The sequence below is a fragment of the Hakea prostrata genome, chromosome 3, assembly GCF_041222555.1.
Source record: "Hakea prostrata isolate BN-2017 chromosome 3, UWA_Hpros_2, whole genome shotgun sequence".
Lineage (NCBI taxonomy): Eukaryota > Viridiplantae > Streptophyta > Magnoliopsida > Proteales > Proteaceae > Hakea > Hakea prostrata.
In genome coordinates this window covers 55,725,645-55,797,733 of record NC_142602.1, presented here as the reverse complement: position 1 = coordinate 55,797,733, position 72,089 = coordinate 55,725,645, and the positions used below count along the sequence as shown (strand labels likewise).

Below are 72,089 nucleotides of genomic sequence, written 5' to 3'. Positions count from 1 at the left end.
GCATTCTTGGTTTTACTATCTATAACAGGCTATCATGCCAAAAGGACGTCCAAAGTATTCTTCACATTGGACGTCAAAGTTCATATCCCCTCGGGGCCAAGGGCGAAGCCCCTTTCTATATTAATTATATATCTTCACATTACAGAATACGTTGAGTCGAAGTTTGTATTTATTTATTTTTTGGTAACGGAAGATTTTATTTATTTATTTGTTAAGAAAGTTTTCATTCACTTTAAGTAGCACCCAAGTCTACATTTATACAAGGGTTATACAGTAAGACTTCTTACTGAGAAGTATTATCAACCGAGTCAATGGTTTTTCCATAGAAAGCTAATAAGGTTTATTTTGCAGCTATTAATGGATGCTCCCTGTCATATCACTTAGAAGTGTTGGTGAAGACATCTTCATCCCCGACAACCCCAAACTCAGTCAACAAAATATATACTTTCGTTTGTAATGTCGAGATTTCTAACAAGTGAAGTAGTCTAAGATCTAAATACGCTTCAATTATAAGAATAACACAAACATCAATTCCGCCAATAATTATGAATCGTACTTAAACCATTGAGAGAAGCAGATCATGAACGTAATCTTCTGGATCCCATAAATCCTTGATTTATAAAATTGTTTCTTCTGCATTTGAAATTTTCCTTCTGTCTCATGTTTATCACGTTTCATGTCGGTTTAGATTTTTCTGTAGAGCCATTTCCAGCCAGAATTATTAATCTTAGAATGGAGACGAGACTCTATACATAGTATTAGCTCAGATTGTATGAGTGGAAACGACTGGAGTTACAAGTCAGAGAGAAGATCAAGGAAGAAGAAGAAAAGAAGATAGAAAAATCATGAATTCAGAAAGAGCCAATGATCAGAGAATGCCACCCTTCATTGAATGGTGGAAGAAGATTTCCTTTAGAGAGGTGAAAATGTCCTACCTGTCCTCCAGAAGAGCCATTTTCAGCTCTTTCTTAAAAATTTTGCCAAACAAATTGATGAACTTATTTATGTGTGAATTTTTTCTTTTTTGGTAAGATTTATGTGTGAAATTTTAGAGCATAAGACATCTATTTTGCACACTTATAGTATAATTAATTTGAGTTTTATGTTGTTTTTACAGATTTTAAATTATTTTTTTAGGATTTGAGCAAATATTTGGAGTTTTGGGTATTAAACATGCAATTTACGCTTCAAATTCTCAAGTACTAACGTGATTTGGAGCATAATGGGCTAGAGATGCGATTATGGGCCAACTAGATAATATCTTAGAAAAAAAAGAAAAAAAAAACCAATTTTGATCTACTACAGTACTACTGAGATTAGTTAAGATTTTATTTTATTAAATTTTATTTATTTTCCTAATTATTTTTCTCTCTTTCTCCGGTTTCTATTTATTTTACTTTATTATTTTCTTAATAAATTCAATTTTTTAATAAAATATATGTATATTCTTTTTCTCTTTCTTCTCCACCTTTAACTCAGGTATATATAGTTTTTATTTTTCTCCACTTATTCTCTCTCTCTCTCTCTCTCTCTCTCTCTCTCTCTCTCTCTCTCTCTCTCATTCCAAACATTTTTCTTTTTCTTTTTATTATTATTTTTTCTCAATTCTTTCCACCTCCAAGGTTTCTACTTTTTATTCTTTATTTCATTTTTCATATTATTATTTCTTTCATTATTTGTAAATCATTTGCCATTTCCTATAAATATACATTTCCCTTTTAGACTGATGTTTTTACCTTTTATTCTCTTTAGCTTGTTTAGGTTTTCTTTAGTTCTTTGATTATTTAAGTGTGGGGTTCTAATATTTTTATTTAGTTTAATTTATATAAATGCATTTTCTTTCTTTTGATCAATGCAATTTCATTTTCAATTCCGAGTTCAAGATTCAAGATTCAAATTCAAAGAGGATTTGTTTTTCTTTAGGTTTAACAATTGCAGATTTGGATCATTCCAGATCTAGTTGTTCCGGTTAGTTGAGATTTGAATCGATTGTTCAAGTTTTTTTTTTTTTTTTTTTTTTTTTTTTTTTTTCATTTGAGATTCGAAGGATGCAAGTAAGTATCCTTCGTCAACAATCTTCTCTTTCCCCTCCATTCTCGCTTATGTCTTTTTCTTTTTTTTGGTACACAAACGGGGTCAAAGACCCAAGCAGAAACAAAACAGAGTCAAAATGACTCAAAAAGAAAAACCTAACTCATAATAATGAGAGACTTATCCGCCTGAAGGATCCTCTCTAAGCCAGAAGGAGGATCCAGACAGCTCGGCGAGCCATTTTCTCCCTGAGTGTGAACTCTCACCATCCAGTCAGCGGTTGAATTTGCTTCTATGTATATCAAAACTAAGCGAATATCATTTCTATCCTTTAAAAGTTTCTTTATCTCTTCTATGTAATCTGCAAACTTACCTTGAGGCTTCTTAGAAGAGTGCACCAAATGCACCACCTCCGATGAATCTGTTTCCATAATTACTGGAATTTTTTGCAACAATAGAGATAACTGTAAACCCATAAAAGGGCTTGTAGTTCAACCTCTAGAGCTAAGCATGGCTGTAAATGTTGTGCAAAACCAGCTATATACTTTCTAGCTGAGTCACGGATGACCCCACCAGCTTGGGCAAAAACCCATTTCCTGTTAGTTGTTCCATCTATATTACATTTGTACCAGCCTACAGGAGGAGGAAACCATTTCACCAGCTCTCTGTTTTTAAGAAAACCACCTATCTTCGATACACAAGGGAGCCAAGCTTCATTTACCTCCTTTATAAAATTTTGCAATGTTTCCAACCCTTGGTTGGGTCGGTGATAATCTACTTCATGAGCTTCCTTATTTCTCCATCTCCATAATAGATAAAGTAAGCATGAGAAAATTACCGGCCACCCATCTCTTCCTTTAGTACTATTGCCGCAAATGTTATCCAGAAGTCAGGCTTCCTGGTTAAGCTCAAAGAATTTACTTTGTAGAGCTATAGGAACCAAGCGATTCCATATTCCTTTTGCATATATTCAATCCCTCATCACATGAAGAATATCTTCAAAAGGATTAAGGCAAAAATTACAAGCTGTATGATTCAGGAGTTGTAATTTCCGTAAATGAGAGTTTGTGAGGAGACGGTTGTTACTAATCAGCCAAAGATGCTTAATTACACGTTGAGGAACTTTAAGTTTCCATATTCCTGACTAGTAAATCTTTCCGAATGTGCCCATTGAATTACTGTTCTCCTTTTTTGCCAACACTTCATAGCCAAATTTAATAGTATAAATACCATTTCTTGTATGCTTCCAAATGATACAATCTTTATTCCCATTTGAAATTGGTGGGGCCGATTGAAATATCTTGTTGCATATTTCTTTAGGAAGAAAATCTCACTTATGTCTACCCCTCCATATTCTTAACTTATGATTTACTTTTCAGTATTTATTTATTGTTTTCTTATCTCCTGGATCCTTGATCAAAGATGTCTACAGTCGTGACTCTCTTTGATTAAGGTTTTTCTTTTCCATTTATTGCTTTGTTATTTATTTTGTTATTTACTTTCTGCATTTTATTTTTCTTTAATATCGATTCATCCGATCAGTGGACTATTTGCTACAACAAAGGGTCTACGGTCAAAGTTATTCTAATTATACTTCCCTTCCCTCAATCCAGAACTGACACTCAGACCACTTTTTCTTTTATTTGTTTATTTATTTATCGTTCGTAATTTTTATTCCTACTTTTTATTGATGCAGTTTTTATTTTTTATTTTTTATTTATTTATTAGATGAGGAATGATTAGCTTATGTATGTTTTACTTTTATTCACAATTCAATCGCATTAAATGTATGTGTTAGGACCGCTCATTTAGATCTGCTAATTTAGTTAATTAATTAGTTAAAATTTTTTATTTGCATTCTCACGTTACCATTAAGAGGTTAATGCTAAAGTAACATATCTCATTGAGATCGATCCGTTAGCCATATGATACTGTGCGCTTACGGTTACGTCTATTTCACGAATACAAATCAAAATATAATTTTTTTTTTCTTTTTAAGTTTTAAGATGCTAAGGTTTATTTTGGACCGTTTATGCATATGTTAATGATGCGTCCAAAATCTGCTCAGCCCTTAGATCTCCTCTCGATGACCTGCAAAACGAAAGCGTCAGATGTGGCCCGACCGCGGGGGTCAGGAGTCCACCTCCGAAGGCTAAGTCAGTTGATGAACTTAATCACAAACGGCTCTGCTAGAAGCACAGAGCTAAGGAATAAAGAACTGGGAAAAGTGATCTAGATCGTAAGCCGCTGATAGTTTACGTCTATCAATATGTATCTGAATCTGAGTATGAGTCTCAGATTGTGTGTGTTTCAGATCCCCCTCATCTCGCATGGCAGTGAGGTTTATATAGAGTGTACCTTCGAATCTCCTTCGTTGGATGCACTTGAGCCTTCTTCGGGTAGTCGTTGGATCTTAACAGTTAGATCCGTTGAGCAATAGACTTCTACTAGTTTGGACTAGTAGAGGACTCTTGAGATAACCTTTAGGTTATGCGATGATTATCCCTTCGATAATGATTAGCCGTAGCCGTCAATTCTAGTCTGCCATCATTAGGGTAATTAACCTAATCCATCTGTTGGATTAGGGCGTGCTTGTAGCTGAATAAGCTTTCTTCCTCAGCCAGCCATCTTCTGGATCCGGTTCGCTCGGGAGCGAGTCGGTTCCCTCTGACTCGACCGGGGTCGAGGGTAGAACCAGGTATGAACCCGGTCCGATCATAATTTCTCCATATCACGAGCCCCCGAGACCAAGCGTTCGGTCGATCCCGAGGGCTTGGTTTTTAACTGGGTTCTTCGTCAGGAGATAGTCTCTGCGTGTTCCATTAAATGTCATATCACATTTAATGCGGTGGTCACTTTTCCTCGAGCGTTGTGAGGGTAAGGCCACGTGTCTCCTTGCAGTCGATCTGTCGTGGCTCACGTAATCCAAGTGACGGTTTCTGAACGCCTGTTTAGGATTCGTGAGTTCAAACTTTCAAACATCTTCTAATCGCGATCGTCGATTTTGAATCAATCTCGATCGTTCAGGTTCCCGAACACTAGTGCCGGTGTTTTAAAAGCGGTTCGTTGTCTTCGTAGGTTTCATTCTTCCTGTCCGGAATTTGAACTTTTGTTGTCTGCTTCGCGCCTTCCTGCTCTCAAGCTTTTGCCTCACTGAATCAATAAGTTTACTAGTCTTTTTCTTTTTGTAGTTTACTGAAACAAGTAATGGCGGATAATAGGGCTTCTCAGGTACCCAGTGTTAGTAATAGTAGTGGTAATGAAGCTTTTGCTTCTCCTCCTTCCGAACAGTCGGATAGTGATTACAAAACCCTAACTGTCCTCTAGCGCGAGTTTGCTAAAGTTTCTCAAAAAGGTTTAGAGAGAAAAACCAAAACTCCTTCTGTCCTCCTCAAGTATGGATCTTCCAAGACTGCCGAGTCTTCTAGGCAGCCTCAAACTTCCAGGTCCGATGGTGGACCTGGCTCTGTTCCCTCCATTTACAAGGAGGAAACCCTTCTTTCAGCCATCCCAGATTTTGATTTTCCTTCATCTTATCAGGTTAGGGCTCCCCATCCTGATGAGAGGGTTGATTCACCCTTTCGGGTGAATTTTCTCTGTACATAGATGCACTGGAAAGCGGGGTTCGCTTTCCCTTTTTTAATCATTTGTTCTCCGCAGTTCTGAATCATTGGGACATTTGTCCCGGAATGCTCCTTCCCAATAGCTGGCGTCTCATCGTCGGCTTCTTGGGTTTGTGTTTTGAACTTGGCATTACGCCATCTCTTTCTCTCTTTGTACATTTTCATGTTCGTTCTATCTCCCATCCTCACGGATGGGTTTTTCTGTCCAAACACAATAAGGCTGAACTTGATTGGACGGGCAGAATCCTTGCCAAAGGAACTTGCCCTTCTAACCACAAAAGATGGCGCGAACGATATTTTTTCTGTCGAGCGCCTCCATCGGATCTTAACTTCCCGACCGCCTGGAGGCGGTGTACTTCTTCTTCCGAGAATAACCGAGGCCTTCCCTTATCCAAAGAAGATGAGGCGACCATCAGGAAGGTCAAATCCATTCCATGGTATCAAGAGATACATGGACTTGAGGTGGAGTATAACTCCATTCTTCAGCACTGGGGCCTGGCTCATTGTGAACTTCTAACCATCATCTTTTAATTTTACTGAAGTGATATGTCTTTAATTCTGACTTTTGCTCTTCTTTGCAGTGCCTCCAAGAATGAACCTTGAGAACCTGCGAGTGAAGGCTGCTAGGGCCATTGCGACAGCCGAGCAACGATCGCCTAGAGCCTTAACCGTTGATCAAGAGGCTTCTGTTCCCTCTCCCCACCCCTCTTACAGGGGTATCAGGAATATCAGGCCCGTGGCTGATTGTCACGCCCTCCCAGCCGGTACCCTATCTGGCATACCCGAGAGTGTGATCCACAGCCCGAAGATCAGGTATCGAGTGATCAACCTCCCACATAAACAATAACATAATCATGAACAATCATAATAAAAGTGCGGAAGATTAACCATAGATCCAATAAAGAAAGAATGGATCATAAATGAATCAGAATGATAGATATAATCAGAGTGTCAAACAGATAAGTAAAGTGAGGCAAATATCCCACTCTACAACCAGCGGAAAAGTAGCTCTAAAAGAATAAACTAGACACAATCTAATCCCAGTAGCAAGTACATTGGGTAACTAAATTGTTCTCCACTTTATAGATAACATCCTTATAAGTGTAAATCTCATAAATGGCACAAGGACGCTTCCACTCAATGGTCGGACTAAGCATCGTACGGAGCATAACCACTCGCGGGATCTTCGGAGTAATTGTGGTAACCGCAATCACCTTCCTGGAGATATGCCTCTTCGCCTTGCGCTTCTTCATAGGGACCGTCATAGTACTCAGTACCTACAGGATAGCCTAACAAACATTGTACAATAAAGGAATGAGTTTCAAAGAAACTCGGTAAGAAGCGATTAAAATCCATAATAACATAAATGGCGGGATTCCGAACAATCATAAATGCAATATGATATGAGACAAGCAATGAATGAATGAATCTAACTCTATGTATGCTGGTCTCTATTGGCGGACATGCTTTAAGTCATAGCACCGTACTTCTTTAGGAAGGTCCACTCACATCCTCAACCATTTAAGATATCTTGGATTCTCTCACGGATCATTTCACCGGTCTTGAGCAGCCGATTGGTAATGGGACCTTCATCCCTCGGGACAAACCATGGCAGGGGGTTAAGTCAACACACTCTCTCACAACCATTTGGTATAAGTTTCGGCGCATGTCGGGGTAAAACCTAGCCAAATGCAAGTCTTCTACTTAGTTACATCAAGTCGGATCCGAGATACTTCCATTCCTCATCCCCGACGATCCTTTCCGGTATCCTTCACACTAGAGTCCTCATAGTCCCCGACTACGGACTCATCAACCCTATTGGTTATCCACATATGGTAAACGGGAAGCTCTCACGTCCTCTCACGGGTTGGTTACCGGTCTTAAGCGCCCGTGAGCCCAAGTCTAACCATATGCAACCCTACCAATAAATGGCCCCCACAATGTGATTCCTGTCCTCTCACGGGTTGGTTACCGGTCTTGAGCGCCCATGAATCCCCATTGCTACCACGGGTCGTTCGGTCTCAATACCCCCTCCGATTAGGGTCTCGACATAACAGGACATCCTAGCCAAACACTACTAGACAATCCTAGATATGTCATCCAACAGTTTAGGAAGGTGTCCAGAGGGCATCTTCGGAAACATCCCATAATATTCCCGTAGTAGTCCAAGGACGAAGTGTCAAAAGGACACCTCTCCTTTCCAAACCATACTTAAGCATACACATGCATCAATTCATATCATCACATATATGGTAACTTCATATATGGAAAGAAATCAATAATTACAATCACTTGTATAACATTGGTAAGTAAATCATACATGAATCAATTTAATATGAATAAGTAATGCTACTGTAATCAAAGTTATGCAACAAGTAGTATATCATTGTAAGAATCTAATTTAGGAATCATATCAATGATATTCAAATATAGAAACTAGATTCATGCTATCTATGTAATTAAGGAAATAACCATCCTTACCTTTTATAACTCGCAAAGGAATCCTAAGAAATCAAGTAAGATCTTGGCAAACTTGAGAAGAAGGTCCTAAACAAGTATATACAACATATTAGGAAAGATTCCTAACAGAAAAGATACCAAAACATCCAACACAGACCAATTCCGGAGTTGCTGTACTCATTGGTCGAGTGGATTGGTCGATCGGTCCAATCGACCAATCAATCGACCAATGCAAGACAGTAGCCTAAAAAAAACAGAGTTTTAAGATATGAAATCCGAATTTGGTGGTTCAAAAGGGTACTAATCAAGGGGTAAACTACATCAGTAGTATTCTAACATATAGGGGACCTCAAAACACCAATCAAATCTAGATATCAAGATCCAAATTAGGAAACAAAAAGTTACCATAATTAGATCAACCATGGATCTTGATGAATTCGAAATAGAAATCAAAGACAAGAACAATAGGAGGATGGATCATTGCTTCAGGTAAAGGTATCATGAAAACATACTTAGATCTTCAAGGAAAAAGCTTAGAAGCATAAATCTAAATAAGGAAATAAAACCTACCATATATGTAACTACCATGCTTCATGAAGAACACATAGTATGGTAGAAGAGAACAACTAGAAATTGATAGATTATGGATCATGGAAAGAAAACACAGTAATTAACTACTAACATGATCAATATCGAAGATCCAAAGAGATCAGAATTCAAATCAGAAGTTTAACAAGATTAGATCATGGTTTGATCATGATTCCTTCAAAAGCTTGCAATGATCATGGTTAAGATCATTGTTCTAGCCTCAAATCCTTAGGATGATCATGAGAACATGTTCAGAGATGTTTGCAACAGAGAATGCAACATCTCTTCTACTGTCTCAACTCAAAAAGGAAAGAAAAACAAAGATGGAGGAGAAGAAGAGAGAGTAGACATACCTTTTAATGCAAAAGGAAGAGTTTCGACGAAGATCCGTCAAGAAAACAACAAGGATGCAAGGGAGATGACTTGCAGAGGTCTTTGGTTCGTTCCAGAGAGTTTGGAGGCAGCAAATACGAAGTAGACTCGAGATTGGGCTTAAATAGAGCAAGAAAAACCTAATTGCCAAAGACAGCACTCATTGGTCGAGTGGATTGGTCGATGGCCCAATCGACCAATCAGTCGACCAATGCTGACAGCAAGACCAAAACAGGGAATTGAAGGCCCAGATCAAATCCAATCCTAAAGGGGTTTTGCACACATGTCAAGTGACTTATCTAATAGGTAGAAATGCCTTCAAACCAAGATAGAGAGCACTCCAAGTCCATCAACTAATCCGATCTTCATCAAGATTCAGTTTCCATAAATAGAACTTCATCAACAACTTTCATGGATTCAAAGCCAGACACCAAGTCCTCCACTGGGATGGCCCAAAGCTGACTTCTTACTTTACTCCGGGTCATCGGACCTACAAATAACAAGGTTTCCGGGTCAAGGTTAGGGCTGGGTTTTACACTGATGCTTCGGGTAAAGGGAAGAAGCCAATGGTGGAGAGGTCTAATGTCTCCTCCTCCGCCTGAACCAAAAGGAGGCATGATACAATTGATGCTTCCTCCCATAAAAAATCCAAAACTTCAACGGATTGTGAGGAGGTCTTCACCCCCCAGGGACCCTGAAGTTGACCGACAGGGTGACTCGGGACCATGAGAAAGCTGCAGAGTGGAGCTCCCTCAGTCTTGTTCCTTCTGATCGCCAGGAATTTGAAAACCTGGATGACGTTGCCCTTGTTAGTCAATCCATAACATACCGGTCTTCTTGCTTATTTATTTTTTCATAATTTCTTATAACTTCTTCTGATAATTTCCGCCTTCCCAGGAATGCTGGGTTGAACTTCTATCAACACATGGAAGCATTGAGCCGTGTTGGCCGCAATAGCTCCTTGCTGCAGACCTGTGAAGAGAATTTGGCCACAGCCAATTCTGAGATAGACCGGCTGATTGCAGTTGTCACATCCTCCCAGCCGGTACCCTAACTGGCATACCCGAGAGTGTGATCCACAGCCCCGAAGATCAAGTATCGAGGAAATCATCCTCCCACATATGCAATAACATAATCATGAACAGAAATAAATCAAGGTTTAATATTATAAACAAGGTTCAAAACAAGAAATGAACAATCAGAATAATCAGAGTGCGGAAAGATACCAGATATCCAATGAAATCAAAAAGGAGTGAAGTGAGGCGGAAACTCACTTTACCAAAATAGCGAAACGTAGTATAAAAATCAAAAGGGATTACAACTGAAACAAATGTACTAATAAATAAACTAAGATCAAGCGTCTTCAAGTTTATAGATAACGTCTTCATAAGTATGGACTTCATCAATCCAATGAATACGTTCTAACTCTATGCCGTTCTCAAAAGTAGTACGCAGCTTGATCCGCCGGGGGATTATCAAAGTAATCTTGATCGTTGCCAGCACTTTGCGTGTAATACGCTTCATCAGCTTGTGCTTCGTTGTACTGCTCGTCATAGTATTCTGTACCTGCAGGATAATCTAACAAAAAGAAATATACAACATGAATGAGTTTTGAAGAAACTCAGTAAGGTAGTTAATCCATAACATCATAGATAACATGTGGCAAAACATAACATGATGCAATGCAGTATGAAACAAGTAATGTATGTATGCATCTAACTCTATGTATGCTGGTCTCTATGGCAGACATGCTTTAAGTCATAGCACCGTACTTCTTTGGGAAGGTCACGCATACGGCTCCTGTTGGTAGTGGGTCCGGGCATCCCTCTTGGACAAACCATGGTAGGGGGTTAAATCAACACACTCTCTCACAACCATTTGGCATAAGTACTGGCGCATGTCAGGGAAAAACCTAGCCCAATGCAAGTCATCTACTCAGGTCCAGATACTTCCATTCCTCCCCTCTCGGGATCCTTTCCGGTATCCTTTCCACTAGAGTCATGGATATTACTCACCGGACTCATCAACCCTATTGGTTATCCACATATGGTAAACGGGAAGCTCTCATGTCCTCTCACGGATATAACTCACCGGTCTCGAGCGCCCATGAGCCCAAGTCTAGCCATATGCAACCCTCCAATAAATGGCCCCCACAATGTGATTCCCGTCCTTTCACGGATATAACTCACCGGTCTTGAGTGCCCGTGAATCCCCATTGCTACCACGAGTCGTTCGGTCTCAATACCCTTCCGAATCGGGTCTGATATAATAGGGGTATATCCTAGCCAAACACTGCTAGACATCCCTAGGTATGACAACCAATGATTCGGGAAAGCGTCGATGGGCATCTTCGGAGAACATCCCATACTATTCCCTCCGATGTCCAAGGACAGAAGCATCAAAAGGATACTCCCCAATCCCAAACCAAACTTAAGCAAACACATTCTCAGAACAGTCATGACATACACAACCAGCAGTTCATCATATACAAGAGAATGTAAAAGCGAAAATCAGATTAGGCAATAATAAGTAATTCATGTATCATGATTAATAAAATGACAATATAAACAAGTGCTATCTCACAGTAGGAGATCAGAATTAAAGTACAACAACAGTAGGTAATCTCATAGTTTCACAAAGTAGAAACCAGAGATCAAGCAATCTATGTAGTTAAGGAATCAACTGTCCTTACCTTCTAACTTGAATGGAATCTTAAAGAATCAAGTATGATCTTGACTAAACCTGAGAAGACAATCCTAAACAAGTGCACACAACATGTTAGGAAAGATGCATAAAGGAAAAGATCATAAATCAATCGAAACAGACCAAGATTGAGGTTGCTGTACTCATTGGTCGATTGATTGGTCTGCTGGACCAGTCGACCAATGAGTCGACCAATGCAGACAATGGCCTGCAAGAATCCGGATTTTGAGATTCCAGAACCGAATTCGATGGTTCAAAAGGGTACAATTAAGAGGGGAATTATCATGGTAGTATTCTAGGGTATAGAGGATATCAAATCATAACTCAAAACAGTTCTCAAGTTACAACCTAGAAATCATGAGGTTAACCTGATTAGGGTTATCATAGGTTAGGAGGGAAAAAAAATAGAAAGATTAAAGATAATGAACTAGGATATGAAAGAATTCAGATCTAGTAAAGGAAACATAATAATTGGGTTACCATGATTAAACTAGAAGTTCTTGATCTTACCCAAGAATTAGGGTTTTACCCTTTTTGGTTCCCTCGGAAAATAATTGTGAGATCTGGATGAAGGGAGATAAATTGTTAGCCAAGAATAACAAGAAGGGTCATTCAATGATGAAGTTTAGGTTAACACAATATTACTCAAGAAGATTTTCCTTCACAAGGGAGGTTACCAAAAGTTCTTCAGACAATCACACAGATTAGGGTTTCAAAGAATTAGGGTTAGGGTTTTCAAGAATTCAATAGGTAGGGTTTAAGAACTTGATGATGATCATGAGTCTTAAAGAATATGGTGAGATCAAAGAATTGATGATTACAAGGATGCTTCATCACCTTTCTGATCTCAATGAAAACAGAATAAAAGAAAGAAAATCAGAGATAGAAGAGAGAGTGGTTGAGATCATACCTTTGCCGTAGAATGATGAAGAATTCTTCAAGTCTTTGAAAGAGATCACCAAAGAATGCAAGGTAATGGGTTAGATTAGGGTTCTAACTCGTTCCAGAGGCTTAGGAGGCAGAGGAGGCGGAGTATTCCCGAGATTAGACTTAAATAGAAGTGACAGGATTCAAATTTCAAAAACAGAATCAATTGGTCGATTGATTGGTCGATTGGTCCAATCGACCAATGAGTCGACCAATCAAGACAGCAACTTCAAAACAGGGAATTGAAGGCTCAGATCAAGTCCAAAAATCAAGGGGTTTTGCACACCTCTAGAGTGACATACCTAGGAGTTAGAAATGCCTTTGAATCAATACAGAGACCACTCCAAGACCATCAACTAATCCAATCTTCATCCGGGTGCAGTTTCCACCATTGGAACACTAGCATCAACACTCATGGATTCCAATCCAGCCATCAAGTCTTCAACAGAAATGGCCCAAAGATGACTTCTTGCCTTACTTCGGGTCACTGGACCTACAATAAACAGAGTTTCCGGATTAGGGTCAGGGCTGGGTTTCACAACAGCTGCCGAGGAGTTGCAGAGAAAGCATAAGGAAGAAGTGATCTCCCTCAAGGAGGCCCTTGATGCTTCGAAGGCTCGTGCCACTGCTGCCGAGCGCGAGGCCAGGAAGCAAAAAGAAGCTGCCACGTTGTTCGGTGATAGGCTTAAATTTCAATGTAGGGAGAACGAAGAATATCTGAAGTGGGCGGTCCCTAGCAAGCCCGAGCATATCAAGCCAGAGCTTCGGAAGGAGTGTGTTCGGAAATACCTGAACAGCGTACCTTTCTCCGAGCTGCTAGGTGCCTACAACATTCAAGCTTATCTTTTGGGGCAGAATGACATTTGGGAGCAAATTCTCTCATCAATCCCTTCCTTCGATACTACTCCCTCTCGTGAGGTGTGCCATAAAGAGGTCTTCGGGAAGTTAGGCATGGATCTTCCAGACTGGGCTTGGGAAGAAAATGATCATTTTCCAGCTGACCCACAATATGAGGCATATCTGGCTGACGAGCCGGCGCTTCCAGAGGAGAAGTCACAAGCCGATTCACAAGCTGCTGCTAAAGAGGACTCTGACAATGTTATTCTTGAGGAAGGCTCTTCTCAGGATCTTGAGAAAAGTCCTCCCGACCAGGGTCCCTCGGGCAACAATGAAGAAGAGGCTTAGGGAGTTATCTTTTTTTTTTTTTTTTGTAAATATTGACCTCCTTGCTAATGAATAGACACTTCTTTTTCATGTTGGCCTTCCCTGTCTCCTGCTGAAATCTTGTCTTGAATATCAAAATATAAATGATAAAACTTATCACTTAACTTCACATTCTTCGACAAATAATAATCTTGTAGAGATATTATGAAGATGCGTTTTGGAAATATGCATTAATCTTCCCCACTACTTCATTTACTGCAAAGTCCACACGTTTCCCTTCTCGTATCTGCGAAGTCCAAACGTTTCCTTGCTCTGGTATACCATTCACTGTTTCCAATGAATCGAAAATACATCCATTATTACAATGGCGGTGCGACGATTGGAGGTATCCCTGCATCGGGTGCTCGCCTCCACATGTTTCCATGTGGCATCCCTCCGACCGTTGATCTTGCTTTCTACGGATTTCGAAGCGTCATTTCGATCTGGGCCATTGGTTGTCCTTAGCTCTCAACCGTCGTCTTAATACCTGAGGCTATTTAAAGCCTTCGTGGGTACTCTCCATCTATCCTGCTATCTGCAAGTTAGATTTGCTAAAGCGACATTCCGTCCTCCTGTTTGCTTCCGTATTCCTTGTACTCCAACAATAACTCTATCAACCTCTGAACAAGTGATTTTTTTATTACTCATCTCTTTCCCCCTGAGTAAACTGCACAGTAGTAGTAGTTGGGGTTTAGTTAATCGGGTTTTCATAAGTGATAGAGAACTAGGGTTTTCCCTCTTTTCTTTCATCGTTGGATTTGTGTACTGATACGGCTTTTCTGTTTATATAGTGGCTCCCAGGATTAACCCGAACTTTATCAGAGCGAAGTCTAGCAAGAAAATCGTTTCGTCGGCGGTGGTTGGGGCCAGTGAGGTGGTTTCAGCTAGTGAATCCTCCAAGCGTAAGGCGACTGCTGTTGGTGAATCTTTAAGTCAGATTTCCACAGTTTCTATTGATGCCGTCCCTGCGCCTCTTTTGCCCGAAGTTATCGCTCGTCTTTCCCAGGAAGATCTTGATCACTCCATTGTTGATGGCGCTGCTGACGCCCCTGCTGCAGAGACCGTTGGTGCACCCCCGAAGGAGACTTTTCGGGCATCTGAGGCAACTATGTTGGCATCTGATGAAGGTGTGGTCCCAGTAGGTGTTGCTCCTATTTTCAATTCTAGTGCTTGTTTGGCATCCTCCTCCTCTCCTTTGGAGTTGGAGGATTTTGCCACTAGGAAGCGCCGTCGGGTGACAAGTGATGCAGCTCATCCTTCTCTTGATGTAGCTCATCCTTCTCATCCTTCGCCCGAATTAGTGTCAAACGAGTTTGATAGAGCGTTGGAATGGTGCACTGCTGCTCGAATGACTTCTGAGAGCGCAGTTCTTTCCAAACTTCCAGATGAAGTCTTTATGAAGTCACTGGTGATGTAAGTCTTTCTTCATTATCTTTCGATTCTGAATATTACTCTTCTGCTCCTTTTTAACTAGGAAGTTGTTTGTAGGAGTCTTACTGGTAACTTCCACAACCAAGTGGAAGCAGCCTCTAGGCTCAATAGGTTGAGCAATGAAGTTTCTAGGCTTCGGGACATCTCTGAAGCTAAAGATGCTGAGATTGTTCGCCTTAGGAAACTAGCTTGGGAGGTTGCAGGAGAAAAGAATTCGGTGATCGATCGTCTCCAGTCAGACTTGGATGATGCCAGGGAGAAGATCCAGCAACTGGAACGAGCAGTTGGAAAGTCAGGAGCCAAAGGATCTGGAACGTTACCCCAAAGGCAAGCTATCGTTCCTTTGCCCGAATCCCTTCTAACTGATGTTCACAGAGCCTGCATCTTCAAGTATTTACACAGTAAGCCTTTTGTTGATATGCTGAATGCTTATAACTTGCAGGCATACTGGGATGGTGAGAACGAAGTATGGGAATCAATATTAAGGAAGGATCCTCATTTTGATACGACTCCCTACAGTGCTGTTTGCCATCCTGAAGTATTTACCAAACTGGGCCTTCCTCCTCCTGACTGGGCCAAAAATAAGATTGATCCTCCGCCTTCTAATCCAGATATTATGCATTATCTGGAAGACTCTCCTGTTTATCTCCCTTGGAAGGATTCAATTATGACGAGCTCGCCTTGAATGCAAGTTTGGTCGAAGACCATACTTCTCCTGGACAAGCTGGACAAAGAGTATGAAATTGCGGAGGATTTTATACATACTGAAATGTTTTTTGTAATCCTCATTTCTCCTCTTCTTTTCCTTGAATCCATACCAATGGTTGACTCATGTGTTTGTTCTAGCAATGTTGTGCCGATCTTGTATGACTTCTTAATGATCACCGATGATGACTTTCTTTTTTGACTGAAGATTATATCCAGCTCTTGTAATCTTATGTTTTGATACTGGCCTCTTTCGATCTTTTGAAGAAATAAGAAATTAACTTCATCTTGGACTTTGCTAGCCACTTGAATCGCTGTTGCATTAGGTCTTAGTTGTTTGAAACAATGCCTTTACTTAAAGATTTTCGGAGAAATACAATAAGTCTTAGAAGGAACTCACTCGGGTTTTAAACCGATGCCTTTACTTAAGGATTTCCGAAGAAATACAATAAGTCTGAGAAGGAACTCACTCGAGTTTTAAACCGATGCCTTTACTTAAGGATTTCCGAAGAAATACAATAAGTCTGAGAAGGAACTCACTCGGGTTTTAAACCGATGCCTTTACTTAAGGATTTCCGGAGAAATACAATAAGTCTGAGAAGGAACTCACTCGGGTTTTAAACCGATGCCTTATAGTTGGATCTTGTTCTTGAATGTGGTGTATGATGCCCTCCAATCAAAAGATAATTTGTTGAAAGCCAAAAATTGCATTGATTGAGTTGAAAATGTTTACATCGCGAACAAAATTGAAATCATCATCAAGGATAAAACTTTTTGAGATGCCTGGCATTCCACGAACGATCCAACTCTTTCTGGGTGTTGATGTTCTTCAGCCTCATATTCTGTTTCGTTATTACTTGCTTCAAATGCAAATCTCAAAGCATATCGAATAATAAATCCTGCTGGACTTTTCAATAGAATTCCAGCTCCTGCTCCATCTTTATTACTCGAACCATCCACATATACCTCCCAAATGGTTGGTATAATGAGATCCTCGACGGTGGATTCCACCGGTGCAGTAGTTTCTACTACAAAATCGGCTAGCGCCTGAGACTTGATTGCGGTTCTGGGCTTAAAGCTCACTTGGAACTCGCTAAGTTCAACCAACCAGGACACCATCCTTCCAGATAAATCAGGTTTATTAAGAACTTTACTGAGAGGAAAAGTTGTAAATACCTCAATTGGATGAGCCTGAAAGTATGGCCTTAGCTTCTCGGCGGCCATCATGAGAGCCGAGCACGCTTCTCAATCTGCGAATATCGTGTCTCCGCATCTAGCAATACGTGGCTCACATAGTAAATCGGCCACTGTTTTTTATCTTTCTCACGAACAAGTACTGCACTGACCGCTGAAAGGGACGTCGCTAGATATAGCTGTAATATTTCCCCCTTCTCTGGTCGGGACAAGATCGGCGGTTGTCCGAGTGCTTCTTTTAACTCCTCGAAAGCTTTCTGGCATTCTTCGGTCCATTTTGCCTCCTTGTTACCCCTCAAATCTTTGAGTGCCTTGAAGAATGGCAAACACTTTTCTCCAGACTTGGAGATGAATAGATTCAAAGCGGCAACTCTCCTTGTTAAACACTGCACATCACGAACAGTTTTGGGAGCCTCCATATCAATCAGAGCTTGTATTTTGGCAGGATTAGCCTCAATACCTCTCTGTGACACCATGAAGCCCAAAAATTTGCCCGAGGAAACTCCAAAGGCGCACTTTTCTGGATTCAGCCTCATTTGATATTTTCGCGATGCGAGAATACCTCGAGTCAAATCCGCAATATGATTTGCTTTTGTAAAGCTCTTCACTAGCATGTCGTCAACATAAGCTTCAACATTCTTTCCTATCAGATCTTTAAAAATCTTGTTGACGGCCCTCTGAAACGTTGCTCCTGCATTCTTCAGGCCAAATGGCATGACTTTATAGTAGTAGCTTTCACGATCAGTCATGAAAGCCGTAAACTTCTCATCTTCCTTATTCATAAGGATCTGATTATACCCTGAGTAGGCATCCATGAAACTTAGAGTTTCATATCCCGCAATCGCATCTATCAAAAGGTCAATCCAAGGTAACAGATAGCAATCTTTAGGGCAAGCTTTGTTGAGATCTGTGTAATCTGTACACATTCTCCACTTCCCATTCGCCTTTTTTACCATTACCACGTTAGCTAACCAAGTTGGGCATTCAATTGGTTCTATGAAACCAGAATTCTTCAGTTTTTCAACCTCGCCCCGAACGGCTTCATATTTTTCAATGGAGAAATTTCTCCTTTTTTGTATCACTGGTTTCACCTTCGGATCTATCCAGAGTTTATGCTCTGCGACAGCCCAATTGATTCCTGGCATGTCTTCAGCAGACCATGCAAATACGTCTTTATTCTGTTGAAGAAATAACTTCAACTCATCTTTGAATTCCTCCAGCTGTTCAGACCCGATATAAGTAATCTTTTTCTCATCCTCGGTACACAGCTGGATTTGCTCCAGCTTCTCCACTGGTTTGGGCCTTTGCATCTTTGCTTCTTCCCGATCGTCTCGAACTTCTATAGGTAGGGCAGTCACCTTCCTCGGGCCCTCCTTGTCTTTTAAATAGGCAATGTAACATTGCCGAGAGATCCTCTGGTCAGAGGAGACTTGACCAATCCCATATCAGTCGGGAATTTTATCTTCAGGTGTTTTGTCGAAACAATAGCACCTATCTTGGATAAAGATGGTCGCCCGAGGATAACATTGTAAGCTGGCAGTTCCCGAACCACCAAAAAATTGATTTGGATGGTTGTTTCCTTAGGAAAACTTCCAATAGATAAGTCCAACTGGACAGATCCTTCCGCCACCGCCGACAACCCTGCAAAACCATATAGATGTGTGGATGAAGGCTCCATTAAGTCCTCATCCACCTTCAGTTTTTGGTACACTTCATAAGAAATCAGGTCAGCTGCGGACCACTGTATCAACCAAAACTCTATGCACTTCCCGACGTGCAATCTCTACCTTGATGACTATGGCGTCATCATGAGGTAAACAAACGCCTCTTTCATCCTCCTCGCCAAAGGTGATAGAATCTTCACCATTCAGCTTCTTTCGCTTCTGCGTCTCTCCGATTCCGACAAATTTGGATTTTGTCTTCAAACTGCGGAGTGATTCGGGCTCTGGTCCTCCGAAGATGGTAAGGATTGGTGACCGAGTAGCTTCAGTCACCTCCTTGCCCTTCTTAGACTTCAGAGCCTCCCTTGATCATTCTGAACTAACCGAACGATCCCTTTTAGGAGCAGCCTTGCGTGGCTCACGTGGCTCCTCCCTCCTTCTGCTGACAAAATTGGACAAGTATCCCTGAGATATTAATCTCTCAATATCTGCTTTCAGATGACGACGGTCATTTGTATAATGACCATAGTCCTTGTGGAATCGGCAATACTTTTCTCGATCCTGTTGCTCTCCAAGCTTCAAAAGAATTTTAGGCGGCCACTTCAAAATATTTTTTCTTTTGATGATATTTAGAATATCAGCCCGAGGAACATTCAATGGAGTATATTCACTTTTACCGGGAGACCTCTGGCGCCAAGCCTGAGATTTTCCAACCCGATCACGGACATTTTTCTTTGGCTTCTGCTTTTGCTCAGGAGCCTTCTGTTCCTTATTGGAGACTTTATTATCTCCTTGGTGCACATCTAGAATCTCCATGACTTCGGCCTGGCTTCGGCATCTCTGTACCAACTCAGCATAAGTTGCAGGCATATCCTGTAGTAATAACTCCAAGAGTTTCCGATTAGTGAGTCCCGTGAATAGAGCAGTTTTGGCTACTTGCTCATCCAAATTTTCTATCTCCATCGTTACTTTGTTGAATCTTTTCAGAAACTCTCTGATCGATTCGCTTTTTCCTTGTCTGACAGTAAACAAGGTTTCTTCTGTTTTCTTGACCTGTATCCCACTCTGGAATCACCCTATTGCGCGCCAATTCATCAAAGTTTACGATCCTTCCAGAGGGGAGGTTCGAAAACTACTTTTGCGCTGCTCCAGTTAAAGATGAACCAAAAACCCTGCATAAAATTTCATCAGAATTACCTAAAACCGCCATGGTCTCATTGGTAATAGCCAATGTGAGCTGTTGGATCTCCGGAGCCATCAAATGTAGAAAAGGTAGGCAAACGGAAGTTATGGGGAAACTGATATCCCGCAATTGGCTCGGCAAAGGGGGTCTTCCGAATGACTGAGTAAATATCCTCAGTTATCCTTCCCTTAGCCAACCGCCCTAATTTCTCATTGATGTTGGCCAATTCCTGACCAATCTGGGTCGGGTGATCTTTAGCGATATGATCACGACCTCGATTAACACGATCATCACGTGCTATTCGTTCATCACGAACAGCCCGTCCTTCCCGAACATTCCGCTCGTCGCGAACTGCTCGATCATCACGAACGGTTCTTCGACCGGTTGGTGAGTGAGTTCTTACCCCTGTATCCAACCTTGTATTTGAATCAGTTGTACTCTCTTGCGATCTGTCGAACCGATCGTCTCGCCTAGGTTGATCGTCAATCCTCCTAAGTCCTCAGTCTCCTTCACGAAAATTCTGACCGATATTCCGGTCTTCAACCAATCTTTGATCACTTGGCAACGCACGTCTCCCTGAATCGCGTTGATCAGGTTCTTGTGGTAAAACCACTCGTCTGGTGAGCAAGCGGAGTGCTTGGCTCACCTCCAAGAATTGAATCTTTACCTGATTCAATTGATCTTGGAATGTATCAGGGGGATTACGTCCTCCCTGACCACCATCTACCTCGATAGGATTTTGGCTTCCCTGGGGAATATCTGGATTATTCGCTCCAGGGATCTGAACACCGGAATCGCGCTGTGCAGCGGCTGCTGCTGATCTAGTCACCATGGCTTTTCAAGTCTTTTCCCACAGACAGCGCCAAATGATGCGTCCAAAATCTGCTCAGCCCTTAGATCTCCTCTTGATGACCTGCAAAACGAAAGCGTCAGATGTGGCCCGATCGCGGGGGTCGGGAGTCCACCTCTGAAGGCTAAGTCAATTGATGAACTTAATCACAAACGGCTCTGCTAGAAGCACAGAGCTAAGGAATAAAGAACTGGGAAAATTGATCTAGATCGTAAGCCGTTGATAGTTTACGTCTATCAATATGTATATGAATCTGAGTATGAGTCTCAGATTGTGTGTGTTTCAGATCCCCCTCACCTCGCATAGCAGTGAGGTTTATATAGAGTGTACCTTCGAATCTCCTTCGTTGGATGCACTTGAGCCTTCTTCGGGTAGCCATTGGATCTTAACAGTTAGATCCGTTGAGCAATAGACTTCTACTAGTTTGGACTAGTAGAGGACTCCTGAGATAACCTTTAGGTTATGCGATGATTATCCCTTCGATAATGATTAGCCGCAGCCATCAATTCGAGTATGCCATCATTAGGGTAATTAACCTAATCCATCTGTTGGATTAGGGCGTGCTTGTAGCTGAATAAGCTTTCTTCCTCAGCCAGCCATCTTCTGGATCCGGTTTGCTCAGGAGCGAGTCGGTTCCCTCTGACTCGATCGGGGTCGAGGGTCGAACTAGGTATGAACCCGGTCCGATCATAATTTCTCCATATCAGTTAACTACAACTTTAGGATTACTTCTATACATATGCTACTTTTGGCCTGACGTATCTCTAAGTCAATGTGCAAATTAAGCAGAACAATGTAACTATGAATTTGCTACAAAAGTTTGCTCTACAAGAAAGAGGGTTGAGTCTGAGTAATTAAACCGATTTACACACCTAGTGAAACCAGTATTTGGCATGGTTTTTCTTTTGTATTTTTATTTATTTTTCAAAAATCATTTTTGTCTAAATACAAAGTCGTTTGGAAACCCTCTAGTGATTACATAACTTCTAATCGTTTTTATAATATTTTAAAAGAATTTTGAATTTATTCTCTCTTCACTCATCTTTTACTTCATTTTCTTTGGAAAATCATAACAAAACCATTATTAATCATTGAGACAACCAAGACCATGACGATCACTGCTGGTAGAGTCTAATCTTCAAAGCCTCAATTCCTGTATGCTTGTCTTGGTGGGATGAAGATGAAGTCCCCGAGGATGGCAATAACAAGAATTCAAGTTAATGGAATTCTTGAAAGTGACTTACACGGATGACAATGAAGATGATTGGCACACTAGTAAATCTGAAAATTTATTTGTAAGTCAATATTTGTCTGTGCTTTGCAAAACCCAAGGAACAACCCAAAGTGGAGCTTCTTTGTATCCTCGAAGACAATTCACTATAAGCCTATAACCCATATGGCACCTTCTATGGGGTGAATTACATCTTAAACACAACACCGTCTATAATATGTCCTAGAAGTGCCAACTCTCTTATTTTGATATCCTTCTTTTACTATTTTTTCCTGGCACAGCACTTCTTCTCTACCCCCAATCTCTAAATCACTCCATCTTCTTCTTCATCGTCACCATCATCACTTGTTTTGGGATGAGTAAGAAAGATGAAGAGAGTACTTCTTCACCCATCTCTTGAAAGTGAGATTGAAAGGACTAAGGTGTTGGGTAGAATAAAAACTCCACTAAGTGTTTTCAAAAATAGTATATTAAGAAACAACCTCAATGGGAAAAATGGTTGAATAATTTCATATGAGAGAAAATCAAATATATTGGCAACATACATCCCATGCTGCTAGGTAACTATGAACAATAAAATAAAGATATAAAACATGGAAATACAATACATGGAAATGTTTGTATGGAAATATAATACATAGAAATGATATGGAAAGAATTCAAATGAGAGGAGTGATGAACGGAAAAAATTCAAATGAGAAGATGAAATGATATGGAAAGAATTCAAATTAGAGACAATTAGGGAAATGATGAAAAATCATCCTTATCACGCATAATACTCCTCCTCAAGTTGGAGAATGAATGTCAAGAACTCCCAACTTGCCTCTATGACTAAGAAATAAATTTTTTCCAAGGGCCTTGGTGAAAATGTCAGCAATTTGAGCAGCACTAGTGGTGGAGGTGGGTTGAATAAAACCATGTCGAACATGATCACGAACCACATGACAATCAATCTCAATGTGCTTGGTGTGCTCGTGAAAGACTGGGTTCGCAGCAATATGTAAAGCAGCTTGATTGTCACAAAATAAAGGTATTGATCAAGGGACCATGATGCCAAGATCTTTTTGCAAGGTAACTAACCACATGAATTCACAAGTAGTGACAGTAATAGCACGATATTCAGCCTCAGCAGATGAGCGGGACATAGTAGCTTGTTTTTTAGATTTTCAAGATAAAGGGCTGGAACCAAGAAATACACAATATCTAGTGGTAGATCTTCGAGTCATAGGGCAACTTGCCCAATCTGAGTCACAATAAGCACGAAGAGATAACTCACTATCAGTAGATAAAAGAATCCCTTGTCCTAGAGTGCCATGGAAGTAACGAAGTAAACGATTAGCAGCATCCATATGAGGTTTACGAGGCTCATGCATGAATTGACTAAGCACATTCACAGTATGAACAATATCTGGACGAGTAATTGTGAGATAAATAAGTCTTCCCAATAACTGACGATATGGTGTTGGATCAGGTAAGGGCTCACCATCAGAAGTAGTTAACTTGAGGTGTTGTTCCATTGAAAATTGAGTCGGATTAGCACCTATGAAACCAACATTAGTTAAGATGTCCAATGTGTATTTTCGTTGGTTGATGAAAATACCTTTCTTGGAATTTGCCACCTCAAGACCAAGGAAATATTTAAGCAATCTAAGATCTTTAATCCGAAAACGTTGTTGAAGAAGTGATTTTAAATTGGAAATCACAGTTGTGTCAGACCCAACAATTAAAATGTCATCAACATAAACAAGTACAAAGGTAGATGAAGACTCTGTAAGTAGAGAAAATAGAAAATAATCTGCCTTAAATTGTGTATATCCAAGATCAATAAGGGCACCAGAAAGCTTGGAAAATCAATTACGGAATACCTGCTTAAGCCCATATAATGATTTGTGTAAGCGACAAACCAATTTCTCCCCCTTTTGATGATAACCAGGTGGAAGTGTCATGTATACCTCTTTATCAAGATTGCCATGGAGAAAGACATTGTTCACGTCCAATTGATGCAAGGACCATCCTTTGAGGGCAACAATGGCAAAAAGTGTTTTGACAGTAACCAACTTAACAACTGGGGCAAATGTTTCATGGAAATCAACCCCCTCAATTTGAGTATAACCATTTGCCACCAAACGCGCTTTATAATGCTCAATTGACCCATCTGAATGCCATTTAATTTTGTAAATCCATTTACAACCTATTGGTTTCTTGTTTGGGGGTAAAGGTACAAGAGACCAAGTCTTGTTAAGGTCAAGAGCTGCGATTTAATTGTCTATTGCTTCCTTCCAATCAGGTGAAATAATAGCCTTAGCAAAGCTTGTAGGTTCAGCTTATAACATTGAAGGCGGCCTTGAGATACCCGAAATAGGGTGAGGATAGTCTATGATAGGATAAAAAATTAATTTTCGGGAGTGAGAGTACATGTGCATGAAGGAGGAGCTTGGGCATCCATGGCATAACAATGATAGTCTTTAAGATGGGGTATTGGTCGAGGAACCCGAGATGGCCGAGAGATGGTAGTGGATGGGAGGGTGGGTGAAGGAGGTTCTTCAACCAGTTGGGGAGATGGTGTGGTTGATAAGGGTGGATTTGACAAGATGAGTAAACTATCAATATCTGAAGCTGCAATGGGTAAAACAGACAATAATGGGGATGTCAATTTTGAAAAAGGAAAAGAATCTTCAATAAATGTGACATCACGACTAATGTAAACCTTTTGTGTTTGTAAATCATAAATCGTATACCATTTTGTGCATATGGATACCCAATAAAAACACTTGGAGATGCTCGGGGATCAAATTTATGATGAATGGATGAATGGTTATGACCATAACAAAGGCAATCAAAAGTTTGAAGATGAGAATATGAAGGGATCTTGCCAAATAAAACTTGAAGTGGTGACTTACCATGTAACATCGGGGTGAGTAAATGGTTAATTAGATAAGCAGCTGTCAAAACACAAGGACCCCAAAACTTATGAGGTAGACTTGTTTGAAAAGATAGAGCATAAGCCACATTAAGAAGATGCCGGTGTTTGCGTTCAACAACTCCATTTTGTTGGGGGTGTATCAACGCAACTATGTTGAATAATACCATGGGTTGTAAAAAAGGCATTTGAATGGTGATTAAAAACTCACGACCATTATCAGTTCGGAGTTGTTTAATTTGGTATCCAAATTGGGTTTTGATCATAGTAAAAAATTCCTTTAATCAAGCCAAGTATCAGATTTATGATTTAACAAAAACACCCTGCTGCATCGTAAAAAATCTTCCACAATAGTTAAAAAATATTTTGCACTACAAATTGAGGGAAAGAAGTAATGTTCCCATATGTCACAATGTATCAATTCAAAACAAGAGGTGGTAGAAATTGTACTAGATGGAAAAGGAACTCAAGTTTGCTTAGCTAAAGGACAAATGGAGCAAATACAATCTTTAGAAAAAGACATATTCGGATCTAAATATGCAATATAACTAGAAACATTTAAAGATGGATGGCTTAAACAAGAATGCCAAAGGTCTTTGGCAGGTAAAACAATAGCAGCGATGGGATAATCCAACTCCAAATAATAAAGTCCATTGTATGCCTTGTTAGCCCAATCCTCTCCTTCGTGCGTAGGCCCTGTATCACACAATGATCAGGATAGAAAGTTATGAAACAATGAAGTTGTTGGGTAAGTTGGATAACAGATAATAAATGAAAACCAAATGAATGAACATGTAATACATTTATGAGAGGTAAAGTGAGTACGGGGCTGTAATTCCCAATATGTGTAACGGGAACAAAACCACTATTTGGAAGGCGAATAGATTTTATGTGAGGAACAAGACTATCTGAACGAAATAAAGATAAGTCAGAAATCATATGAAGACTGGCACCCGAATCAATAACCCAAGAAGATACTTTACTTACAGCATTTGCCAATGATGGAATGTTACCAAATTCTAACAGAGATAGAAGTTTATGGTACTGATCTGTGGTGAAAGATGGTGTAACAGTTGAAGGGATCATAGTTATAGCAAACGAGTGAATGAGAGTGATGCATTGAAGACGTAGTATTGGCAGCCATTGAAGAAAAGGTGGAAGATGAGGAAGAAGAAGACGTGGCTGATGAAGATGTAAAATCATGTGTTAGGTTGATATCATATTAAGAAACAATCTCAATGGGAAAAATGGTTGAATAATTTCATATGAGAGAACATCAAATATATATAGGCAGCATACATCCCATGTTGTTAGGTAACTATGAACAATAAAGCCAATGGATGAGTAGTAGGATGGTTAGGAACCTGCTTCTCAGTGGAGAGGTAATGGGTTCAACTCCTACTGGCGGCATATGTAATATCCCTATCCCTATATATAAAAAGCGCCTTTGTACCAAAAAACTATGAACAATAAAATAAAGATATAAAACATGAAAATACAGTACATTAAAATGTTTGTATGAAAATATAATACATGAAAATGAAAATATGGAAAGAATTCAAATTAGAGACAATTAGGAAAATGATGAAAAATCATGCTTATCATGCCTAATATAGTAATCTCCCATCAACCGCTAATATTCAACTAACAGTGCCAACTATGGGAGACTTTTTTGTAAGCTTTGCCCAACATGGAGTTTCACGAGTTTCAATGGAAAACACAAGTGCAATTAAAAACCCAATAAAATATTATTACATTTATCACCTGGTAAGACATTTTCTTCGGGGAAAATAAATTGAAATGGGTTCATTGTATCAATTTGTAAATAATTCAGGTTGAACGCTTAAGTTTGTTAAGCAAAGACAAGCTAGAGATTATTAGGATTTTTTTTTTGTACGAAGATTATTAGGATGTTAAGAGAAGGAGAAGATTAAAATTTACAAAATGTTGTACAATATCGAGGGTCCTTAGACCTTACGGCAAATATGTTTTCGTTAATATTTTTTGGTTTTATTGCAATCAGACGACTTACAATCAAAGCAGCTTTACTGGGACATGAAGGACGAGGTCGGCAATAGCTGGCCTGGATGAACCTCATTTCCAAAAGAAGAAGAAAAAAAGGACAAGGTCGGCAATGGAATTATTCAATACCTTTTTCAAACCTTTAAGTAAATGAGACAAATCTTAACTTTTTGTATGATTTTTAAGGACACGTGTTGGATTCTAATACATAGGGCGGCCAATAAAATTCTCAATTTCTTTTATGTTTCACGAGTTTAATAATTTGCAATTGATGGACCCATCACTCAATATTTATATGTGGTGTGATTTTTTCCTTTCTTTTTCACCAATTTTTTTTCCCTGGTTGATAAATGGGGTGCTTTGAAAGTATCCTCGTCTCTTCCTTTGTTTTCTATTGAATGTTGCAATTTGCAACCCTCCATTGTTTTGTTAGTGCATGTTGTGCCAACAAAATAGTTGGCAATTAATTTAATTAATCAAAAGCGTTATTTCTCAATCACGAGGATGAAAGCCCACATATTCACGAGAGAAGAAATATTGAATGTTGTGACAATAGACAGAAGGATGGATAACACTGGCTATTGGTTTGGGTTGAGTTGATGTCTTTAGCTGTGAAATAATCTGTGATATATATATATTTTTTTATTTATTTTCTTCTCTATTTCCTTAGATATCTTTACCCCCCAAAAAAAATTAATAAACATCTTATCACCATAAGATGTCTAGGCTATGCCACTTACATAGGGTAAGACCTTTTTTCCATTGGTTTTCTCTTATGGACACAAAGGCATTTATTACATACAAGGAGATAATTATTTATATATACACTCCTGCTTCTTACTAAGAGTATTGGTTATTATTACTGATTTAATCCTTTGGTAAATTTATCATAATTTTTAAAAAATATTAAAAATCAATAATATTTAGAAAGGTAAATAAGTTTTATTTTTGGTAAAAAATAAGCTTTATTTTGCAGCCATTAATGGGTGTCATCCCTCTATTATCGCTTAGAAGTGTTGGTGAAGACATTTTCATCCCCGACAACCCCAGACTCAGTCAGAAAGATATTTTTGTTTGTGCTCATGTAAAGATTTTTAACATGCAACGTAGTTTTAAGATCTAAACACGCTACAATTAAAAATTCATTTCCGCCAATAATTGTGAATCATAATTAGATCATTGAGATCTTTAGTTTTATATGATGTTAATGTCTTTGAAGGAGTAGATGTTTTAGTTTTATTGGAACAAATGGAAGGTAGAACTTCTATACGTTTTTTCTTGATGTTTTTCATGGTGAAAACCAACGATCAGAATCTTCAGATCATGAACGTAGCGTTCTAGACCACATAATCTTGATTTATAAAATTGTCTTCTTCTGCATTTGGAATTTTCCTTCTCTCATGTTTCATCACATTTCATGTATATCTAGATTTCTCAATAGCACGTTTTCCGGCCAGAATTATTAATCTTAGAATGGAGACGATACTCTCTATATATAGTATTAGTTCAGATAGTATGAGTGGAATTAAAATATTGGAGATACAAGTCAGAGAGAAGATCAAGGAAGGAGAAGAAAAGAAGAGAGAAACTTCATGAGTTCAGAAGAGCCAGTGATTAGGGAATGCCACCCTTTATTGAAAGGTGGAAGAAGAGTTGGCAGTAGCTACAGTCATGGGCTTTCTTCATCTCAATTGGAATCACTTTCTGCTGTTTGTGAAGCATACATACCTCCCATCTCCTTGGAGGATTCACTCCATGATGGTAGCAAGGAAGTGCCTTCCAGTAAAGCAGCTCAGTCATTCTTGAATGCTTCTGGTTCACAAAAGTCAATCCCTGATGAGGTGATTCATTGATTTCCGAACATTTTTGTCCTTTTACAATTATTGTTTATTGGGTTATGGATGAAAACAGAATAATTATCCTCCTTTGTGTTGTTGTTCAACTTCTAATTAGTATTGGTGTTTTCTTCTAATGGTGGACAGGTAGCTGAGATGTTCGTGAAAAGGGGTGAACCAGAATCTGTAGCCTTGGTGAAAGTTGCTTTATGGCTTTTATCGACCAGACTGGGAACTTTACTGCTATGTGGGACTTGTTGTCTTGGGTGGAAGTGGCCATTCATTAACAAGTTCTCTGAAATGTCATTGCAGAAGAGGGAAATGGTTCTCCTGAACTGGTCAAAAGCCAGGTTCTTAGTCCCTCTTAGAGGAGTGTTTCTGTTGACCAAATCCTTCTGTTTCTTCACCTTCTTCTCTCGGGTAAGTTCCTCCCTGCATTTTACAGCTTGTCTTTCTTTTATATTTCCATCTTGCCATGTCAATTCCCTTAGCAGATTTTGTTGGGTATGGTTGTAGAAGTAATTAAGAGAGCCCCTCTGTTTCTGTAATTTAAATTAAAAATGATATCAAGTTGATGTTGCTGAGCTGATCTGTTGCTTTTTGCTTTCTTCTTCCATTAAATGGGTTTGGTTTCATTCTCAGAAGCATTGCTGTTACAAGTTACAGTCATTCATGCATGTTACTTGTCTTTATCTTCTTTGGACAACACTGGCCAGTGTAGCCTGATGGTTCACTTTTATTTTGACTAGAGTCTGAATCACCTCTTTCTTGTTATCTTGTTGCTTTTTGACTTTACACATACTGCCCAAAAGTCTAAATACTGTATAAGATAATCCAGAGGTGAACTCCCATATTCATGCTCTATACACTATGTGTGACAAAAAAAAATTGTAAGGAGACAGGGAGGTGATATGGACTCTTTTGGTTGAGCCATCTCCATAATTATTTTTGAGATAATTACTGATGTCCCTTGTACTATAATTTACTTACTATCTAATCTCCTTTATTTTTTATAATTATTAATCGAACCTGTGACTTTGCATGAAATTAATGATGTCCCTTGCCGCTAAGCTTCGTTAGTTAATTGATTAGGTTACAAAAAAATCACATCATCAATTATCTAACTAAGCTTAATGGCAAGGAACATCACCAATTTAAAGCAAACTCTTAAGTTTGAGTAGGTATTTTCATGAAATATATGGAAAATGTAATAATTAAGCTATAGTACAAGAGGACATTAGTAATTTTAACAAAGGGCAAAGTGGACATTGTATATCTTACCTTTACAAACTGTTAGCACCTTAAAAGTGAGGGGGGCAATAATAATTTCATAAAAATCATGGTTTGATTAATAATTGAAGTATAATATGAGGGCTAGTAATTTGAGAAAAAACAAGGTTTAGTTAGCAATTAAGCTATAATACAGGGCTAATATTAATTATCCCTCTCTCTCTCTAATAATTCTTTTATTTATTTATTTATTTTTATTGCAAGCTTTATATGGAAGTTGAGAAGAGTTTTGAATGTATAAAGTGTTAACTTGGCTTTCTTCTTGTGGCCATATTGCAGACTGATGAAAAATCAGAAAACCCAGCTTGGCAAGCAATGGGATACCGGTTGGAGACAGAAGTGAACTCAAACAGAATCCAGAGGGAAAGACCTCTTGAGAAAGGAATAGTGGAAACGATAAATGAAACTGAGTCAACCCTTTTTACATCTCTTGCACAGAAGGGCTTGAAAGTCACAGAGGATCCTCAACAGAACCTCTACAACATTGAATGTGATGTTGTAATTGTTGGTTCTGGTTGTGGTGGAGGAGTTGCTGCAGGAGTTCTTGCTCGTTCAGGCCAAAAGGTCATTGTTGTTGAGAAAGGAAACTACTTTGTACCTGAAGACTATTCCTCTCTTGAGGCTCCCTCTTTGGAGCAGCAATATGAAAAGGGTGGGTTTGTATCTTCCGACGATGGGGGGATGATGCTTTTAGCTGGATCCACTGTGGGTGGTGGTTCAGCTATAAACTGGTCTGCCTCAATCAAAACCCCAAGTTCTGTGCTCAAGGAATGGGCTGTGGATCACAAAATCCCTCTCTTTGGGAGTTCAGACTATCTCTCTGCCATGGATACTGTATTTGCCAGGCTTGGTGTCACAGAGATTTGTAAGAGGGAAGGACTCCAAAATCAAATCCTCCGCAAGGGGTGTAACAATCTAGGACTGAAAGTTGATTCAGTTGCTCGGAACACCTCCGAGGATCATTACTGTGGAACTTGCAATTATGGATGTAAATCTGGAGACAAAAAAGGGACTCAGGTTACTTGGCTGGTTGATGCTGTTGATCATGGTGCAGTGATCTTAAGTGGATGCAAAGCGGAGAGATTCATACTGGAAAGGAACGAGCACAATCACAGAAGAAAGATGAAGTGTGTGGGACTAATGGCCACAACACTGAATCCCAACATCAAAAAGGAACTACGCATCAAAGCTAAAGTGTCAGTGTCAGCATGTGGATCACTCTTGACACCACCATTACTTCTTTCCAGTGGACTCAAGAACCCAAACATTGGCAAAAACCTTCGACTCCACCCTGTTTTGTTCGCGAGTGGATACTTTCCAGATTCGATGTCAGATGTCAAAGGCAAATCCTATGAGGGTGGTATCATCACATCTTTGTACAAGGAAGTGCCAATGAATTCTAGTGTTAAATATATCATAGAAACCCCTGCATTTGGTCCTGGTTTATTTGCTACATTGACCCCATGGATTTCTGGACGCGACATGAAGGAGAAGATGCTGAAGTATGCAAGAACTTCTCACATCTTCGCACTCGTCCGGGATCAGGGTTCAGGGGAGGTCACAGCTGATGGAAAGATTAAGTACAAGCCTAGTAAAGTAGACAGAGAAAGCCTCACCGAAGGATTGCGGCAAGCCTTGAGGATTTTGATCGCGGCTGGAGCTGTTGAAGTGGGTACCTTGAGGAATGATGACCAGAAAATCAAATGCAAAGGGGTGAAAGAGGAGGAATTGGAGGAGTTTTTGGATTCAGTTGTTGCAGAAGGAGGTATCATGTCAGGGGAAAAGTATTGGAATACCTATGTGTCTGCCCATCAGTTGGGGAGTTGTAGGATGGGAGCAACTCCAGAAGGAGGAGCAATTGATGAAAATGGTGAAAGTTGGGAAGCAGAAGGTCTATTTGTTTGTGATGGAAGTGTTGTGCCCAGTGCAGTCGGAGTCAATCCGATGATCACTATCCAATCCATTGCTTACTGTCTGTCGAAAAAAATAGCTGAGACTATGTAAAAGGAGATCAATTGATCCATTGCTATGTTTTCCTTGTCTGTTTTTGGTATTTTTGATCTATGTATGCTTTTCTAAGTTCACCAAGCTGACGTACTAGAGGAAGTAAGTGGCAAGATTTATGATGTGTTCAAGGTTGTTTTAATCTTTGTTCTTAAGTACTTGTTACAATGTGAATGTAAGTCTTATTTTCTGAGTTTTCATCATTTGTCTTTCCATTTTCTTGTGTGCCTTCTGATTAGGAAAATGGCAACTCAAACCAAACCCTTGTGTTCAAGTTGATATCATGCAAAATAAATGAACACTTCTCCAAGTATATTATCCACAAGCAACTAATGAATCTCAGCAAATTGTAAAAGTTGCAAAACCTTGTAGTTAAACCATATGGGATTGTTTCCTCACTTAGTTAGGGGTCTCTGGACTAACTAAACAGAAGTTAGCATTCCATCTTGTTTCCTGATCATAAATCATCTACCAAAAGAGAAACAAAAAATCATCTTTTCTACCCTATGGGCTTGTTTCTTCTGTTGAGTTTTGGATTAGCAGGCCCATTTAAGCCCACTTATGATTCGATTATAGCCCCATTTACAGTAGCCCGATCACAGCTTAAGACCAACATGGTTCAGCAATATGACCCAAAACTGAACCACATCGAATATTAAATAGGTCATAATAGGTCCAACCAGATCGAATAACCTCTTTTTTTTGGTACAAAGGGGCTTTATTAAGCCAGTGATGGAGAAATTAATATGCTTCAGCAAGAATCGAACCCATAACCCCTTCACTAAGAGGTGTTGGTTTCATCACTAGAACAGCTTTACGTTGGCATTTGTAAACCTCTTCTATCATGAGAAATGAAGCATGAATCTCTTATGATAGAAGATATGATGTTGTCCACAAAGATTGTTTGAAAAGTATCCTTATTAGATTTGTAGGTCTTCTAATGACCTTCTTGTTTTAACTCGTAGAACTGGTGTGTCAAGCCATCAGCCTTTGTTAACCTTTTTTTTTTTTTTTTTCCGGAGAAAATGAGACTTTATATTAATAGAAATAAATAGAATACAAATAATAATACAGGATTAGGTTCTAAAGAACCTACGACCCTGTCGCTCTTCTACAACATATTGAGAGAGTTGAGCAAGCAAAGAGAGAGGATCCAACAAAATTTCTTGGTCCAACGTTGCCAATCCGGCTAAAAAATCCGCGCACCTATTAGTCTCCCTAACACCATGCACCAAAATATACTCCTGAAACAAAGATCTTAAGTGAAGAATATCCTCAACAATGTGTAGTATCCCCCAATGTGGGCGGTAAGTACCTAGTAAAGTCCTAATTGCCACTTCGGAGTCTGAATGCACCAAAACCTTATTGTAGCCGTATTGCTACGCAAATTGCAAGCCACACCGAATTGCAAGCATCTCAGCATGAAAAACACCCACATTAGCATAGCCACCAGAACAAGCAAAAATAACATCTCCTCTGCAATTTCGAGCCATAGCACCATACCCTCCAATATGTCCCCGGAGAGAACCGTCACAGTTGATTAAGATCCAACCCCATCACGGTAGTAACCAATAATGAACAGAACACTTAACCTGGGCAAAAGAAACCGAAATACCCCAACTAGAGAAGAATTGTCTCTGTCTCTGGCAATCCTTCACCACTAGAGAAGAATTGTCTTTGTTAACCTTTTGTTGTTAAGTGGAGGAGTTTCCTCTCAACTGCATTTGATCCAATAGAATTTCTATTTTTTCCTGACAAAAAGAAAAAAAAAGGTGAAGAGATAAAACATGGTATTAATTCAGTAATGTTATTATTATTTCTCCTCTTGAGTGAGTTAATTAATGTTGACATGTTTTATTCTTGTAAAATAATTGTCCAACCTGTGACATTGAAATGTGGGACCTAATGATTTTATGCACAGTAAGCTAGGAATCATGCATCAACAACTTGGAGTTGGTAAAAATTAGTTAAATATCCTACCAACAAAAATAGTTACATATAGGAATTTGAAAATGAATGGCCCGAAATCTGTTATTTGGATTTACTCATCTATTACATAGTTAGGAGTTTTTATTTTTATTTTTCTTGTTGGTATTTAAAAATAGATTTTTCTTCTAACTATATGGTGAAAATGTGTGAAGAGAGCACAATTCTCTACCCTTGAGTACGAATAGAAGATTCGAACTCTGCTATGAGCCTCAACAAAGCATGGACTCAAAATTGTAGTCTTGAAGGTAATGTCATGCCAAGACAGGATGGTCTTCATTAATTTTAAGGCTAGGTCGAGATTGAATGTTTGAATAGAGCTGGTTAGATCTCAACCTATTACTTTGTAGGTTATTTTTAGTAAAACTAAGATAATAATATAAAATTATATATTTTTTATTATTTTTTATGATTATTATATACGTGTCATAAATCTAATTACGTGGATCTAAAAATTTTCTCTCCATTTAAGTGAGAATCCAGACTCACTTTATAGTTAAGGTGAGAGTTAAAATACAGGGCTAAGCATCTAACCTATTTAGACTTGATCTAACCCTATAAGATGACTCAATGTTAAGACCAAATTAAAGTACTTAGGGCCAAAGATGAGGATTTTAAAAGCCTGAACCTTATTTACAACCCTATTTACGATCGAGTCTCAAAAGAGTTTCTTTGCAAAAGTGAGGTAAGCTACCTTATATTAAACTCCACATTGGCGATCATCATGTATTAGATACGTTTCTTTTTTAATTATAATTTTCCTCCCAAACTTTTTTAAAAAGAAATTACAATGTATACTTTAGGGCCTCTTTGGTTAAATGAGTCTGGAAATTTTAAATTTGTGGAGTCATAATTTATAAAATAAATTTTTGTTAACCTGAATTTGTGGATTCATCCTGAAAAACTATTTGGTTGACGTGATTTTTATAAATCCGCAAATGTTTAGCGTTTTTAGTGTAAAAAGATGAATCTTTAGATTTCATGAATCCAAGTATTTTTACAACCCAACATGTATAAATTTCACATTCATGATTGAAATCTTTGAATTCATGTAACCAAACAAGCCCTTAGTTCATTAGGTTAACCTTGGGATCCAAGACCTCTTTCTCTCTCTCTCTCTCTCTCTCTCTCTCTCTCTCTCTCTCTCTCATATATATATATATATATATATATATATATATATATATATATATATATATATATATATATATATATATATATATATATATATATATATATATATATATATATATATATATATATAACATACTATTTTGACATAAAAGCACGAATTCAGGGATAATGGTTACATTTCAATTTCTTATAAAACTCCTACCCAGTCACATGTTTACCATTTTCATTAGTTATTTAAATTGTAATTTTGTAAGAAATCATGGTTCAAATATACAGGGACAATGGTTATATTTCAGTTTCCTATAAAACTTCTATCATTCACACATTTACCTATTTTCATTAGTTATTTATATGGGAAAGGCAGTAGCTGAACGAATGTGTGAATATATTAGCTGAATGGTTCTAAATATTTACTATCAGATCTATTAGCTAAATCTAAATCGTCCAATCAAATTTTTGTTTTTCTTCCTATTATTTTTGGGTTATAGTTAAGTAAATATTCTAGGGATAAATACTATTGCCCTCTTATACTTTGATTTTGTTACTACTGTATCCCCTCTACTTTTCAAAATTACTAATCAAACCTTTAACTTTATCTACAATTACTATTGCCCCCCTACCATTAAGTTCCGTTAGTTTACTGATGATGTGACATCTTTATATTTTCTCAAAAACCCCAAAATACCCTTATACTTATCTCTTTACTTATTTATCCTTTTGTCAAATTACAATAGTACCATTAATTAACTGTTATAATCCGTTTTATTCTCAAAAAAAAAAACCACCAAATAAATAAAGAATGATTGAATAAAACTCAAATAGAAATCGAAGAAGAAGGAAAATCGAATTCAACTCAAATTGAAAACTAAGTATCACCTAAAATATTTTCAAAATAAATGAAGTTTAGTGAAGGTGGGAAACCAAATCGGATTTGGATTTTGCCCGTTTCTTTAATTCAAAATAAATGAAGTTTAGTGAAGGCGGGAAACCAAATCGGATTTGGATTTTGCCCGTTTCTTTAATTCAAAATAAATGAAGTTTAGTGAAGGTGGGAAACCAAATCGGATTTGGATTTTGCCCGTTTCATTAATTCAAAATAATTGAAGTCTAGGATAAAATTGACATTTAATCTGGTTTTTATAAATGGGGTAGCATCGTCTTTTGATTTCTTAATTTTAATGAAGGGAAAATTAGACCTTACATATTCAAACTTAACGGCTACTTAATACCGTTATAAGGAAGGGGGCAACAGTAATTTCGTAAAGAACATGGTTTTATTAGAAACAAAATCAAACTACAGGGAGGCAACAGTAATTATCCCAATATTCTATCACCAATTAAATTTTCAAAAAGAAAAGAAGAAAACAATGTTCCATTCATGGGTTGGCGGTTAGAGCCACGTCTCCTTCTTCTTCTCTATTTCTTCCTCTCTTTCTTCTCTATGGGCTTTGTTGGTGCTAAAATTGCCGGAGGCTTTGAACCATAATCCTTGCACCAATCCATTCAGATCTGGATCGATCTGACTCGCTCTTCAGTCAATCAACCTCTCGCTCTTGAAAAATAGAACACCAGTGAGAAATGAAGCCGATCGTCTTGATCGGCCCGTCTCCGACGATCTAGTCAGTAGTCGATCAGAAGTGAGCTCTCAGAGAGCTTTAATGGAAAATAAGCGAGAAGTGTGTGAATATTCGAATGAGCTTACCTTTCATCGGAATCTTGGCTTTATTTATAGGCTTTAATACGTTTGTCTCTTATCACTGATGACCATCGGATGGAAAGTATAGATCGGATGGCTATGATTAAGCCTTTGTTTAACCTTTGGACGGGCCCTTAAATTCATTCATCTCATCAACTGAATCCGGTTGAACCTGGTTAGACCGGTATAAACCAAAAGTGGATATTTTAGTCACAACACAAGCCCCCAAGCCTGCTGATCAGGTTGAACTTATATGAGACTCTTGTCAGGAGGTTTGAATCTCTCTCCCAAATGACTTTAGAATATTTTGCATCTTGTATTGGCTGTGAGAATTCTTCAGTATTTGAGCTTATCTTTAAAATTTTCACCAACTATGTGGCTAAATTTAGATCCTTTGACACTTAACATGTGTAGAAAATTGCCTTTTCATCCAATCTTGATATCGCCTTGAACCGTTGCTTTCGCACCGAACTCCTCAGATCTAACTCGATCTGGTTCGCTCCTCGATCAATCAACCTTTCACTCCTAAAAGAGATAGAACACTGGTAAGAAACGGAGCCGATCGTCTTGATCAGCGTCTCTTCTCCGACGATCTAGTCAGTACTGCCAAGATGATGCTTCAGAGCTCACTGGAGCTTCCAAAGTGTTCTAATGGAGTTCAATCAGAGTGAGTTTAGAGTTTGGTTGATTTCAGAGACTTCTGACCACATACTATACTTTTGACCACTTGTTGTATTTCTGATCACTTGCTGTATCTTTGATCAGTTGCTGATGAAGTATTCTTAGGAAAGAGCGGCTGATGAAGCTTTTTGAGAAAATAGCCGACGAAAGCCTTAATGACTTATCAGATGCCTTCAGAGAAAACGGTTGATGAGAGCCTCAATAGCTGATCAGAAACTTTTAGAGAAAACGGCTAATGAGAGCCTTAATAGCTGATCAGAAACAGCTGACGAAAGCCTTAATAACTGATCAGATGCCTTCAGAGAAAACGGCTGATGAGAGCCTCAATAGCTGATTAGAAACTTTTAGAGAAAACGGCTAATGAGAGCCTTAATAGCTTATCAGAAACTTTCAGAGAAAACGGCTCATGAGAGCCTTAATAGCTGATCAGAAACTTTCAGAGAAAACGGATGATGAGAGCCTTAATAGTTGATTAGAAACTTTTTGTCCTTAGACAATAGTTGAAGAGAGTCTTAGTAACTTTGATTAGAATCTTCAACATAATCTGCTTTGTGAGAAATTTTCTTGATCAGCTCCTTCGCTCTCAATCAAAAGGCTGATTTAGAGAAATGGCTACTGGAGCCTGACTTCGGAAAGTCGGGATCATCCTCGGAAGGAATGATCCATGATTAGCTTAGCATGACCTGGCTACCTGAGCCTGACTTACGTAAAGTCGGGACCACCCTCGGAAGGAATGATCCGTGATCAGCTTCGGAAAGCATGACCAGGCCTCAGAAGGCTGGCTACTTGAGCCTGACTTACGAAAAGTCGGGACCACCCTCGGAAGGAATGATCCGTGATCAGCTTCGGAAAGCATGACCAGGCCTTGGAAGGCTGGCTACTTGAGCCTGACTTACGAAAAGTCGGGACCACCCTCGGAAGGAATGATCCGTGATCAGCTTCGGAAAGCATGACCAGGCCTTGGAAGGCTGGCTACTTGAGCCTGACTTACGAAAAGTCGGGACCATCCTCGAAAGGAATGATCCGGATCAGCTAGCATAATCAGGCCTCGGAAGGCTGGCTACTTGAGCCTGACTTCGGAAAGTCGGGATCACCCTCGGAAGGAATGACCCTGGATCAGCGTTGAAAGGCATGATCAGGCCTCATAAGGCTGGCTACTTAAGCTTGACTTCGGAAAGTCGGGATCACCCTCGGAAGGAATGACCCTGGATCAGCGTTGAAAGGCATCAGAAGATTGGTTCGCCAAAAATATCTTTTGAACTAAATGAAGAAGAATCCTTTGATGACAACGATTAATAAGATGATTTCTTCAAGAATACCAGAAATTCCTGTTTCCTTTCTATTGATAGAAATAAGTCTTCAAGAATGATATAAGTCTTCAAGAATGATATAAGTCTTCAAGAATAATATAAGTCTTCAAGAATAATATAAGTCTTTAGAGAATAATATAAGTCTTCAAGAATGATATAAATCTTCAAGAATAATATAAGTCTTCAAGAATAATATAAGTCTTCAAGAATAATATAAGTCTTCAAGAATGAAAGGAAAAAAAATCTTCAAGAATAAAAGGAATCTCTGCTCTTGCTATTGATAATATCTTTTGAGATGGATTATATTTCCTGGTTGCCTTAAACAACTTCTATGCAAATCTTTGGTGGTCCTCCGCTATATAGAAAATTGCTGGTCAAAAGCCTTCATAGCCGAGATAAACCTTTTATGTGGCTGAGAGAAGCCTTTAAAGAAAGTTGCACAGTGATCAATGATTTAATGTTCAGCCTGTTAAAATTGAGCCGAGTGAAAGATCAAAGTTTGCCAAAAAGTGCAAGATCAAATAATAAAATGATAATATGAAGTTTGCAATAATTGCAACTCCTCAAGAAATTTTAATTTATGTAGTTTTGGACTGATGAACTCCCAAGATGTATTTCCTCTTTTTTCTGTTTCCACCTGCAAACTTAAAGCTTCAATTCTATACCTGACAATCATAAAAGGAGAATAATATATCATAACACTATAGGGAAGCCCACGGTTAGAAACTTAATAAAAAGCCTGATTAATGAATGGTTAGGAACTAAGCATTTCATATCAGTTCAGTATAGAATATATGGATTCCTACCTCATTAAAGATAAGACGATATCTCATCCTTCCTATATGCAGTCAGAAGGATAACTAGACATTCTTTTATGATTAATAATAAAAACAAATAAGACACTTCACAAATGTTTGTTTAGGGTACTGATATCTATATGCAATTAACAAAAACATATAAAACAAAATAAAAACTTCTATGACTCCTCTAAACTTATAATCTATTTACTCAAACTCCCGTCATAAGTTAACTATATACAGTACTAACAGAATGCATATTTCACCAGTGTCTATTCTTTCTCTTCTTTTTTTCTTTTTTCAAGGAAGCTGAAGTAAGTAACCATCTGCAAGTAAAGAGCTGCACTCATCTGGAATTTTTGATATATTCCTCTTGATATTCCAAATTCATCTCTAGGTTATATATGACAAACACTCTTTATCAAATGTAGAATGAATCTTTGTAAATCAAAGATTTCAAATATTGTTAGAAAAAGAAATGATGGCTACGAATTTGTAAATCAAATATCGTTAGAAAAAGAGATGATGACCAGGAGACTCTAATATACTTATCTTTTTATTGCAGTAGATTCATTGCTCCATGATCTCTTTCTGTACTCGAATTCTTCAAGAATCTTTGAAATGCTTCTTTGAGGAGTTGATACTTGAATAGAAGAGCTTTCGGAAAATAAGAATATTGGGGATGTAGCATCGATTGCTGGCTTGTTGTTCAAGCTACCATCATCTGTGGCTGTTATGCTTTCGTTTCCAATTTCAAAGATATGAAAAATTAACCTGCTATGCCTGATAAGATTGGAGTTATCCATGGCAGCTGAACTCGACCAGACAAGGCGAGAGGAATAAAGCAGCTTGGTAAAGTAGCTACAAAACTGGTCATCAGACCACTTTTCAAGACAGCAAGATAGGACATCTTAGAATAGAACAAGAACAAAACCAGACTTCATGTATCCAACATACATTCCGAGCTCAGACTGATGTTTAACTAAAGTTGCTTCAATTGTTGCTGCAGCAATTTGGAAAGATATTGATGTAACAAAGGAATAATGCATGTTACCCATCCTCTATATAAGTATGAATAAGCGAGGAAAGAATGCTCATGGGCTAATGCAAGATGATGATGCCTCTAGAAATGTTAAGAGCAAATTCCCTTGCTGAAATGGTGGAAGCAGTTTTGGTCCCTGATGATTATATCTCTATCGTAAACATTTGAGACAAGCTTCATGAAAGAATGACAATCTTGACAAATCCTAAGATTCTTCATGACCTTTATTGTCTTACCACTAGCATTAAGGAGCCTGAAAGCTACAGCTAGTTTTTCACTATGAAAATTAAGATTGTGTTCTTTCTCTTCTTCTTCAATGTTAAATAAAACATTAGATGTGTCAGGAACATAACCCATGACCTCAGCTTTTCTATGATTGAACATAAGAATTCTCTTATCTCTGTAGATTGGGAGTGCAAATCATCCCCTGCAACAAACTCATGAATCATCTGATCAACCTCAATCAAACTACAGCCAGCTTCCTTTTCAATCATTTGCACTTTCATTAAGTTCCTTACCCCTGCCTTTTCTGCCCATTGACCAAAACCACCATAGACATTTGATAGAAGCACATAGTCACCATCATGATCAGGATCAAGCACAGAGATCTGATCCTTTACCCGCTTCGCTAACTCCAGATTACCATGATAAGCACAAGCTCCAAGCAGAGTCCTCCATGACTACAAACCAATAGAACTCCAATAAATGTGACACAATCTGGTTGTAACCCTGACCTCTTCATTTCATAGAACATTCTCACTACTTCTCTACTCTGCCCATGAACAGCAAGCCCATTAATCAACGCAATCCATGTGTAAACATTTCTTCTCGGCATTTTATCAAACACTGACCGTGCCTCCTCAATGGATCCACATCTTAAGAACATGTCTATCAAAGAGGTACCCAACGGAACAGAAAGATCAAACCCATTTCTGTAGAGATAAAAACATAAAGCCATCTACCCAATTCCAATAATCCTAAACTGAAGACAGTGGATATCAGAGTAACCATCGTAACCTCATCAGGTGTTATGCTTGTGGTAACCTGCATTTCTTGAAAAACAGCTAAAGCCTCGAGTCCAAAACCATTGGTCGCAAAACAAGCGATCAACGAAGACCAAGAAACCAAGTCTCTTTTGGGAATCTCATCAAACACCTTCAAAGCATCATCGACCAACCCACAACAACCGAACATATGAATCAAAGTGTTAGTCACGAAAATATTTGAATAAAGACCCAGCTTTAAAATAAGAGCATGAAGTTCTTGACCTCTCTGTAGGAGAGCACAAGCCTTGAGAACAAACGGAAAGGTGAAGTGATCTGGGGAAACCATTGTAACCGCAAGAGAATTTCATGAAACAGATCTTTTAAGACTGGGCCTCTTGAAACTCCAGTAGATTCCCCAGACTCAGGTTGATCCAGAAGATCTTCGTCTGTCGGTAAGATTGCATATATAAGGTTATCCAACTGAGATTTGTTCTTCTTCAGAGAAGCAACTAACCCTAGCTGAAGTCGATCGACAAGCTCAAGAGGAACCCTGCGTTGAAGAAGTCTCGTGGGCTTTGGCTTTGTAGGAAATATAGAAGAACAGTTAAATGAGTGGCCAAATGATCCTTGATCTGCTACGAGAATATCTTCAGATTTCACAGGTTTGTGAAGGAGCTCAATCGCTTGGTTAGCTGGGAGACCAAGGAGAGCAGTAAATGAGTTCTCGGTTACAGGCACCATTGTTGCTGAGTCTTGAAAAGCTTTCTCCATCATTAGTCCCTGAATTTCTGCAACGAATTGCTTATCGTCTCCGGAATCTCCAGATCTGCGTCCTGAAGTTGTAATCAACTCCATAAACAATCAAATTCAACAAAAATTCGATGTAATCGCTTAGCTAGATCAACAATTTCCCGTTCTCGTTACTTCCAAGACTCTTTCGAACCTTTTCAAAATGTTTCATCTCTCATTCAATTGATAAGAAAACCAAAGCCAGATTCAGACTTGGCTGAAATAATGGAATTCTCAATCGAATGTGAACGAGACAACTCAAAACCATCTTAATCCTTGGAGTGGAAGCAATACCGAAACAAAGATTTGGAGATCAACAAAAACGAATTTGCAGAAAGGAGCGATGGAGATCTTAGAAAATAGAGATACTTTAGATCTGAGAGAACAACAGAGATCTAAGAAAACGGAGATGTTTAGATCGGAAAAACAGTGGATTGAGATCTCAGATCTGAAAATAGAGATACTTAGATCCAAGTGAATGGAAAACTTATCAGCAAGATTGATGATGGCCAGAGTATCATCGTTGGCTGCAGGGATCTTGAAGCAGTAGCTACTGAAGAAGAGACTTCGTTTTGCTGGTTCTTCTGTGGAACCATAATCAGTTCCAGCAGGTGCTCTGTCTCGCTTAAAATATTCACCGTGTCGAGAGAAGAAGTGAAAGTGTGAAATCTGGGCATTTTATGGCATCCCTTAAACTCAGCCTCATTAAGCGAAAGAGGTGCGGTTCTGAAGAACCAAATCAGTAGATCCAATAGATTGAAGGTAAAGAACCAAATCCAAAAGAAACGCTAGTCCCAGGACAAAAAGAAAAATTGCCGATCGAGACACCAATCAGAATAACAGGGATCTTTTGAGATGCCGACCAAAGATCTAGAGATAGATCGAAGCTAGAACCAGAGATCAAGAAACAAGATATAGAAAGATGCTTCTTGCTCCACCATTATTGTCACTTTATGAAAACCAAGATATAAGAGTTGTGAAGAAGATCTCGCTTTCTTCTCCAAATTCACATAACCGACTCAAATCTCGCTTGAAGTACATGAAACTTCATCGGAAAAAGAGCGTAAGATCTCGGATGCCTTTTCAAGACAGATCTTAGAAGAAAAACTTGATCGCTGAGCCAAAGATCTCTGAACAGAAAAGAGCAGAAGAACGATCATGCTCTTCCGGTAGTTGAGCCATAATAGCTTATTGCTAAGGTTTCCCATAGACGGCGCCAAATGTTGGTGCTAAAATTGCCGGAGGCTTTGAACCATAATCCTTGCACCAATCCATTTAGATTTGGATCGATCTGACTCGCTCTTCAGTCAATCAACCTCTCGCTCCTGAAAAATAGAACACCAGTGAGAAACGAAGCCGATCGTCTTAATCGGCCCGTCTCCGACGATCTAGTCAGTAGTCGATCAGAAGTGAGCTCTCAGAGAGCTTTAATGGAAAATAAGCGAGAAGTGTGTGAATATTCGAATGAGCTTACCTTTCATCAGAATCTTGGCTTTATTTATAGGCTTTAATACATTTGTCTCTTATCACTGATGATCGTCGGATGGAAAGTATAGATCGGATGGCTATGATTAAGCCTTTGTTTAACCTTTGGACGGACCCTTAAATTCATTCATCTCATCAACTGAATCCGGTTGAACCTGGTTAGATCGGTATAAACCAAAAGTGGATATTTTAGTCACAACAGGCTTCACTGAAATTTTTTTCAAAAAAAACCAAAAAAACCAGAAACCAAAAAAAGAGAGGAAGAGAACGAAAGAATTCTCTTCAAAAGAATAGGATGCATGACAACAGAGAGATAATTTAACAAAGAAAGGTTGAGAATCTTAGGCAAAGAGAGTCATTTTTTAAGAAATTAGCAAAACCTCCATTGTTTAACTCCGAAGGGAAGAAAAAATTCTCTCAAAACCTCCACCGTTTAACTCTTAACGAAGAAATTGTCTTAAACCTTCATTGTTGAACTCTTAACAAGTGAAGCAAGTCTCTTAAAACTCCACTCTTTAACTCTCAACAAGCGAAGAAGAAATTCTCTCAAAATCCCCTGGTGTTTAACTCTCAACAATTTTTTTTTCTCAAAATGTCCATGACATAATGACCCAAATTGACTCCCAAACTTGGATAATCAAAGAATAATGGCAGTTGTAGCTGCCAAGGGCTTTACCTAGTTGATCCCTTTATTAGAACATCACGGCCGAAAGATTTTGGTGAAGAAAACACCAACAACTCAAATTGTTGTATAGTCTTAGTCCCACATTTAGTAGAAGTAGGAGTTGTTATCCCACATCATAAAGAAGTGGGAGTTTGTTGAGAGTTTTAGTCTCAGTTCAAGTAGATGTGGGAAAAGGTAGGATGGGGAGGGGCTATAAAAGGATGCCTCCCCCTCCATATGTAATTCATCCCAAAATCTTCCCTTCTATATATTTCTTTATCTATAGTGGAGTTTTCTCTCTTGCCCGTAGTTTTTTCCCTTTAAGGGTTTTCCATGTAAATTCTTGTGTTCTTCTTTTCTCTTATTTGCTGATTGTTCTATTTGGTGGGTTTTTCATAACCCAACAGTGTTATCGAGTAAGGTTTTGTTTTCATCCTACGCAGGTGCTGCAGAAATTTTTTGAAGTCATTATTCACGTGTTTGTTTTTTTTTGGGTATCCTGGAAAGGTATATTGGGTGATTAAGTGCATGTCTAGGAAAATTGTCTAAGGAGTCTGGTATTTAAGCAGACCGGTTGTGTCCCTCCATTCCTGGAAATTTTTCTAATGTACTTTGGTTCAACAATATACCAGTTGGAGGTAACCTGAGGAGATACTTTTCACGTGAAATAGTGGGAGTTATTCTGTAGTCAAAAACAGTTCGTGATAGAAGCAATGGCAGCAAAGATCGATATCAACAAGTTTAACGGCACGAAATTCTCATTATGGAAAATGAAGATGAAGGCATTATTGATAAAAGATAACTGCCTGGAAGCCATCAGTGTTCGGCCAGTGGAAGATCACAGATAACGAAAAGTGGAACAGAATAGATGCAATGGCCCTTTCCAATTTGCATTTGGCATTATCTGATGATATTTTAGCAGGTGTAGAAAAGAAGAAAACTGCTAAGGAGGTTTGGGATTATCTCATCAAATTGTATGAAGCCAAATCACTTCACAACAAAATCTTCTTGAAGAGAAAGTTGTATACCTTACTGATGTCAGAATTTACATCAGTTACAGAGCACTTACATACTCTGATTTCGTTATGTTCTCAACTTTCAACATTGGGACATAATGTTTCACCACAGGAACGTGCTGAAATTCTACTCCAAAGTCTTCCAGATTCATATGACCCAGTCATTATCAATTTAACCAGTAATATCCTCTTTGATTATCTGGTATTTGATGATGTCACTGCTACAATTCTTGAAGAAGAAAGTAGACGAAAGGCAGGGAAGATAGACAGGCAAGCTCACAACAAGCAGAAGCTCTGTCTATGACTCGAGGAAGGTCAACGGAACGTGATTCTAGTGGAAGTCACAATCAAAGGAGGTCAAAATCCAGGGGTAAGAAGAATTTCAAGTGCTATAATTGTGGCAGAAGGGGACACTTCAAAAATGAGTGTCGATTCAAAAAGGGTGTAGATAAGGCAGAAACATCTCAAGGGTGCGTTGCTGAAGGAGATATTCTTTACAGCGAAGCAACAACGGTATCCAAGGATAGATTTGAGCTCACTAATGCTTGGATCTTGGATTCGGGAGCAACATGGCACATGACCTCTCGCAGAGATTGGTTTCACACTTATGAACCTATCTCTACAAGGTCTGTGTACATGGGAAATGATCATGCCTTGGAGATTGTTGGAATTGGCACTATCAAATTGAAGATATATGATGGTATGATACGCACTATTCAAAATGTGCGGCATGTGAAGGGCCTTAAAAAGAATCTATTGTCTTTGGGACAGTTAGATGAAATTGGGTGCAAGACCCGCATCCAAAATGGAATGATGAGGATCGTCAAAGGAGCTTTAGTTTTAATGAAGGTTGAAAGGGGCGCTGCAAATTTGTACAAATTAATGGGAGAAACGTGTCTGGAGGCAGAAGCATCAGTTGCATCAACCGGTACTGCGGAAGAGATGTTGAAAGTGTGGCATAAAAAATTGGGCCACATGTCAGAGTAAGGGTTGATGGTTCTCGCCGAACGGAAATTACTCCCGGGCCTCACAAAGGTTTCATTACCCTTTTGTGAGCACTGTGTTACAAGTAAGCAGCATAGATTGAAGTTCAATGCATCTGCTTCCAGGAGTAAAAGTATTCTGGAATTAGTTCATTCTGATGTTTGGCAAGCACCTGTTACATCTCTGGGAGGAGCAAGGTACTTTGTATCTTTTATTGATGATTATTCCAAAAGATGTTGGGTGTTTCCTATCAAGAAGAAGTCAGACGCGTTTTCAGTTTTCAAAACATTTAAAGCGCAAATTGAATGAGAAACTGAGAAGAAAATCAAGTGCCTCAGGACGGACAATGGTGGAGAATATACAGGGGATGACTTCGTTGATTTTTGTAATCAAGAAGGCATCAAGAGACAATTCATGGTGGCTTACACTCCTCAACAGAATGGAGTAGCGGAGCGGATGAATAGAACTCTACTCGAAAGAACGAGAGCCATGCTAAGAACTGCAAGTATGGGTAAGTCCTTTTGGGCAGAAGCCGTAAACGCTGCCTGCTATGTAATTAATTGATCACCATCAAGATAGATTGATCTGAAGACACCGATGGAGATGTGGACTGGCAAGCCAGTTGATTATTCTCCTGCACACATTTGGGAGTCCTGTGTACGTGATGTATCATTCCCAAGAAATTTCGAAATTGGATCCAAAATCCAAAAAATGCAGATTCTTGGGATATGCTGATGAAGTCAAGGGGCATCAACTGTGGATCCCACTACCCACAAAGTCGTCATCAGTAGAGACGTTATTTTTGCAGAAGATAAGCTGCAAAAGGAAGATGTGAGTAGCACTTCAATAGAAATTCTAGAGAGTACAACAGTTTAGGAGGAAGAGAAGTCCAATCCAGAAAATTCTTCTGGAGTATAATTAGAAAACGAGGAACAAGTACCAGTTGAGTCTACAACTGTAGAAGTTCGATGGTTAACTCATGAAAGACATACACCAACCTGACAGTCTGATTATATTATGGAGAGCAATGTTGCATATTGTCTTCTAACAGAAGATGGAGAGCCATCAACATTCAAAGAAGCGATTGATAGCTCAAAAGCGTCACTTTGGATGGTAGCAATGCAGGAAGAACTAGAAGCTCTTCATAAGAATAAGACGTGGGAGCTTGTATCTTTACCACACGGAAGGAAGCCCATTGGTAACAAATGGGCTTACAAGATCAAACGAAACAGTGATGATCAAGTAGAGTGGTATCGTGCAAGATTGGTGATCAAAGGATATGCTCAGAAAGAAGGTGTCGATTTCACATAAATCTTTTCTCCAGTGGTTCGACTTATTACTGTCCGGATAGTTCTGGCACTTTGTGCTACGTTTGATCTACATCTTGAGCAGTTAGATATAAAAACTGCATTTATTCATGGAGATCTTGAAGAAGAAATCTATATGCTCCAACCAGAAGGTTTTCAAGAACCAGAAAAGGGGAACATGGTTTGCAGGTTGAACAAATCTCTATTCAGCTTAAAATAGGCGCCAAGAAGTTGGTATAAGAGATTTGATTCATTCATATTGAGCCTTGGATACAACAGACTTGCTTCAGACCCTTGTGCGTATTACAAAAGGTTTGGTGATGATGATATCATCATTTTATTGTTGTATATCGATGATATGTTGGTGTCAAGCCCCAACAAAGATCGGATCGTAGAATTAAAGGCTCAGTTGGCTAGGGAAATTGAAATGAAGGATCTGGGATCCGCAAACAAGATTCTAGGGATGCAAATTCACCAAGACATAAATAATGGAAGATTTGGCTATCTCAGAAGAGTTACTTAAGGAAAGTCTTGCACCGCTTCAATATGCAAGACTGTAAGCCAATTTCTACTCCTCTTCCTGTTAATTTCAAGTTATCCTCAAGTATGTGTCCTAGCAATGAAGCAAAGAGGATGGAGATGTCTCGAGTACCGTATGCATCAGCAGTGGGAAGTTTGATGTTCGCTATGATATGTACAAGACCGGACATTGCACATGCAGTGGGAGTAATTAGTCGGCATATGGCGAATCCAGGACAAGAGCATTGGATTATAGTGAAGAGGATCCTAAGATACATTAAAGGTACCTCGGATGCTACTCTATGTTATGGAGGATCTGAATTTACTGTCAGATGATATGTTGATTCTGATTTTGCAGGTGATCTTAATAAAAGGAGATCCACTACTGGCTATGTGTTTACAATTGCAGGAGGAGCTATGAGCTGTGTATCTAAACTACAGACAGTTGTAGCACTGTCTACAACAGAAGCTGAGTATATGGCAGCTACACAAGCTTGTAAAGAAGCAATCTGAATAAGAAGATTCATGGAAGAACTTGGGCACAAACACGAGAAGATTCTCTTGTATTGTGACAGTCAGAGTGCCTTGCACATTGCAAGGAATCCAACTTTTCATTCCAGGACAAAACACATAGAAGTACAATATCATTTTGTTCATGAAGTGGTGGAAGACGGAAGGGTGGATATGCAGAAAATCCACACGAAAGAGAACCTAGCAGATGCATTGACAAAGGCAATCAACACTGACAAGTTCATTTGGTACAGATCCTTGTATGGCTTGACAGAGACGTAGACAGCCTGGTGGTGGCAAGATAGAAAATGGTATGGAGATTAATTGGTTCTCAATCTAATCTCCAAGTGGGAGATTGTTGTATAGTCTTAGTCCCACATCTAGTAAAAGTAGGAGTTGTTATCCCACATCATAAAGAAGTGGGAGTTTGTTGAGAGTTTTAGTCTCAGTTCAAGTAGATGTGGGAATAGGTAGGATGGGGAGATGCTATAAAAGGATGCCTCCCCCCTCCATATGTAATTCATCGCAAAATCTTCTATTCTGTATATTTCTTTATCTATAGTGGAGTTTTCTCTCTAGCCTGTGGTTTTTTCCCTTTAAGGGTTTTCCACGTAAATTCTTGTGTTATTCTTTTCTCTTATTTGTTGATTGTTCTATTCGGTGGGTTTTTCATAACCCAACACAAATCCTATCCTATCCATTTTTAATCTATACTCAAACATAGGCCACTTTCTTCTTTTTTTCTTTCTCTGGTGATCCAATGTGGTAAACCCATTTAGTCTTGGAAGCCAATTTTTGTCCATCAAAATTATAAACAAATGTTTCGTTCAATTCCATAAACCTATCCCGTCTCCCACTATCCTAACGGATGATGTCTTTTTATGTCCATGGGTAATTCTAAGTGATGATGTTTTTCTATCTCTATGGGTAAAGAACTTCTAGCTCGATGAACGCAGGTGAAAGGATTTTTAGTGAAGTCCATAGAGAATGAACAAAAGAAGAAGATAGAGATTACCGCCAGCAAAAATGGACAATGGATGATATTAAGTTAAACTTAATTAACCCATAAATAATGGGAGAAAAAATAGGAATTTTATTGGACGATTCAGATGTAGTTTAACAAATTTGACGATGAATATTTAGAGATATTCAGCTAACCTATTCACATTTACGTTCAGCTACACGTACTTTAGTCTATTTATATTATAATTTTATAATAAAATATCATATCATATCATATCAAATTATTATTATTACTAATACAAAGGACAAACTCAACGACAATTACATTTTAGTTTCCCAGAAAACCCCTACCCAATCACACATTTACCCCCTTCCATTAGTTATTTAAATTGTAATTTTGTAAGAAAACATCATTTAAATATATAGGGACAATGGTTATTTTCAGTTTCCTATAAAGCCCTTATCCATTCACATTCCATTTATTTAAATTGTAATTTTGTAATAAAACATGACTCAAATTTACAGGGATAATGGTTACATTTCAGTTTTTTATAAAGCCCCTACCCATTCAAACATTTGCCCATATCCCTTAGTTATTTAAAAATTATAATTTTACAAGAAAATATGGTTCAAATATACCACATCTACCTACAACCTTACACAGAGTTTCCTAAAAAAACTATGAAATCCCCCGGATTTCTACCCCTTTAACCCATGGTTTTAAGACCGAGAACCTGGGCCTTGATTCGGCGACAATCGTGGACCATTCAAGTTGAAGAGAGAAGATTAGTCTCGATAGTGTAAAAAGGGTAATTTTGGAATATCTTTAGATTAGTGATGGAGAATCCGATTGACGCAAATAATATATCAAATTGAAGATCGTCGAAAGACCTTTCCAACGAGCCAAAAATCATCAAAATCGGAGTTCGCTTGGGGGTCCAACTATGGACCAGAAGTTTGGGCCGTTTGGGTGAACCAACCCCCACCCTATTTTCTATTTAGGGGCAAAATTGGAAATTCGGATTTTTAAACCCTATTTATGTTTTATCTCATCTGTAAACGTATTTTTAGAGGCTAGAAAGAGGCGGAGGCTTTGGAGAAAAGGAGAAACGAAAGAGGGGGCGATTTCCATTCTTCTGGAGGCATTCTGTGATTCGAATCTTAACGAAAACTTCAAGAAATGTTAGTTTTCTTTAATCCTTCTCTTACTCACAATTTTGTGAGTATTTTCTCTCCTTTCCTTTTGGGGAATCTTGAAACGGAAGCACGTTAGGATGATTGCTTACTTCTCAATCTTTATTTTAATGTCCCTTCCTAGTTTGTGGGAGTAATTTCTCTTCTTTCCTTTTGTGAGATCTTAAAGGAATGCATGTTTGGTATATTGGATGATCCTCTTTTATTGTATTAAGGTTCCCCTTGAGCTTGGGAGTAATGGTTTATTCCCTTGCAAAATATTTTAGAATTTGACTCCCCGGGTCACCCACGGGTGATTTATGAGAGCCAAATTTGGGGGTTCTTGATCTTGGTCAAATTGGGTAAAATTGAAGGTACTCGTAGGATCCTTTTGTTTCCAATTAGACTTTCTCAAAGTTTTGCTTCATTATAAACTTCGAATTGGTAACGAATCAAAGACCATTCACTAGTGAGGTTGAGAACTACCCTTTTTAACCTAGTTTTTCAAAATTGGGTTTTCGTGAGAAGATTTTAGGATATCCTTTGAAACCCAAATGGGCTCTAATTTGTGATAATTATTTCTTTTGCATAAATAGGTTAATATATCTTTAATCACTAATTTGTGGGAGTGGATTCTTGGATTTGGAGGAAGAACAAAGTAAAAGGTGATGAATATACTTAACTTTATATTACATGTGTAATGATGTTAGTTACTTTTCATTATTGATATCTTGTATTGCTTTAGTATTATGTTGTGGTTATTTTATGTCTTTTGTTAAATATGAATTGCTATAATTTATGTTTATTATTACTTTTGATGTTGCTCCTTGCTTTGAAATTTATTATTGTTGTTATAAAATGGAATGTGATTGTATGAGAGGAGAAATACTAATATTTCCTCTACCTTGTATTTTCCACTAGGGTTGTGGGTTCACCCATTGTCCTAGTGATATTATATGATTGCTTATATTGTGGTTGGGAATGGGGAATGTCCTTTTGGCATTTCTGCCATAGGATACCAGAGGAGGCGGTATGGGACGCATTCCTATGGTGTCCTTGGCTTTTTCCCGATTACTGATTTACATATTTAGGGCATGTTTAGAAGTGTTTGGTTAGGTGATCTCATGAGTATTACTACCCTTTCGGCAAGGGTATTGAAGCCGGTTAACCCGTGATGTTAGTGGCTGGGTCCTGTGTGTCAAGCAGGCCCACTATTATCATGAGATGGTAGGGTTGCATATAATAGATAAGGGCTCATGGGCGCTCAAGACCGGTGAAATGACCCGTGAGAGGACATGGAGAGCATTATGTCCATTATATGTGGATGACCATAGGGTTAGGGGTCAACGTAGTCCGAGTTGGTTGGTGCCATAGGATACGTTGACTCTAGGTGGGAAAGTATCGAACCAACAGGGCACTAGGCATGAGGGGAGATATTGGATACTGAACCGAGTTGGTTGGTGCCATAGGGGAAGTATCTATACCACATGTAGTACGAAACCGTATGACTTTGCATTGGCCTAGGATTATCCTTGACACGCGCCAGATCTTATACCAATGGTGTGAGAGAGTGGTGACCTAATCCCCAATCATGGCTTGACAGGACTTTACACAACAACCGCGAAGAACCCAACAGACGTGCATCAGAGCCGTGAGGGAAGAGTGATGAGACCGCCCAAAGAAGACTGGTGTGTGACTTAATGCGTGTCTACCATAGAGACTTCATGATAGAGTTAGGAGCATAATCATTCATATATCATATCATTGTCATTAATTACATTATCGATATTCATGTTGTATGTGTGGTGTGGAATCTTGTGAATGAATGCATGATATAATGTTGTGTTGACCTCACTGAGTTCTGTTGAACTCATTCCTTTTATATGTCTTTTTCTATTAGATTATACTGCAGGTTATGAGAACTTCTTCCAAATGGAGGATTCGTTGCTAGTATATCTTCTTGAATGAGTGACCAAAGAAGAAGTGGATGCACATGGAGCTTCATGCAAATGTTAAGACTATTCTTTTGGGTGGGATTCAATTAAAGAACTAGTTTAATTTATTTTTTCACTGCGAGTAAAATTACTCTCTTTTCTTTTCAAAACTCTGATGTTATACCTTTTATTTTGAAGTAATGGATGATTGTAACCATTATTTCGATTTTGATAATTTATTACTTGAACTTGATTTATTCTTGTCCGTTTAATTATGCTATATCATGTTTTGTATGGATTTGTCACTGAACCTAGATCTTGCGGTGTATCACCCCCACGGGTATTCGGGTATGACCGGATCCAGCTGGGTGGGGTGTGACAGAAACTCTAATACACATTTACCCCATATCCATTAGTTATTAAATTGGTTACCAAAAAAAAATTAGTTATTAAAAAAAAAAACCCCTCCCATTAACTGTATGTAACACTATATTTCAAAAATTAAAAGTATTACAAACTGAACTTCCATGATCTCAACCTTCTCCTTGATTACATATATTGTAATTTTTTTGAAAAAAATGGTCTAAATATACCTAGTAGACAATTTCTTGAAATGTTAGTTAATTTAATAAAAAAATCATTTCTAATCAATAAAAATATTCTTAAATTCCACTACAATATTAATTAATAAAATAAAATAATAATAATTATTATTTAATCTAAAAATCAACTCAAAAAAAAAAAACATACAAATTAAAAATTATATTTGAGAGCACATCAAACGTGCTTGTGCATGTGCATATATATATATAGATATAGATATAGATATAGGTGTAAACCATTCATTTGATATTTGACGAGATTAATAGTTTGTATTAGATGGACCAATCACCTAAACATGGACATTATGATGTGGTGACTAGAAACAATTGGGGATTGATTCAATTAATGGAAATGTTATATTCACGTTAAGGAACATCTAATATATTTTTAAGACTAGGTCTTTGGGCGGAGTAGTCTATGATGAGTTTGGATTTTTTATCCTCACGAATAAAGAATTGTGCTCCACTTAAATTTTTCCGCCACACATTTAGAGAATTGGGATCTATTATTTTTCGAACCAAGTCTTTGGGCCGTGGAATAGTCTATGATGAGTTCAGATTTTCTATCATCGCGGTTAGAGAATTCTATTCCTCTCATATTCTTCTACTGCACATTTAGGGTGTTAGGATCCTCTACTCTTGTGAGTGAAAGACTGTTTTTCCTTTATATCGTTCTACCACATATTTAGAAAGAAAACCCATATATAATTTTTTTCTTCATAATAGTAGACTTTATTCATAAATATATAATAGAAAAATGCGAAGAAAAGAGAATCTCTACCCACTTGGATAAAGACTTGCAACCAAATAATATAAATTCTTTTTTGTCCCCTTAAATTAGAGTAATAAACATCCAATCATAAGAAGTATAAGCAATGGCACTTGCTTAGAGTGGACCTTTTCTCATTGATTATATGCATTGGAATTTGAAAGTCAATAACTTTTAGAAACCTAATCAGCACTGCTTTGCAGCCATTAATGGGTGCCTTTAGCGTGATTGTAGAGAAATATTTTAATTTTACCAGATGAACAGTTGAAAATGAAAATGATATATGAAAAAAGAAAAGGTTCAAAAGGTTACCTTTCAAGTTTCAAGTTTCAAAGTCAAACAAGTTAAAAATGACAGACATCGACATCGACTGCGAGCTATGGCTTTAAAGGGAACTAATAGTCTTTTTGGTAGTTAAGGTGGACTTGACTAGGAAATTTGTGAGCGTCATTAACTGGAAAGCAGGGGTTTCCTTGAGTAAGAGAACAGTTTAGGCTACTTCTTTCTTCTGGTTTTTTACAATCTCATCTTCTTCTTCTTCAACAACCAAATCTCTTAACTTGTTGCACTTGATCTACACAAAAAGTTGTGAATGTTTGTGTTCTGGTGTAGTGGAGATATGTCATCACCACCTAGTTTAAGGGATTTGGAGTGCATCAGAAGGATTTCCTGGGTTTTCTTTGTTGTAATTTGAAATATAATGGATGTATTTCTTGATTTCTTTCTAGGTAAACATAGTGCTCTTTATTTAATTCTATATTAAGAAAATATTTATGTTTAGTCTCACATCAGATACCGAGGAGTCAGATACCTTGTTTATTAATATGTGCTACCTATTAATCTCAGTTATTATAAAAAAAAAAAAAAGACACGTTGTTGTGGGTGTGCAGTGTAGGAGTGAGGATGGTTTACCATCCGAACGTTCACGCACACCCACGACATGGGTAGTAGGGCTGTTTAGGCATTTTTGGCACGCACTTGGCACACTTGCATCGCTTTGAGTGAGATCTGATATAGACCGTTTATTTTAATCAAATGGTCAATCAATCTAATGGAGGTAGATCCTTTAGAATCCAAGAAAGATTCAATGGTCAGATTAACATCATTAATCTAACCATTAAAAAGGTATATATCCGAGTTGACACATCCGATCAATGGGGACCATCGGATCATGTGGTTGAACAATCCGTCAGCACATATTTGAATGTAGATGAATATGACTATACAAGGAGGTACCTATCTATATAGAGTCATGAACTTATAGAATAGGTACCTCTCTACTAATGGGTACCCCTGATTCACAAAACGAGCTCTTCTCCGTCTATAAATACTATGTTCAGATTAGTTAAGTGTATAGCAAAAATCTAAAAAACAACTTTTGTCGGAGCTTTCTTGTATTCTGGGAGACTATTTCGTATGAACCCTTTTGTACACAGTGGTGGGGGTGAATAACGTCTTAAGCAAAGCGACGCCATAACACCCCTGAAAGTTCTAACATCCATTATCCCTTGTGCTATTTCGGACCAACTTTTCTAACCATCTTTCTTTTGCCCTATGAACTAATTACGAAGGCACATGAGAAAAAGGGAGACAAAATAAGAAAACTCAAGAGGAGTAAGGCTTACATTCACATTATTACTAGTATTTATGAATCAAGATGAATAAAATGAAACGAAGCGACCTAGAACACATCAACAATAGTGTGTCTTATTTCTACTATTACATCCACCTGGTGAACTTGGAAAAGCATACATAGATCAAAAATATCAAAATCAAAAATATCAAAAACAGAGAAGGAAGATTAAAGCAATGGATTAGTTGAACTTTTTCATAGTCTGAGCAATATTTTTGGACAGACAGTAGACAGTGGATTCGATGGTAATCATGGGATTAACTCCCACTGCACTGGGTAGAACACTTGCATCACAAACAAATAGACCCTCTGCTTCCCAACTTTCACCATTCTCATCAATTGCTCCTTCTTCTGGAGTTGCTCCCATCCTGCAACTCCCCATCTGATGGGCAGAGAAATAGGTATTCCAATACTTTTCCCCTGACATTAGACCTCCCTCTGCAGCAACTGAATCCAAGAACTCTTCCAATTCCACATCTTTAGTCCTTTTGCATTTGATTTTCTGGCCATCATTCCGAAAGGTACCCACCTCAACAGCCCCAGCTGCAATCAAAATCCTTAAGGCCTGACGCAATCCTGTGGTAAGGTTTTCTCTGTCCAATTTACTAGGCTTGTACTTTATCTTCCCATCAGCAGTGACCTCCCCTGAACCTTGATCCCGGACTAATGCGAAAATGTTAGAAGTCCTTGCATATTTCAGTATTCTCTCCTTCATATCGCGTCCAGAAAGCCATGGGGTCAATGAAGTAAATGAAGCAGGGGCAAGTGCAGGGGTTTCTATGATATATTTAACTGTGGAATTCTCCGGGACTTCCTTGTACAAAGAAGTGATAATTCCACCCTCATATGATTTGCCTTTGAGATCTGATATTGAGTCCGGAAAGTATCCCCACGCCAACAAAACGGGGTGGAGTCGAAGGTTTTTGCCAATGTTCGGGTTCTTGAGTCCACTGGAGAGCATCAATGGTGGTGTCAAGAGTGATCCACATGCTGACACTGTTACTTTAGCTTTGATGCATAGTTTCTTTTTTATGTTGGAATTCAATGTTGTGGCCATTAGTCCCACACACTTCATCTTTCTACTGTGACTCTGCTCATTCCTTTCCAATATGAATCTCTCCGCTTTGCATCCACTTAAGATCACTGCACCATGGTCAACAGCATCAACCAGCCAAGTAACTTGAGTCCCTTTTTTGTCTCCAGATTTACATCCATAATTGCAGCATCCACAGTAATGATCCTCGGAGGAATTCCGAGCAACTGACTCAACTTTCAGTCCAAGATTCTCACACCCCTTACGAAGTACTTGATTCTGGAGTCCTTCCCTCTTACAATTCTCTGTAACACCAAGCCTGGTAAATACAGTGTCCATGGCAGAGAGATAGTCTGAAGTCCCAAAGAGAGGAATCCTGTGATCCACAGCCCATTCCTTGAGCACAGAAGTTGGAGTTTTGATTGACGCAGACCAGTTCACAGCTGAACCACCACCCACAGTTGATCCGGCAAAAATCGTCATTCCCCCATCATCAGAAGATAAAAACCCACCCTTTTCATATAGCTGTTCCATTGAGGGGGCCTCAAGAGAGGAATAGTCTTCAGGGACGAAGTAGTTTCCTTTCTCAACGACAATGACCTTTTGGCCTGAACATGCGAGAACCCCTGCAGCAACTCCTCCACCACAACCAGAACCAACAATTACAACATCACATTCAATATTGTAAAGGTTCTGTTGTGGATCTTCCGTGACTTTCAAGCCCTTTTCTTTCAGAGATTTAATAAGGGTTGAATCAGTTTCCCTTATGGTTTCCACTATTCCTTTCTCAAGAGGTCTTTCCCTCTGGATTCTGTTTGAGTTTACTTCTGGCTCCAACTGGAATCCCATTGCTTCCCATGCTGGGTTTTCTGATTTCTCATCAGTCTGCAGTATAGCCACAGGAAGGAAGCCAAGTTAAAAATTAAACCTTGTAAATTCAACTCTTTTCCACTTTCATATGAAGCTTAGACAATGAAAAAAAAAACACCACAAGGGAAAGAGACAGATTACAACAGAAAAAGAGAGATCTCAATTGTTGCAATTTTCAATTCGTATAGAAAGAGTGAAGAATTTGAAAGAGGAAAAGAAAATTGTTTTTCCTTTATGGAGTCGGCAGAAGTACAATTTTCCCGCACTGAAATCACATTACTTTTGAAGATGACATGTGAACAGCTCAATCAAAAAGAAAGTAAACCACCAGGCCAGACTGGTTTTGTCAAAGAAGAAAAAGACAAGTTACATGAATGATTTCAACTTGTAACAGCAATGCTTTTGAGAGTAAAAGCAACCCCACTTTAATGGCAAAAGAAAGAAAGAAAACAAAAATAAAATAGCAAATCAACTCAGCAACATCATCTTGGTATCATTTTTAATATGCATTACAGAAACAAATTAGCTGTCTGCTTCTCTCACCCTTCATTCAAGTCCCAGCTTATCTCTACAACCATACCCCCAACAGAGTCTGCTTGGGGAATTGCCATGGCAAGACGGAAACACAAAAGAAAGAGAAATTGTAATGGGCAGAGAGGAACTTACCCGAGAGAAGAAGGTAAAGAAACAGAAGGCTTTGGTCAACATAAATACTCCTCTAAGAGGAACCAAGAACCTTGCTTTTGACCACTTTAGGAGAACCATTTCCCTCTTCTGCAATGACATTTCAGAGAACTTGTAAATGAATGGCCATTTCCACCCAAGACAGAGAATCCCACAAAGCAATAGAGTTCCCAATCTGGTCGATAGAAGCCACAAAGCAAGTTTCACTAAGGCTACAGCTTCTGGTTCACCCCTTTTCACGAACATCTGAGCGACCTGTCCACCATTAAAAGAAAACACCACCGTTTTAGAAGTTTAACAATATCATAAAGGAGAATAATTATTATGTTTCAATTCTAAAATATTAGAACAACCAATCCATCCGGAACCCAGAAAACAACAATTGAAAAAGGATAAAAATGATCGGAAATGAATGAATTTCACCTCATCAGGGATTGGTTCTTGAGAACCAGAAGAATTGAAGAATGATTGAACAGCTTTACTGGAAGGGACTTCCTTGCTACCAACATGAAGAGGATCCTCCAAAGGGATGGGAGGTATATAAGTCTCACAGAGAGCAGACAATGATTCCATTTGAGATGAAGAAAGCCCATGACTGTAACTACCTTCAACTCTTCTTCCACCTCTCAATGAAGGGTGACATTTCCTGATCATCGGCTCTTCTGAATCCATGATGTTTCTCTCTTCTTTTCTTCTCCTTCCTCAATCTTCTCTATGACTTCTATCTCCAGCAGTTTCCACTCATATGATCTCATCCAATATTATATATAAAGTCTCCCTTCTTAAATTAATAATTTGGGCTGCAATAAAATATGAGAGAGACACACGAGAAGTCTAGAAGCAGCTCTTTTTGAAGTCTTTGGCGGATGGTTCATAGCTGAGTTGAGATTTGAGTGGCGTTGGTCATACGTAACCAGGAGAGTTTCTAAGCAATACGATACGATAAACCACAGAACTCAGTCAGTTGGATACACCAACTCCATTGCAGCGTGAAGCGAGGGAGTTTTGTTGTGTCCATTAAATTATTCACAAATCATTCCTATGAGAAGACTCTAACTGATGTAAGGAAAGAGGAAGGAAGTAGATCGAAAGTCTCATGAAACTTCTTAAAATTTTCACTCTTTTTTTTTTTTTTTTCTGTTTGTTTCCACAATCACATTTGATATTTTTGCAAATCAACCAACATGGTTAAATACCTAAATCTATGAATAACGAAAATTGGAATTGGATTTGGATTTGAAGGGAAGCATCTTAGCTAAATCTATAAAACAGCATAGTGAAAATCGGAAATGCAGAAGAAGAAAAAACAAATTTATGTGATCCACGAGAAGACTACGTGTCTACGTTCATGATACACCGCATGTTGGTTTTCACAACGAGGAAGATAAACAAAAGGAAAGTACGACCATAGCCATAGGTTTGTTATATATTTTCAAAACAAGATTACTTTTTTTTTTTTTTTTTGGTTAAAAAAACAAGATTACTTTTACATATAACAAAATAGATAAGATTCCAAACCCAAAAACTAACTGATGAGGACAAAATAGTAGCGGACCGGGTTCAACCACGACCAGGTTAAGGAATCCGGTCTAGACTGGCTTAATGGTCGGACCAGAGGATAACGTAAGGGTGAAAGAACCCAACGGTTAGGGAAAGAAATATATTCTCTTAAAATTCGGAATACACGATTGTGCCATATGAGGAAACTATAACAAACTCCCAAATAAGGAAAAAAACCTACGATCGGATTGCCACCAAGAAAGAGCTCAAACAAACCCAACGGTTGAAAATGGTGGTTATATATATATATATATATATATATATATATATATATATATATATAAAACTAAAGGATTGCATATGGTGAATGTATTTGAGTTGTTTCCTTTCATTAACATTATTCAATTAAGCTTTATAACTAGCCGAAACTATGTGCAGGGGCGGACCCAGGATGCAATATTGGGGGGCTGAAGAATAAAAGCCAGATAACTTTCTCATTGGGGGGATCACTAATGCTTTTATGCCACACATATTGTGTGGGTCCTTATAAGACCCATTTGGAATCCTACTTCTAAAATATTTTATTATATTTAAGAATAGATCTACATATATTTTGTGGGGCTCACACATATTTAAAAAAAAAAGTAAAATTATTAATAATGATATTTTGTTGACAAAATATAGGTAAAATTAAAGCAACAATATAAAAAATATATATAAACATAGCTTCAATCTTAAAAAGTTAGATGCAAGTCAAAATTTTCTTTAATAAAAAATGCAAATCAAATTTTTTTTAGGTAAGATGCAAACTAATAGTAGTTAGTTACCTATTAATATAGAAGTTTTATTCACAATACAAAATTAAATAACAAAAAATAAAGAAACACAGAATATAAATTCAAATAAATTAAAAAAAAAAAAAAAAGAAGAAGAAGAAGAAGAAGAAGAAGAAGAAGAAGAAGAAGAAGAAGAAGAAGAAGAAGAAAGAAAGAAAAAGAGAAAAGGATAAACGATAAATAAATTGAGTAAGAAATAGAGTACCTAATTGTGAAGTAGAACTTTTTCCAAAATTTTCTTATCTCACACTTATAGAAAGGGAAGAGAATAAAAATGAATCACAATACAAAATCAAATAACGAAAATTGCACAAAAAATAAAGAATCATAGAATATAAAATTAAATAAAAATAAGGGTAAATATCACTTACCTCCCCTATTAGCTAGATAAATAGCACTTACACCCCCCTTAGTTGGATAATATCATTTATCTCCCCTCTTACCTAGCAAATATATCAAACATCTCCATTCTGTTAACTTTTTCGGTTAAATTTAACTTTTACCGTTAAATAATTTTCTAAAACCCCAAACTATCCTGGTTAAAAATATTTTTTTATTTTAAACACTAAATTACCATATGTCCCTAGCAGTTAAAATACTACCCTCAATTAAAATAATTATTAAACACCAAACAACCATAGTTAAAAGTTAAAACCCAAATTATCTTTAATTATTAAAAGCCTAACACTTTTTTTTTTTACTTATCAAACAATTAAAAAAACACGTACACTATCAAGTAAAATTATAAATGCAATTAAAAAAAAGAAAGAAAAAAAAAGTAGGTTGATAGTGTACGTGTTTATCAAACAATTAAAAAACCCAAAATAGTAGTACGTGTTTAATTTTATCAACTTACTTTTTTTTTAAATTGCATGTATAATTTTACTTGATAGTGTATGTGTTTTTTAATTGTTTGACAATTTTTTTAAAAAAAATGGTGTGTTGTGCTTTTAATAATTAAAGATAATTTCGGTTTTAACTATGGTGTTTTGATTTTTAATAATTATTTTAATGAAATTTAGTAGTTTGACCGTTAGAGTGATTACGGTAATTTAGGGTTTAAAATAAAAAATATTTTTAGCCAAGAATAGTTTGGGATTTTAGAAAAATATTTAACAGTAAAAGTTAAATTTAATGAGAAAATTAATAGAAGAGAAGTGTTTGATATATTTGATAGATAAGAGGGAAGATAAGTGATATTATCCAACTAAGAGGAGGTGTAAGTGCTATTTGTCCAGCTAAGAGGGAAGGCAAGTGATATTTACCCTAAAAAGAATAAAATAAAAATAAAAAAATAAAAAAAAGAAGACAAATAAATTGAGAAAGAGAAAAAAAATACCTAATTGTGGAGTAGATTTTTTTCCAAATTTTCTTAACCCATATTTATAGAAAGGGAAAAGAATAAATAAAAAGAAAAGAAGAGAGAGGAGAGAGGAGAGAGGACATAAGAGATGGGAGATAATAAATATGTATTGAAGAGTTAGTTTCTAATTAGGAATGACACTTTGATTTTTGAATATACTACCAAATTTTTTTTTATATTTTTGAATACCTAATAATAAGATTATTTTTTTTTTTTCTTTCTAAAATTTACCTTAACCCACGTTTAGAAACATAGAGAATAAATAGGAAGAAAAAATGAGAGAGAAAGATGGGAGAATAAATAGGGATTGATGAATTAATTTTTAATTAGGAATGACATTTATACTTATTATTTTATCTTAAAAATTTGTTCTCAATATTGAGAGAGGAAATTGTGACATTTCACATGTCGGAAGAGAAAAAACTTGAAAAATTAAGAGAATTAAGGAATCGTATAAAATTTAAAAAAATCCGGGGTCATGGCCCCCTCGGCCCCTCTTTAGATCCGCCCCTGACTATGTGGTGATTCATTGCTGATTTAACCTTCGGAGGTGATTTCCCGACCTCATGGTCGGGCCATGTCTAATCTTGTTTTGGAGGCAAGCTTCAAGGAATTCAAGGGATGAACAAATTTTGGACGTATCACTAACATATTATGAAGTAACCTCTCCTTCACATGCGGCATGTATTTAGGGCCTATTTGGTTATATGATTCTAGGGATTTGAAATGAAATGAGATTTTAAATCTGTGGATTCATGGTTCAAAAAATTAGGTGTTTGGTTACTCGAATCTAGTGAAATGAAAGTTATGAATTCATCTAAAAAATTGTTTGGTACTTAATCTATAAAATGAAGTCTTTGAATTCATCTTAAAAAACTGTTCGGTTATGTTGAATCTATAGATTTGAAACTTGTAGATTTATCATGAAATCCATGGATTCCAAACCTTGACTTTGTTAATTTAATATATTTTATATCTGAAAATAAATAACTTCAAAATAACAAATTACAACAATTGAATTCACGCTCAATTAAATATAAAACTCATGGTTTTACCAAAATGGTAGTGTACAATGGAACTAGTTTAGATTGCAGAACTGAAGAGTTCTTAGGTTACTTGACCTTTTAATCAACTCGAGAATGCCAATCAGGTTCCTTGTAGGTACTAACAGAGCAGGAATTGTCATTTCAAGAATATTTAGAAGAATATGAAAAATTTTGCCATTAAGATGATTGTTCTAACTTTTCTCACCATAATATACGAGTGAATTTGGTTTTAGAATATAAGAATTCATAATGAAACAGAGAGAAGATGAGTTCTCTTGAGCCGAAAAGCTAATTAAACCTGTTGGATCAGAAACAGAGAATTCATGAAAGGGAATGCACATAACACCAGATTTCTCTTCTTCCTGGTATAACACATAACCTGTATAATTTTAGTGTGTGATTCTAAAATGAACTCACCTATGTATTCATCAAACTGACCCAATAAAAATAGATCTTAGAGGTTCTAAAAAAAAATGAGGCTTTTGTCTTAATGACATCCCAGATTCAATCATTCGACCAGTCAAACAAACGTAACAGAACTGCTTCTGTAAAGTATAAATGTTCAAGCAAACAATTTCTTCATAAACTTTTGATCCATTGGCTATGGCAACACACTCATCCAGCATTATCAGCTTCACATCATCATTGTAATCCAAGAACTGATGGGCTTCGGTTTTGTTATTGATTAAATACCTCTTCGTAGCCATTCTCTAACCGACATCAAAGCCGAGAAGCACCTCAAGTGCTGTTGTGAGCCTTTTCAAGAGGTCTAGGAGATGCTCTATTTCAACAAACTTGTCAAATGCATTAGTTAGCTATTTCAAAGCAGTTGCGACTAGGGGTGTAAATGGATAACCGAAATCCGCTTCCGAATTCACATCCGCATCCGTTTAGGGGTATCCGAATCCGTCCGATTATTAATAAGATGCGGATATGGTATGCCCCTTTCTTACCGATTATTATCTGTCCGATAAAATTATTCGATTAAGTTACTTATTTAGATTTATTATTTTTATTTTTATAAATCTTACTTATGATATGTGACTATTTTTCTAGATTTTCTACTAAAATAGCTCCCAAAGTTGTTAAATTCTTAAATTTCAAACTTAGCCTTCACAAATAAAAAGGTAAAGATGTAAACAGGTAGTCGAAAATTTGTATTCAATCTAGATTCATGCCCATTTAGAAGAATCTACTTAAGAAAATAACTATCCGATTATCATCCGAATCCGACATAATCGTCCGGAAACCGATAGGATATTATCCGAATCTGTCCAAATATAATATAGGATGTGGATATGGCTATACCACTATCCGATCCGAATCCGGTCCGTTTACACCCCTAGTTGCTACTTTCTCAACTGTGGTCCTCTTTTCTTCTTCTTCTTCTTCTTACTCGAAGCCCTTGGAAGAGCATTTGATGCTGGCTTCACCCGACTTGAAGACTGTTGAGCATCTGATTCTGCCATCTAAAAAACTGGTTGTAGCACCAGATAACAGAAAAATATGTGAGCACTTCAGGAAATGTCATCAACCAAATCTGAAATTGAAGGTTGACAGTGTGAAAGAAAAAGTCTTCAATAATAACTATTAAATTTACCATAAACATTCACACATGATAACCCAATAATTAACGTGGTTCAACACTCATTGTGAAGCCTACATTCATAGCAAGAAAACCCCAATCAACTTATTTCTGGGGTGAGGTTTAATTATCTTTAAATAGAAAAGAGCAAGAGTTGTACAATAAGTTAAATTCTAATATGACTCTCCTTTTCTGCTAGTCTCCTTATAAAGTTGGGAGACTAGCAAGTTACATTCATAACACTCCCCCTCAAGTTGGATCGAAAACATGATTTGAGGTCAACTTGCTCAATGCAATTTGAAACAATATGCAAGCTGATTTTCACTTCTTACATAAGGGGTTTCTATAGTTCCATCATGAACCTTCTCACGAACAAAATGACAATCAACTTCAATTTATTTAGTTCTTTCATGAAACACCAGATTTGAGGCAATGTGTGTAGCCGCTTGATTGTCGCAGAACAACTTCATGGGTTCTTTAAAACTTTTCACCCCCAATTCTTGAAGTAGGGCACCAATCCATACTAATTCACTAGTGGCAGACGCCATTGCTCTATACTTTTCTTCTGCACTAGAATGAGTGACAACATTTGGTTTTTTATTTCTCCAAGAGACTAAATTGTCTCCTACGAATACACAAAAGCCAGTAGTTGATCTTCGATCAGTAGGATTGCTAGCCCAATCTGCATCGGCATATCCTTCAATATTTGTGTGTCCATTCTTCTTCATACAAATGCCCCTTCCTGGAGAAGACTTTAGATAACATAGTATATGATTAACCAATTCCATGTGCTCTTTGGTAGGATGATGCATAAATTGACTGACATAGCTCATTGCATATACAATGTCAGGTCTGGTAATGGTCAAATAACTCAATTTTCCAACCAACCTTTGAAAACAATTATTATCTTGCAATGGAGAATCATTATTAGTAACCTTACAAGTGTAATCCATTAGTGTGCTGGCTGGTTTCACACTCAATTTGCTAGTTTCCCTTAACAAGTCAAGAACATATTTCCTTTGAGAGATGAATAATCCTTTACTAGACCTTGTAACTTCAATTCTAAGAAAGTATCGAAGTTGTCCTATGTCCTTGATGTCAAAAGTCTTCTTCAAATATTCTTTGAGGGTATTGATTCATTGATGATCATCTCCAGTAATTACAATGTCATCCACGTATACCAAAATTATTGTTGTGCCAGTAGAGGCTTTCTTCAAGCATGCAAACATTGTCACTATTCAATTTGAAAAAAATAGTAACATTTTTGTGCATGGTATGCCGGCATGGTTACCACAATGAGATACTTTAACATATTCAAAAGGAACCCAACTGACTGCAACTAAATTCTTGTGACTCTTTAGTTTTATTTTCATTTTCCTTCCCTCCACTTGTAACCATGGAACAACCTTTCACCGAAATTCGAATTTTGACCATTTTGGTGAAAGGCAAACCGAAACCAACGGTGAAATTCAAAAATGCTAGATATCGCTGAACGGTGGAAATTCGACCGTTCTCGCAAAATATCACCAAAAATGAGGAGGCGGTGGAACCGTAAGATGGGATGGTGGTGGTGGCCAGAGTTGGGTTTGGAACCATATAAGGAGGCGGTGGAACCGTAGGATGGGATGATGGTGGTGGTACTGCAAAAGATGATGATGGAGGAGGAATTGAGGGCCTAGGTGGCTTTGTTGGAAAAGGTGGTGGCGGTGTTGTGGTGGTGTTGTGAAAGATGATGGTGGAGATGGTGGCGGTGTTGTAATTGATGGAGATGGAACCGAAGGATGAGGTAGCCTCTTTGCCGAAGTTGGAGGCGGCGTTGTAAAGTACCATGATGGATTGTGGCCCTATGGGTTACCTTTTGTAAGCTTAACGTAAATAAGGGATCGAATAAGTTTGGTCCACCGCCTCCTCTATTGTTCAAATTTCTTGTGAAATTCGGAGAAATTTCGCCGGTTCGCCTGGTTCAACAGGTAGCGAACTGGCGAAACTTACCGACATTTCATACCTTGCTTGTAACCAAAAGGCACCCAACTGACTGCAAGTAGATTTTGCAGAAATCGTAATTTTTTAATTGAAAACACATTTTGGCAATTGAATTATAAGGAATAACAGTTCACCCACTGGATTCATGATAGGCTTTCATTCACCGAATGGTAGTATAATAATTAAGGAGAGAAAGTTGCAACTTGTTACCTGATCCATCTTTCATACTGAATTAGGGGATCTGCAGTTAGAGACATCGACATGAACTATATCTTTTAGCTTCTTCTCTGTCTAATTTCATGTTCCAATTTTCCAAGATACAACAGTCCTCACCTACCCTCCTCACAATCTCAGGTGACAACACAGGCCTAAAGAGCCCCAAAATAAGCAAACCCAACACATAACCTATGGCAAAAATCAAACTCATCACTAAAATTCTAAAGCTCTTGAACCCAAAAGCTCTAGCTTTTCCTGAATCATGAACAATTTAAAGCAGACAGAAAGTTCTGTTAATGCTCAAAAAGCTACACACTTTAACTAAGGCAACATAAAAATGTATGTGGACAAAACAAAACAAACACATTAGAAAATAACAAGTCAGAACTTAAACCAAATAGTTTAATCAAACAAGTTTCTAGGTATATTTGATCTAGTGGCAATGGAAACACACTCATCCAACATTATCAACTTTTTTATTTTTGGGGTAAACTGGGAGATTTATTTGAAATGAAATCCTCTATGAAAAGGGCACCCAGAGGCGTCGAAGTACAAGTTCCAGTTTAGTATGGGGGGGGGGGTAACAGAAATGAAAGATAAAGGGGATTGAGAGTTTGCAAGTGAAGCAAGTTTATCTGCTACATGGTTTCCTTCTCTAGTGATGTGAATGAAAGAAATGGATTCAAAGTGGTGCAAAAGTAAACTAATTTCTTCAAGGATGTTTTTGATTATCCATGGTTCCTATTCCTTCTGGTGGTTCAAGAGGTTGATAATTGCTTCATTATCTCCTTCAAACATGACTTTCCTGAAATTCTCTTTGATGGCAAGTTGGAGGGCTGTTCTGAGGGCTTCTGCTTCAGCTTGGAGAGCAGATAAATTTGATTTGGAAATGGCAAAGCATAAGAAGACATGGCCAAGATGATCACGAGCTATACCTCCCACTCCAGCACTATAATGACCATTCGAGTTCCTTCTTGAGGAACCATCAATGTTGAATTTGATCCAGCACATAGGGGGAGGAGACCAACTGATGCTGAAATTTTTCCTCTACAGTTTCTTGCTACCAGATTCCAAGGATTTGTTGTATTCTGTAGTCAAAGAGTGAGCAAGCCACCAAATCTGACGAGGAGTTTTGTGTGTTTGTTGGTGAGCAGCTTTGTTATAAGAAGTCCAAATGATCCAAAGTGATGTGAGGTGAAGTATCAAAGCTTTCTCATCAAGTGAACTCTTTTTAGAGATGCTGATCCAATTAGAGACCTACTTTTCAATGTCGAGGTTGATATTCCACCAACAAAACCTGAATCTGCTCCACACCTGTTTTGCAAAGTCACACTTGAGCAAAATGTGATTAGTATCAGCAGAATTTGAAGAGCAATGACAGCATATATCCGGAACATTACATCCTCTATTAGATAGAAGATGAGGGGAAGGGAGAGATCGATGGAGCAGCTTCCAAGTGAAGCGAAGAACTCTCGGGTTTAGTGGAAGGTGCCAAAGCTTAAGCCAAGGTAATGGCTCGTGGCAAGGATCCCCAAGAGTGAATAACCTGTATGCAGATGCAACAGTGAAGTGACCAGTGCTTGTTTGGTCCCAAATGATGTTGTCCTTCTTATGAAAGGATGGCAGGGGAATATTCAAGATGGTTTGTGCAACATCTGAATCCCACCATTGGTGAACTATATCACTTCGCCATGTGGAAGCCGTATGATCAATAAAATGAGAGACTGTTGTTGGAGCATCTTGTGGTAAAGGATATAGAACCAGTTGTTTCATGTGTGGACTAATCCACCTAGAGCACCAAGGATTAATGTTCTCTCCATTTCCAACTTGGAAGAAGATATTGTTGAGGAGCATCTCGCGAACTTTGATAAGAGATTTCCATCCCCAGGATGCATTCTGAGAAGCAGTAGCTTGAAGGAATGAGCAGTTTTTGAAGTATTTATTCTTGATGACTCTGAACCACATAGAGTCCTTCTCAATGATAAGCTCCCACACTTTTTTTGCAATGAGGGCGAAATTGAAGGCCTCAAGATTTTTAATGTTAAGGCCACCTTCTCTTTTTGGTTTACATATAGAGCTCCATTTAATGGTGTGGATGTGATTTTTATCACCATTTGACCAAAAGAAATTCCTATTTGCTTGGTCAAAAACCTGAAGGGTTTTTTTAGGAAGCAGAAAACAGGACATATAGTGACTGGGTATGGTTTGTGAGACTGATTGGATGAGAGCTGATTTACCAGCAAAGCTAAGCAATTTGGCTTTTCAACCTTGTAATCTGTTGTTGACTCTTTCAATGAGTCCCACACAAAGCTTGTGCTTGATTTTGCCACTAAAGAGTGGAATTCCAAGGTAGATGTCTAATTCAGAGGTGGGGATCATGTTGAAGTGTTCAGTGAGGTGTTTTTTGATTTGGTTGGGGGTGCTTTTGCTGTAATGGACTATGGTTTTTTGAGTGTTGAGGGTTTGACCAGAAGCATGGCAATAAAGATCAATGATCTTATAAAATCTAGCAACCTCTCTATGGTTAGCTTGACCAAATAGGATAAGGTCATCAGGAAAGGCAAGGTGGGAAAGACTTTCACCACCTTGTGAGAGCTTGATACCTTTGATTTCCCCTTGGATCTATTAACTTGAATATGGCTAGATAGAACTTCAGCACAGAGAATGAAGATGTAAGATGAGAGAGGGTCACCCTGTCTAAGGCCTCTTTCAGGTTTGAAATATCTGGTTGGGCTGCCATTGATGAGGATGGAAAGCTGTGGGATGGTAATACAAAACATGATCCATGAAATCCAAGTTGGAGGGAAACCATATGCAATGAGGACTTTCTCAATAAAGTTCCACTCAAGCCTATCATAGGCTTTGCTCGTGTCGAGCTTAATAGCCATAATACCTCTTTTCCCCTTCTTCCTCTGGTTGATCTTATGCATTACTTCATGACCAATGAGGATATTATCCTGGATATGTCTACCTTTGATGAAACCATTTTGATTGAAGGAGATGAGATCTGGCAGTATCTGTTTGATTCTATTGACCATAATCTTAGTAATGATCTTATAAGAGACATTACATAAGCTTATAGGTCGATAATCATTGACAAAAGAGGGGATATCAACTTTGGGAATGAGAGAAATGAAGGTATGATTGATGGCTGAAGTAAAGGTAGATGATCTGAAGAAAGTTTTAACATGATCAATAACTTCCTTTTTACAAATCTCCCAAGTTGAGTGGTAGAAGCCACTAGAGAAACCGTCCAGTCCAGGAGCTTTATGACATGGGATGCTGAGAATAGAAGAGTGTATTTCCTCATCAGTAACTGGAGTGTTTAGAATGTTAATGTGATTGGGCATGATTCTTCCTCTAATGGGATCAAGGAAGGATTCATCAAATGATGGGTTTGTGGTTAAGAAAATTGATTTGAAATGTGAGAGAAAGGCTGATTCAATAAGTGAGGGATCATCACAATTGGTTCCATTGTAATTGATGAAACGGATTCTGTTTCTAGCTCTTCTTTTTAGGGTTGTCATATGAAAGAATTTGGTGTTTCTATCACCATGAAGAAGCCATTGTAGCCTTGATTTCTGTTGCCACTTGTATCAATCTGATTGAGGGTCAATCGAAATGATGCCAAGAGTTTGTTTTCATTGATTTTGCAATTTAAATCTCTGAGATTAGATGGGCATTTCATGAGATTATCAATGTCCGATCTAATGAGGGATTCTTTTTTATGTAGGTCACCAATGTGAGACCAATTCCAATGTTTAAGATGCTGTTGGAGATGTTGAAGTTTAGAAGATAAGATGTGAGATGGAGATCCTTTAGCACTAGAGTTCCATCCAACATATGTGACATCAAGGAATGAAGGTTCAAGGGTCCAGAATTTTTCAAATCTAAAAGGCTTTTTAAACTTTTTGGTTGGGGGATCAATGTGTAGGATGAGTGCACAGTGATCAGATATTGTGACTGTGTAATGTTGAACAAATGCTTCAGGAAAGATATTATGCCAAATGGAATTGGCCAAGAATCTATCAAGGATACCTTCAACCCTTCTCTTTCCTCTTTGCTTGTTACACCAAGTATGTTTCATGCCATGAGCTTGAAGAGGACATAGGTTCGCAGCAAATGTGAAGTTTTGAAAATCTGAAGTTCGATTATGCCTAAGAGGAAGACCTCCTAATTTATCATGAGATGAAAGATAAGGGTTCCAATCCCCACCAAGTATCCATGCATCTTCAACAAAATGAGCTAAATTATGAAGTGTAAGCCACTGATATTTCCTAATACTATAGTAAGGGCTCAAGTGAAGAAAAGTCATAGTCCATTGAATTGAATTGAAAGATATAATAGGTTAACCGAGGATGACCAACACAAAAAGAGGCCTCCACTATTGTGAAGGGGGGGGGGGGGGGAAGGTGATGTAGGAATCAAAACCTAGCTTTCTAGAAAAAGACTTAAAACAGATGGAATTACTCTTGACTTCAGATAAAAAAACAAAAGATGGCCTGAATTTCTTAATGTTTGCAATGATCTCTCTTTGTATCGAGGTTTGGCCAAGACCTCGACAATTGAGGCTGTATGCAATCATGGCTTCTTTGATGGCAATATCCGGCTTGCCATCAGCACCTCAGAATTAGAATGATTGAGTTTCTGCTTCTTCATTTCTGCACTAGAGACATCAGAGGACTCCCCCACCTCTTGAATGATGCATTTTCTTTTGTAAGGAATTGGATTGTGGGGTGTCTGAGAAGGAGTTTCAATGC

The 72,089-nt window shown here is 38.0% G+C and overlaps 3 protein-coding genes and 1 pseudogene across 3 annotated transcripts; 1 reads left to right on the top strand and 3 right to left on the bottom strand.

Moving 5' to 3' along the window:
• The first annotated feature begins 28,629 nt into the window (after window positions 1–28,629).
• Window positions 28,630–32,412, top strand: LOC149022556 (long-chain-alcohol oxidase FAO2-like). Its single transcript, XM_089150602.1, has 3 exons — window positions 28,630–28,945; window positions 29,087–29,359; window positions 30,509–32,412. Exons 1-3 carry the CDS (start codon window positions 28,697–28,699, stop codon window positions 32,231–32,233), a joined length of 2,247 nt encoding a protein of 748 aa, XP_089006728.1. The 5' UTR covers window positions 28,630–28,696; the 3' UTR covers window positions 32,234–32,412.
• Window positions 32,413–40,969: 8,557 nt separating this feature from the next.
• LOC149022555 (pentatricopeptide repeat-containing protein At4g21065-like) lies at window positions 40,970–42,720 on the bottom strand (annotated as a pseudogene).
• Window positions 42,721–56,190: 13,470 nt separating this feature from the next.
• LOC149022554 (long-chain-alcohol oxidase FAO2-like) lies at window positions 56,191–59,924 on the bottom strand. The gene is made up of 3 exons (XM_089150601.1): window positions 59,224–59,924; window positions 58,783–59,055; window positions 56,191–58,131 (listed from the first exon to the last, which is right to left on the bottom strand). Exons 1-3 carry the CDS (start codon window positions 59,470–59,472, stop codon window positions 56,395–56,397), a joined length of 2,259 nt encoding a protein of 752 aa, XP_089006727.1. The 5' UTR covers window positions 59,473–59,924; the 3' UTR covers window positions 56,191–56,394.
• An 8,146-nt stretch (window positions 59,925–68,070) lies between these two features.
• On the bottom strand, window positions 68,071–70,259 carry LOC149022553 (uncharacterized). The gene is made up of 4 exons (XM_089147647.1): window positions 69,933–70,259; window positions 69,567–69,686; window positions 68,876–69,480; window positions 68,071–68,299 (listed from the first exon to the last, which is right to left on the bottom strand). Exons 1-4 carry the CDS (start codon window positions 70,257–70,259, stop codon window positions 68,071–68,073), a joined length of 1,281 nt encoding a protein of 426 aa, XP_089003773.1.
• Between the last annotated feature and the right edge of the window lie 1,830 nt (window positions 70,260–72,089).

Excerpts from the sequence above, each read along its gene's own strand:
- LOC149022556 (XM_089150602.1), top strand. The coding sequence starts at position 28,697 with ATGAGTTCAGAAGAGCCAGTGATTAGGGAATGCCACCCTTTATTGAAA. Across the intron at positions 28,946-29,086 it reads AAAAGTCAATCCCTGATGAG|GTAGCTGAGATGTTCGTGAA; the intron begins GTGATTCATTGA and ends AATGGTGGACAG. Across the intron at positions 29,360-30,508 it reads TCTTCACCTTCTTCTCTCGG|ACTGATGAAAAATCAGAAAA; the intron begins GTAAGTTCCTCC and ends GCCATATTGCAG.
- LOC149022554 (XM_089150601.1), bottom strand. The coding sequence starts at position 59,472 with ATGGATTCAGAAGAGCCGATGATCAGGAAATGTCACCCTTCATTGAGA. Across the intron at positions 59,056-59,223 it reads AAGAACCAATCCCTGATGAG|GTCGCTCAGATGTTCGTGAA; the intron begins GTGAAATTCATT and ends AATGGTGGACAG. Across the intron at positions 58,132-58,782 it reads TCTTTACCTTCTTCTCTCGG|ACTGATGAGAAATCAGAAAA; the intron begins GTAAGTTCCTCT and ends GCTATACTGCAG.
- LOC149022553 (XM_089147647.1), bottom strand. The coding sequence starts at position 70,259 with ATGCATAAGATCAACCAGAGGAAGAAGGGGAAAAGAGGTATTATGGCT. Across the intron at positions 69,481-69,566 it reads CAAATTGCTTAGCTTTGCTG|GTTTTTGACCAAGCAAATAG; the intron begins GTAAATCAGCTC and ends AAAACCCTTCAG. Across the intron at positions 68,300-68,875 it reads ACTGTTGCATCTGCATACAG|GAACTCGAATGGTCATTATA; the intron begins GTTATTCACTCT and ends TTCCTCAAGAAG.